General features: G+C 31.5%; 1 long non-coding RNA gene and 1 pseudogene across 2 annotated transcripts in view; both read left to right on the forward strand.

The window, feature by feature from the left end:
- The first annotated feature begins 30,040 nt into the window (after nt 1–30,040).
- LOC143236292 (cytochrome P450 2J4-like) lies at nt 30,041–43,437 on the forward strand (annotated as a pseudogene). The gene is made up of 8 exons (XR_013019519.1): nt 30,041–30,167; nt 31,784–31,890; nt 36,199–36,353; nt 36,395–36,499; nt 36,835–36,959; nt 37,922–38,177; nt 40,270–40,457; nt 43,215–43,437. The product of XR_013019519.1 is annotated as a cytochrome P450 2J4-like (transcript).
- Nucleotides 43,438–69,852: 26,415 nt separating this feature from the next.
- Nucleotides 69,853–70,793, forward strand: part of LOC143239419 (uncharacterized) — a 2,397-nt gene continuing 1,456 nt past the window's right edge. The window contains exon 1 of the long non-coding RNA XR_013021173.1: nt 69,853–69,977. This is a non-coding gene — a long non-coding RNA (uncharacterized LOC143239419). The remainder of the gene's footprint in view (nt 69,978–70,793) is intronic.

A 70,793-nucleotide genomic window follows, 5' to 3' on the forward strand; every position in this document is an offset into this window, starting at 1 on the left:
TCTCCGTCGCACCAAACATGTTCGACCTTTCAGCTGTGTGGGAGCTATAATGTGACGGTCTATCCCACTATTCGTTGGTAAAAGAGTAGTCCAAGAGTCGGCGGTGGGTAGTGATGACTAGCTGCCTTCCGTCTCGTCTTACACTGCTAAATTTGGGACGGCAAGTGAAGTTAGTCCTCGTGTAGCTTTGCTTGAAATTAAAAAACAAACAATTTCAACTGTATTTGTTTATTTGCAACATATTGCAAAAAACAACCCTTAATCCGCGTGTAATATAGTTAAAAACGGCCATTTCAATAAACACAATTTTTATTGGTTTCTCGCCTTATTTAGGTCTAAAATGGTCATGCGCAGTTCTTTAAAATCATACAGTTATTTCTTTGTCAACACGTAATTAAATGTTTCTGCATATTCAACTTGTTTAGCTTCATTAAAATATTACAGTTAGTTTACTTTTCAATTATATATTTTCAGTTTTGTAGATCACTATAAACACATTGTATCTATTTTTTTCTTTACTACGTGTTTTATTCTTTGTTTTTTGAGTTTCTTTGTTTAACCTGCAAAATCGTGTCATACACTAAACTCTTTCACCTGTTTTATTCTCTGTATTCGATAATGAATACAATTACTTTACTATGTTTACGTGTAGTTTTATTAAATAAAGATACGTACACGTAATTGATTTAAATAAATCTAAAGCTAATATTGTTAAGTTTGTATATAAGAACAGTACGTGTAGCGTTAACAATCAAATAAGAGTTACAGTTCAGGATTTCGTATTGCACAAAGTTCATTACCAGTTCATTATCATAATAAATATAAATATCATCAACTACTGTAAGATTTATTAAAGGTAGGAGGGAGACGCATAACCAAATGATGTTTTGTCGAACCAATGTTTAGTATAATTTTAATTTTCATCAAAATAAAAATCAAATATAGTGAAACAAACGATAAAATTAAAACATAATATAGCTTGTTTTCAGCCAGTGTCTCGATGGCTTAGAAAGCAGGTGAAAAAGTTTACGTGTTGGAAAAATGAGAAACGTAAGCCCTGAAGGCGTTAGTCATACACTATAAATAGCAAACTTCTAGCCATCGGATCACGAGATTGAAGAGGATGGGAAATACATTTCCTATTCGCATTTATAAATTTTTATAAATAACCTTTGGACTCGAGATGGAATTATTACCGAATATAAATTAAATTTAATATTAGTTCTGGCTTAAATGTCTGGCGTTCTGAAAACGTTTCACAAACGTTCTGAAAACCTTTCTGGCGCACATGATTGGAACAACCGTAATAGATACAACATGTTCCCGCCTGTAAGTCCTCGGATTCACAAGCTAACCTTAGGAGTTTGATTCCAAACGGTGGCTATCACGCGGCTCAGTGTGTGTGTTTTCTTTTAGCAAAGCCACATCGCGCTATCTGCTTATAATAACGTGAAGATATAGAGACAATGTCATGGTTTTAAGTATAGTTACGACAGCTGTCTGTACAATACAATTATTGCCTCCACATTATTGTTTACAGAGGATAAGATTAAGTCAAGTGTAACAAGTCGCTGGAAGAATTGCTGGTTTGACTGATTTGAATTTATAGATACAAAACCATTTGTGACAAAGAATTGTTGATTTATTTACTTAGATATGTTTGCTGGCTTTGGGGAAACTCAACCAGTGAAAGTTAGTAAAATACAGAGAAAAATATTAATAATGAAACGTTACGATATATTCTGTAATGACTGATAAAATTGTAAATACAGTTAGAAAGATCAATAACCAATAACAAAGTAAAATAGCGATCAGTAAAGACAATTTTATTGTTAAAAATGACATTTTCTAAAGAAGCAAAGTGCGACATGAAATTAAAAAAAACTAAAACGATACTCATGCTCAGGAATATGTATAATTGTGAACTAACTATGACAATGTTCAGAGACCGGTCCTTCTTTTTGTTGGTTTGTTTACTTTACAGCTCCTCAGTATTTCTGAAGACTTACAACTCTGGAATCAGCGTTTCAATACTTATGGTGGGTAAAACACAGATGGCTTGTTGTGAAACTTCATTCCTTATTACAAACAAAAACGAAACTTTATTCCTTGTAGTACAATGCAATAAAACTATCTATGTAAAACAATGTTCTTTTATACTTATTAAAGACAGATAAAAGAAAGTAAGGTAAAGTAATTACACAAGTATATAATGAATAGGGAATGTGTTCTTTTATTTTTGCTGAAACGTAATTAAAACATTAAATAAAACTGAAACGGATCTATACTTGTAAAGGTATATAATCAATTTGGAAAGTGTCGTTGTCACAATTACATTATATACTGCTAATATTATATCATGAAGGGTAAAATAATGAATAACTGATAGTCATAGAAATGGCAAAAGTGACATGAGTGTCATAATACTCAAACAAAGACACTTTGGACACTTGTAAAAGAAAATTATTGCCAAGGAAAATTGAAACCGAATGTTCTCTGTTGGTAATGGTGGTGATAAGGATGAATTGGATGTTGATTTCTCTCTCTTTGTGTAAAACCATGGAAGGAAGAAACATCCCTAATGCAGATAGGTGTGTAGTCTGTAAGTGACATTGGCAAATCTGTTTGTACGCCCACATTGGATTGGAAGACAGTGTAGTTGGACCATCATCTTCTATACTTCGAGAAAGAAATATTGTTCAGAGTTTTTCTCTTTCTTCTTCATACAGTTAGAGAAAGAACAGAAGTCTAACCCGAGTAATTTACACAATGAAAGATTACCTGACATTCAAACTTATCAGTCACATGTCAAGTACGCACGTGAAGATGACTTTGAGTATTCTACATCTGATAATTAAAACATTGTTTAATTTTAAAGGAATTATTTTGGTAACAGACTTCGCAATTTGCCAACATTTTTTTAAACAGATTTTAAAACATTTCCTGATTGACAACATGTGAACGATGTTTAAGAGCCTGTAGTCACACATGTTGTTACATGTCTTAACTTAATAAGTAGTTAAATGTACAGAGTATAAATATTTATGATAATATAAAAACATTGAAAAATACAGTAAAATTAAAGTCCAGTACCAATAACGTAAACTTTCTGCGAGGCTAGTACGTATGTAAGTTCTGTTGGAAATTGATCTTTCGGTCAGTGAAATATGTCGATGAACTAATGATTCTAGAACTTAGACACTTTTCATGGTATCCTCCTCCATGGTGGACTGTCAATGGGCAAGGAAAGATAATACATAGATCTGATACATCTCTTGAAAATATCCAATTTTACCCAAATGCGTAGCCTTTCAATAGACTCAATTCCACAGCCAACAAATCAATTGTTTCAACAGAGGTTTTGAGACAGGATTAGAAAGTTCAATGGGAATTTTTCCTTCAATTCGCTTATTGTCTCACAACTGGATGGCCAAGTTTGTAGTAAAGACATTTGTGGAATATTTAGCTCACCTTTAAAACACGTCCATTTTATTAAGAAAAGAATTAAAGAAAACCTTGGTCATCCATTATATTAAAAATTCTGTTCTGGTAATATCTGTCAGTCACACTATATCATATTCATTACAAGGTATCATTTGTTTTCAATCATATCTAAAAGTAAAAACATCTTTCATATTTAAAATATTTGATATCTATCATTAGGTGTTCCAAGCAAGAGATTGGTTCCAAGATCCTTTTGATTGGTTTTCATCAAGAAAGTAATTCACAAAAACTATGAGGAGGTGTGAACGACGAGTTTGTCTTCAAATCAAAACAGTCATGAGCGCTAAAGTATGACATACGAGTTGGAGAAAGTAATTCACAAAACTGTGTGAAATTTAGTAAAGAGAAACGTAGCTAAAGTGTATTTGTAGCAGTTTATGAAACGAACCAAAACTAAATTAATACAAAGTAGAGTGGATGTAAGGTTGTAAATTAACGCAAAATTAGTTGAATATGTAGAAACGTCTCAAGGTGTGTTCTAAACGTAATACGTGTACGGTTTAGAATGGACTACGCATGCTTATGTTAGATCTCAGTAGACCAAAAGAAATTGTGCTTAGTCTAATGTTCAAGTTTGAAAGAATTGCACACAAATTAAATGTTGTTTTATGAACAATTTGACAAATAAAAAACTAATTCTGAAATGGAAGCCAGTTTTAATGTGATAACAACGATATTGGGTCATCGTGTACCATACTCATCCTAAGATAAGATAGGTGAGGTGATTTTTAACTGAAAATCCAATATGTAGTCCGGACACCTGGAATAAAGGCTATTCTACGAATATAAGATTTGTAACCTACTATAGTTAATAAAGAAGTGTGTGTTTGGATGAGTTATGTCTGCCTGACAAGAAGATCAATACTAGATGTGTTTGTTGTTAAAGCAATGCAATATTCTAAGTAAAGTTACCTTTCACTGAAAGGTTACGAACAATATTTCCGGACTTTTGTTGGAAGTTGTTAGAGTAAAGCTATGACGAACTTACCAATATACAAATATAAATATATATATACATGCACAGGGTGTCTAAAAAGTATAGAACCATATGTGTTTGAAAAGATGTTTCACGTGTTATCATTGTAATTCAAAAAAATTTGGAGTAACAGTATAACTACCTCCACCTTCTCGTGTTTTGCCATCGTCATGACCAGTTACGTAACAAAAATTAAGAAGAGTTCTTACCATTCATGGTTATAGACATTTGTTTATACTTTTTTAATTTACTTTTGTTTCGGCTTGTTTCTAAGTTACAATAAACTAGCATAATTAGTCAGAGGTTTGGATTTGTTTTTTCTAACGCAGTCTTTCATTTCTCATTTTTTTACTTATCTTTATAAGTATTGATTTTATCTGATATAAATATAAAGATAGATAGAGCCTCAAAATACATATATTGTGAACATCATGAACTTCCTAATACTCCTTGTATCTTTTACTACCGAAACAACTTGTGTGAAACAGTATACTAAGATTATCAGAACTGGTCATATTCTTACAGATTCATTCATGAAAGCATCAGAAAATTAACACATGAATATGTCATAAACAAAAAATATATTTTAACCTTGATTATTTTCCAATTATAATTTCATTTAAATAATATTAAACAGCCATACGCCTGTAATTCGGAAATATCCTGAAGGTCCTTTAAAGTGGTCCATGCAATGATAAGAGAACATTTGGATCGCTTGTGCATAACATTCGTTTTACTCATTGTTTAAAATGTTTTTTGGAAAATTTCGAACTGTTTGTTGAATTTGATTACTCAAATATCAAACGGAAGCTTCATGTAAGTTGTGGTTTATCAACTTGAACTAAAGCACATTATATCATTTGTCAGCGTTTATTGTTTACTGTCAGCGTTTGCAATGTAAAATTTAAATTTTCCACGAAATTGTACGTGCTCTAAGTACAAGTGTTTATCTTTATGGAAAAGAACAACTGTTTCAAATTAGCGTTAGGTTTAAGAGTGCATATGTTCACTTTCATAAAACTCAGTATGAACAAAGCTGCCACCACTAGGTTTTTCATTCTCTTTATTTCAATTCTAAATTTCTTTCTAGTCGACGACCGTCGTAGGTTTTTGTGTGGTAAAAAGTATTTTATCATAAAAAAAATCGACATTCCATAATAAACAAAATATAATCAGAAATTGATATAAAAATTATTAACACTAAAGAAATAACGAAAGAAAGGGAACGAAGAATGACGAAAATATGGAATACAAAGATATTCATGTGGAAATAGGAAATCAGGGAGTTTTGTGAAACAAACTACTGTATTGTTTTTTGTTATCTATTTGTATTCCTTAAAGGTAGTTCGTTTATAATAAGATTTTTATTTTGTCAGTTCTAGACCACTGGTGTTGCGTTTCTGAACTCGTCAAGTGTCACGTTGATTCGGCCAATAAAAAATCGAAATGAATTATAAAAGCATAGCCAATGTCAAATGTATGCCCAAAATTACATCACTGATTCCTATTTCTGATACAAAATACAAATTAAACTAAGAATATTTATAGGTATTCTTTATAATCATATTTCTCTGGTCTAGCGTGCCCAAAAATTGGGATTATAACTGAACATTTTATTTCTTTAGGACTTCTGAAAACATAACTAATATCTTTACTTGTGTTTAAAAACTAAATGTTTCATTTATGATACGGATTTCACTATTCATTTCACGAAATGTATAGAAATTCAATAATCAGTGATAAATCTTGTGATGATAGATCATAAAATAATTTTACGTCATTTGTTGAGCGCAAAGCTACTGAATGAACTATCTGTGCTCTGCACAAATTGTAGGATCGTACTTTCGCGAACTTAAGAGATGATCCATAGATGGACATTTTTAGAGAAAATAATAAAATCTCTTCTGTTCTGTAGTAAATAGAGTTGATATTGTGAACAAACCAACAAAATTACGTGGATATTAAAAGTAGATTTTTAGCTTAAAAACATAAGGATATTGAAAATATTATTTCTACCTCATAGTTATTTGGTTCTTTAATTTAATTAACAAAGTTATTTTAACCAGGGTGTTCAATGTTAGTCAGTAATTATGTTTGTCAAACAGATATGTTACATCCTATGTTAATATTATATATTATATTTAGGTTAAAGTAATTTTTGAAATCACCATATTCTCATTCAGGTAAATTTTATCTTAATCAATCTTTCAAATTATGTCTACTTGTGTTATAACCATGTCTTCTTGTATTATAATCATGTCTACCTGTATTAAAACAATGTCTAACTGTATAATGATCAAGCCTACCTGTATTATAATCAACTCTATTTGTATGATATTCAAATCTACCTATATTATAATTACTCTACCTATATTATAATCAAAACTACCTACATTTTGACCAAGCCTCAGTGTATTATTATCAAGTCAACCTGTATTATAATCAAGTCTATTGTATTATGATGAAATTTACCTGTATTAATCACGTTATCTGAATTATGACCAAGTCTGCCTGTGTTTTAATCAAGTCTATTTGTATTATGATCAAGTCTACGTATATTTTAATCAATTCTACCTGTATTACATTGATGTATATGTATATTTAAATCAAGTCTACCTGTATTATAAGAGCTTTTCCTGTATTATGATAACGTTTACCTACATTATAATAAAATCAACCTATATTGTAATAACTCCTGTCTATATAATAATCAAGTATACCTTCATTAAATCAAGTATACCTGAATTATAAATAAGTCTATCTCTATCACAGTCTATCTTCCATATGTATTGCAAGCAAGTCTATTTGCATTGTAACCAAGTCTACCTACGTTATAATTAAGTCTACCTGTGTTATAATAAATTTACCGTCATTATGATCAAGACTTCCAGTATTATAATCAAGATTATTTGCATTATGACCACGTCTACCTTACAATAAAATCTACCTGTATTATAATCCAGTGTACATGCTTTATTATTATCACTACCTCTATTATAATCAAGTCTACCTGTATTATTATGAGGTCTACATACATTATTATCAAGTCTACCTGTATTATTATGAGGTCTACATACATTATTATCAAGTCTATTTATATTATGAACAAGTTTACCTGTATAATTATCAAGTCTGTCTACATTTCAATGAAGTCTACCTGTATTATAACCAAGTATAATTGAATTACAATCAAGTCTACCTACGTTATAATCTAGTCTACCTGTATTATAATCAAGTCTATCTGTATCATGACAAAGTGTACATGTATTGTAATCAAGCCTGTCTATATTATAATCATATCTACTTATATTAATACCTAGTGTATCTGTTTCATAATCCAGTCTCCCTATATTGTAATCAAGTCTACCTGCATTACGATCAAGTTTACTTTTAAAATAATCAAGAATGCCTGTATTATTATGATGTATGCCTGTATCATAATCAAGTGTACCTGTATTACGATCAATTGATCAAGTCTACCTTTATTATAAAGTCTATTTACATTATTATAGAGTCTAATTACAGTATAATCAAGTCTGCCTCTATTATGATCAAGTATACCTGTGTTATAATCAAGTCTACCTATGTTGTAATCAAGTATATCTATAATATATTCAGTCAAACCACTATTAAATCCAGACTACTTGAATGATAATCAAGTATACCAGTATTATATTCAAGTCAACTTATATTTTAATCATGTTACCTGTAATCAAGTCTACCTGTACTATAATAATGTTTACTTGCATTATAATCAGTTTCACCTTTATTGTGATGAAGTCTACCTATATTAGAATCAAGTCTACCTGCATTATGACAAAGTCTACGTTTATTATTATCAAGTCTACCATTATTACAATCAATTATACTTCTATTATTATCAAGTGTACCTATAATATAACCATGTCTACCTGTATTTTAAATACGTCTCTCGGTATTATAATTAAGTCTACCTATATCATTATCAAATCTACCTGTTTTACAATCATGTCTACCTGTATTATAATGAAGTCTACGTGTATGATAAACAAGTCTATCTGTATTATAATCAAGTGTTCCTGTGTTATGACAAGTCTACATGTATTGTAATCAAGTCTATCTGTACTATAATCAAATCTATCTGTTCTATTATCGAATCTACCTGTATTATCACCAAGTCTATCTGTATTATAATCAAGTATGCCGATATTGTAATCAAGTTTACTTGTATTATATTCAATTCTACCTGTATTAAATTGAAGTCTACTCGTATTCTTATCAAGTCTACCAGTATTATAATCATGTATGCCTGTATTACAATCATGTCTGTCGGCATTATGACCACGTTTACTCGTATTACAATCAATTATACCTCTATTATAATCAAGGTTTCTTTTATTATAATCAAGTTTACCCGTGTTATAATTAAGTCTATTTTTATTGTAATCAAGTCAATCTGAATTATAATCAAGTCTTTCTGTATAATGACCATGTCTACATGTATTGTAATTAAGTCCACTTGTATTATAATCTGATCTATCTGTATTATCATCAGATCTGCCTGTATTGTGATCACGTCTTCCAGTATTATAAACAAGACTACCTATATTTTAATCAAGTCTACCTGTATTATGACCAACTTTTCATGTATTTTATCCAAGTTTTCCTGTAATATAATCGAGTCTATCCGTATTATGATCTAATCTACCTGTATTATTATCATGTTTACCTATATTTTAATGAAATATACCTGTATAATAATCAAGTGTTCCTGTATTATTATCAAGTCTATCTGTACTATAACCTTGTCTCTCTGCATTATTATGAAGTCTTTCTATATTATAATCAAACCTAGCTTTTTTACAATCACGTCCTCCTATTATAATCAAGTCTATTTGCATTATTACCAAGTCTATATGCATTATCAACCAGTCAACCTATATTATAATCAGGTATATATTTATTATAATGAAGTCTGCCTATTTTATAATGAAGAGTATGTACATAATAATCAAGTCTACCTAAAATATATTGTAGACTTCCTGTATTATAATCAAGTTTACCCGTGTTATAATTATGTGTATATATATTGTAATCAAGTCAGTCTGAATTACATTCAAGTCAACTTGTATTATAATGGATTATAATTGTATTATAATTAAGTCTACCTTTATTTTAATCAAGTCAGCCTGAATTATAACCAAGTCTACTTGTATTATGACCAAGTCTATATTTATTGTAATCAGTTTTCTATTACTATTATAATCTAGTCTCCCTGTATTATGATCAGATTTACGTGTATTATGACCAAGTCTGCATACATTATATCAATCCTACTTCTGTTATGATCTCGTTCACTTGTATTATAATCAAATCTACCAGTATTATGATCAAGTCTGCTTGTTATATAATCAATTCTATCTGTATTATAATAAAGTCTATCTGTATTGGAATGAAGTCTATCTGCCTTATGACTAAGTCTAGATGCATTATAATCAAATATCCTTCGACTGAAATCAAGTCTACTTATATTATAATCAGGTTTACGTGTATTGTAATCAAGTCTATCTTTATTATAATCAAGTCTACCTGTACTATGAACAACTCTACCTGTATTATAATCGAGTCTACCTGAATTAGAATAAAGTCTCAAAGTATCACGATCAAGTCTACTTGTATTGTAATCAAGTCTAGCTACATTATTATCCTGTCTACGTATATAATCATCAAGTCTCCCTCTATTATAATCACCTCTAAATGTATTATAATCGAGTCCAACTATATTATAATCAAATCTACTTGTATTATGATTAAGTCTACACATATAATAATAAAGTTTAATATACTCAAGTATACCTCAATTATTATTATATTATAATCAAGATTACATGCATTATAATCATGTCTACCTATATTTTAATCAAATCTAACTACAGTATAATCAAATCTACCTGTTTTATGATCAAGTCTATCTGTATGATCAAGTCTACCCACATTATAATCAAATCTACCTGTTTTTTAATCATGTCTACCTGTAGACATGTAATATTGAAGTCTACCAATATTATAATGAAATCTACATGTATTATGATCAAGTCTACCTGCATGAGAATCAAGTTTTCCTGTATCATAATGAAGTCTTTTTTTTTATCCTTCAATAGTTTAAATAGTTTAATTGTTTGATTGTAATTACTGTAATACCCAGTTCACTTCCAAAACTAACATTCCATTTTACATTCGAAAGTAGAATGTTCGGCGTTTGATTTTAAAGTGGGTTTTAAAATCATGGTTCTGTCGATATCTGCGGGTGGCAGAGCACCGATATCCTACCTTGTAGCTTCGTGCTTATTTACAGTTAAACAAAATTATAACATAATAAGTTTGGCTGTTTCGAACTAATGTTAATGTTATGGATAACTTTAGGGAAAAGATACTGAGATTGAAAATATTTTTAACACTGAATTGACACATTAGTAAACAAGTTATTATTATAAAAATTAATTGTTTGTTAAAACTATTTGGTTCTTTATTCATGTGAGTAGCTTAGTAAATTTTCTATCGAACATAACAGTTGTTAAAGTCGTTACGAAACTTCCCCAGCGTATATATTAAAGACGATAATATAGAACGGTTATCATTCCTAACGTTTACTAGAAGTTATTAATAAATATAACTGTTAAAACCATTAACATAATTAAATAAGGAACTCTAGCCTCTATGTGTATTGTTCAGTATCTCACTTTTCAGTTTCTTCAGATAGATACATAATCTCTATGTTCATAAGGAAGGTCCAATATTTAGAGGTTCATAATTTAATGTTATTAATAATAATGAGAACAAACTAGGATATAGTAATTCTATAGTTGAAGGGTTCTGATGTGAAATATTTGATCTAAAACAATATAAAACATAATGGAATTTAAGTTTCACATCATTACATTCTATTATGCTGGTTAACGAAGCACTTGAAATTTTATATATTTATTTGTTTGAATGTCACATGTTAAAGACAGTCTCTGATGCAGTTTGAGTTGGGTGTGTTCTTTTGGTGAATGTTCGCGAAAAGTGAGTCAGGAGGTTCGCGGTTCATTGCCGGATAGATGTTTCACATCTCGTAACCACAAGAGTGCTATAAAAGTGATCATCTAATTAAGTATAATTTTCTTCACACAAAAAACCCAAGATTTTGTGATGGACACACTTGATCAGCTGTTTTTCTTTCTAATCTATCAGTTAAAAATAAGGAGCGGCCATTTTGGAGCTCTTCATTAGTTCTGTATAAAAATCCTGTGTTTCTTATAAATGTATTAACTGCTTTTAAAATATAGCCAGTCTATGATTTATAAGCATAATTAAGAGATGTATTTCTATTGGAATCTCAGCCTGTCAGGTATCTTACTATAAAGAAACTTTTGCTTACATGAAAATGGAAAATTGTTTTTATTACAGTGTCCAATCCCCATCTTCACGAAATGTTTATCCTGTTTACATGTAAATTGGCATTAGAGGTCAGGAATTTTCCGTTTTCTCCTCTGCTTTGTGTCACAGAGAAATTTATTTTTCCATTTTAAGAGTGCAAATATGATTTCAGAAATACATCACACAGTGATCTAAAGAACTGACGCCATATGTAATCGGCTAGTTATCCGTAACCGAGTAACACAGAGTTTATTCATACGCACAAAGACAAGATACTCTAGGTTTAATGCAAAAGAAATGATGTCACTTGGCTTCATTTATTCTCCACTCGTATACTGGTCAAGCATTAACCTTAGTCTATAATCTTGTACCGCTTATCAGTATTCTGTCGAAACATGTAGTCTTCCACCAGAAATAAACCATCGTCGTGAGAAAATGATGTGTTTCGAAAATGTACACTTGTGTTGTTTTCCTTCAACTCTATAAAGTCACACCAAACATGTTCACTTTTTCAGCCGTGAGGGTGTTATAATTCACGGTCAGTCCCACTATTCGTTGTTTAAAAAGTAGCCAAAAAGTTGGCGGTGGGTGGTAATGATCAGTTACCTTCCCGTTACTCTTACATATTATCTTTCATATTATCGCTTTTAAAACCTAGTTTATCCTTCTATTATGTAACTTTCATTTTCGCCTTTTTCTATTATTGCTCACACTGACTTTAATTTAATTCGTACTACTAGAAGTTCAACATATATCCTCGAGACAAAGTACTGGTTGGCCAAGTCCAACATCTACTTTTTCTCTCTCTTCATATAAAGTGTGGACCCTTCGATTATAAATACATTTTATCAACATCTTCTACAAACAGTCTTATTCACTTAATTTATATGATAGTGGTATCCATTAAAATATTAACACACACATAATTTTCAACATTATCTAAATTGTTCTGATCTTGCAAAACATGAATACAAATGAATTAATAATTAATTAATCAGTAACTGATGTCGTTAAATGTAATTATTAGTCTTAAGCCTTTCTCTCTTGTTAATATTTCAGTGGGACTTTGTATTACGACGAAAATCCTCGCTCTTTTAACCGAGAAAGCTTTATAAAAATGACGGTTATTCCTACCATTGGTTCCTTATCTGACACCCCTTACAGTTTTTTCTTAACATGTGATCTTCTCTATTTTATCCACTATCTCACGAAAAGGTAAAAATTTTAAAGGTAAATTATTCTCTATAAAATCCATATTACACAGGGAAATCACTTTCATTATAGTCTTCAATTTTATTTGGTTACAGAGCTGTGGAAGTAGAAAATCAGATCACTCCTATCACACTGTCACATCCTCTCTTTCATAATTCGTTTGTAGTTCTTTCTTACGTTTCTTTATAGCATATCTGTAATTGATAGAAAACCAAGTTTTTCTACTATTAAAAGACAAATTTTATATCGTAATGGTTTGAATGATTAAATGCCAATTTTAGATGGGAATGTAATTACAAGTTTCGATGAGCTTGTGACGACTATTGTCGCGTAATTAGATCCACGGAAAAAAGCTTGAGAGGCAATGAAATTTGTCCACTTTTGAATATTATTAGTTTATATTGTTTAGTGAATTATTTAATTAAAAAATATTAAGTACAATAATATAATTAATGTAAAAATCAGGGTTAACTCTCTTCGATATTCGAGAGCAAGGAAAAAGAAGACTGTTCAAGTATTTTGTTTCTCGTTTACATACTTATTCTTTAAGTGTATTCATAAAAAGTACTAAAATGTAAAAGTAGGGATACATTAGCTTAGTTAAAGTTACATTAACTAAAATAAATAATATAATAAAGTGTTTTAGGAGGTATGCACGTTAGCAACTTGTATGGGCCTGGCATGGCCTAGCGCGTAAGGCGTGCAATCGTAATCCGAGGGTCGCGGGTTCGCGCCCGCGTCGCGCCAAACATGCTCGCCCTCCCAGCCGTGGGGGCGTTATAATGTGACGATCAATCCCACTATTCGTTGGTAAAAGAGTAGCCCAAGAGTTGGCGGTGGGTGGTGATGACTAGCTGCCTTCCCTCTAGTCTTACACTACTAAATTAGGGACGGCTAGCACAGATAGCCCTCGAGTAGCTTTGTGCGAAATTCAAAAAAAAAAAAAAGCAACTTGTAGTAACTCGTGCTATTCGACAGTGTAAAGTGAACTGGACGTGTCACAACTGATTTACAACGCAAGAGAGCTCGGATAGCAGTTGGAAACGGTTTTTCAGAGATCACACAAAGAAAATTTGAGATTTCAGATATGAGGAAAACTATTTTTAATTTTCATGTGAAAATTACTTTGCACACAGACTCCTCAAAAGAAATACCCACCAAAGTCATAGAAAAATATTTATTTTGTTCAATTAAAAATACTTCAGTAAAACACTTTATTTTTAGCATATAAAAGAGTTATAATATTTACTGAAATGTTTACCACATGTTTGAAAGGGGTTGTGGTCAGTTTCCGGACAGTTACCTCTTTCTTTGTGAACCTGACGATGACCGAAGAAGGTCGAATCGTTGTTCGCTCTTCTATGTAAAATATTTTCTCAACCCAAACGAGCCGTTTTTGCATATAAATTTCTCAACAAGTGGGTTTCTCAACATCACTGAATATGTTTTCGTCGATTCACGAAGAGAGAATTAATTTCTGGTTAGTATCGGTACAGCCCTATTAACGGGTAGCTAGCTCTTCACCTGTGAGTTACTATGCTGAATTTATACTGTTTTTGCGTTGAAATGCCAAATTCTGAAAATTATCTGCTAAAATTCAACAGTTTGTAATGTTTGATATCTGCAAATGTTCCCGTTCAAATGTCTGTAGTTTCCCGATTAATAAGCTTTCATTACAGTTGTACCTTCCGAGGTTGAAAGTATACCAAGTGTATCAAACCCAACAATATAGAATGTCTCTTGGTGTGTCAATTTATAAACAGTAGGCAAGTTCTAGAAATTTCATTTGGTCCAAAAATGCTTGACGAATACCTTAATGCTTTCGTAAAACATATCCTCTACACGTGTAATAAATAGTAGGGTATTTCGCAATAAACATGTAACAGTAAAAGTTACATGGATGTCTAAATATAGATATATAACTCAAATAAGCATCTATATTAAAATAAATATATATTAGTGAATCATTTACTTAAGAATGATAAAAACTTGACTGGATATACAAGACGGACTAAAGAAGACGAAAGAAAATGCTAAAAGTAGTTTCACTGCACAAATATTTTCATAAATGTAGTTTGTTGACGGTAGGTGCATTCTTCCAAAGTGTTCCATATTATTAATTAATTGGTTGTCATTGGCTACAAAAGTGTCTTACAGGTCAAGCTGAAACGTCACGAGTCAAAGAGGAAGTTAGTAAAACTCAACAAACTGCTTTTCATATCAGTCTTATGGTGGCTGTTAAAGTAGAAACTTCATATGTATTTATGTATTAATGCAACAGCGGAAGCACTATTTTCTTGCATTTCTCCTAACAGAGCAGTAACACTCTCTGAGAAATATAAGACGTTTTGTGTTCTTCCCTCACACTACATGTATGTTGTGGCATAAAAATTTAACAAACGTGTCCTTTTTATAGTTTATATATATATATATGTATACATATATGATTATTTTGTATTTTCTGTCTTAGTGGTTGAGATGGTTGCAAAAAAAATGCGTGCCAGGATTGTGGGAGCCCATTGCATCTCATGGCCTGTAGGAATGTGTATTTTGCTTCTTTTAGCTTATTTATGTAGAGACTGGAGGATATTTGGTTTATCAACCACGTGCTGCTGTATTCCTTTTCTAGCCTCCTGGAAGTACTGTAGTATATACGATTATAATTATTATTATTTTTTTTAGTTAGAATTGCTATGGTCATGTTCTTGATACTAATTTATTTTTGTAGCTTACGTTTTCGTTTTTTTTTTTATGTTTAAAACGTTATGTGGACAAAAATTCCAAAGTCCATTTAATAAATAATTTTAAACAAACAACAAAACTTCTCATAAATTCTGAAATTTCAAGCGTTAACTTCTCAAGGTATTAGACCAGAATATTACAATAAACGAAATATTCAGCAAAATTAACAAAAAGAACATTGTATGATAAGAAGTATTTATGAATATAGAAAAAATGATATAAAATATTCTCTAAATAAAAAGAAATAAAATCTTTATTTTTTGATATTCTTTTCAATTCATTCAGTATCAGTGATATCAACGTTTATAATCGATTTAAGCTTTTGATGGACTAGTTGAACACTTTCAAATAAACCATTTTACCATATTACATTTTGTACAATACTTAGGTATTAATACAACTTTTAAAACTATCAATAGAAATCAGCAAGCTGTGATAAATGTTTAATGTGTTAACTGTACCTCTGTGATCTGGTTAATATCTAGGCTATTGATACGGGTGAGATTTGTATGTATTAATTCTTCATGCCCTAAATCTTGTACAATTATTAATTTTATGACCTTGATTTGTACAATTTGACAGTCTCACATCTGTTCCTCTTTTTTATCATACTTCCTGTTTCGATATAAACATAAATAACTGTAATCATAATCTTATTAAACAACTTTTAAAATTACAGCTATAACTGATTATAGAAGAAAACACATAACACTACAATTGTGACGAGACTTCTGTTTCTTTTTCGCTGTAGCTTAGCCAGTTTAACTCATTTTATACTTTACTTTGAAATTATCTTTGCCAACCAGTGAATAAAAATTCTCTTACTTTTCCAAAACAACATATTCAAAATATTCTTTCGATCATCATTTGTTGTAACAGAATACTAGCAGAATATTCTTTCTTTATAAGCGATCGAGTTGTTTTATAGGCACCTTTATTCATAGAATTATCAGGCCAGGTCTTCAGCCTTCTAATATCGCTGAGCTCAGCTTCAGTGGAAGAACCAGAGTTAACTACAAGTAACCTTTCTAGGGTCTTAACCTAATTATATAGGTCACAGGCCTCAGATAACATGTCTCCAATGATTTTTTGCAATTTCATGCCGACATTGTAGGCGTATTTTGAGATTAACATAGCTAGCTGCACATGTACTGGCTTCCTGATCAACACTGTATGTTGATACACAACAGTCTTTACAGTGAGGAAAACTATTTCATCAGTTATCACTGAATATTTTTACAAGAGCCTGCATTAATCCTGTTGTTTTATACAACTAAAGCTTTCATTTGTTTTCTTTTATTGATAAGAGGTTTTGACACACTTCACTGTAACAATAATTCCAGCACTTCTTTGTGTTATCACTTGTAAAGAGATATTTGTTTGTTTTTGGAATCAAGCACAAAGTTTCACAATAGTTATCTGTGCCTTGCTCACCACGGGTATCGAGATCCGGAGTTTAGCGGCTGCGTCCGAACGTATACCGTTATATCAAGGGAGGCGCAAAGAGATGTTCAGGAAATACAATTCCTCTATTACTTTGGTAACTAGGATTAATTCTCGGACCTTTAGGAAATCTTTCCAGAAGTTCTCTTGCTTTAGTTGCTTTATCTGTTACATTTGAATTAGCCATATATTCAGATTTTATTCCGCTGAAGTTACTTAAGTTTCTTCAGTTGTCGAAATGAGCATCTACACTCCTGAACCCACTTTAAATAATTCAGAATCACAGGAGTGGTTGTACAAGCTACATGAGTAATAAGATTTACACAATGGATATCAAAAACTAGTCGCTGTTCTTTATTAAAGAAAGCCTGTACTCCAGAACATTGGCCAGAGGTATGTGCATCATTGTATGTTTACCGACGAAAACCAGAAATTGATAAGGTAAAAGTGCATTATTCATGAATAGTAACCTTGGATATTATATTCCCTGTTACTGAAGACATTTCATAGAGACCTAGAAATTATTAATGTGGTATCAGATTGTGATCCACTTAGTGAAGCCAGATTTACTCTTGATCAGTGTCATACAATACTAGTGTTTTATCAATTATCACTTTATATTGTATCGGCAACAGAAAACTGAGTTACTTTGCAATATCTCTCATAATGCATTTCTCCATTAAATTGAATATCTCGTTTTGAATATTAACACAGATATAATACTTATCACGTGTTAAGCACTTACAGAGTTTAGAATTTTTCATTCATCTCTATTTCAGCAGCTAACTCAGATTTCCCTATATTTATTCATGTCTTCTAGACAACTAACTCACTGATTGTTCTTTCAGGCTTCAATATTTACTTCATCTAGTTACGACGCCAATGTACTATAAGTGTACATAGGTCTTGTCTCCTGAACATTATGTGATCGACAACCAGCATTCCTTGAAAATCTCTCTAGATTTTCCAAATTTATAAAACTTGAGAATACAAATGCAGTGTCCCAATTTTGGTGTCTCTGAAAGCTTTGTGAATAAGACATAACACATATTCAATACAAGTCTGTTTTGGAACTACGAAAAAAAAACTTTGCTTATTTTTTCTCATAGTGAAGAGTCCTATTTGTTAAATATTTGATCTTTAATTAACTTGAGTTATTGCAAGATCATTTCTTTCAAACTCTCAGATCTCTGTGACTTCAGCACCAAAGGTTTATATTCTAGGCAGTTGCTGACATTCAGCTGACAAATCTCTCTTTTCATATATAGCCTTTCTACCTACACAATCTCTCTTTCTATGTCTGTGTGATTGTTCTCACTTCTGCCTGCTGTTGTGTCTACTCCTATAAAGAGATGACAACAAAATTACTAATTTATGGTACCAAAGTAAGTAAGTTGACACATCTTTCAAAATCACCTTATAAATAATAGTAGTAATGATAATATAATTAATAAGAGTATAAGAATACAGTTCTAGTGAGACTCTACTTTATAGCAGTTTTGTAGAATTTAGTTTGAAAATAAGATGTTACGGTTTATGTTAAATAGTATGTTATCATGATAAATGTGGATACATCGTAAGATAGGAACTGGTTTATTATGTTTTAACCACAGTTATCAAGTGTACTTAATACTTTGAAAAGGGATGGCTTAATTTTTTTATTTATTGTTGTAATTATATGTTATGAAAAAATTCAATCAACACTCCCATTGCACTTCTATCCTTGAAAAACATAAATGTGTTATGTTCATTTTTCCATTTTTGCTGATTTCAACATTATTTGTAGTCCCTCTAAACCAGTCACACATATTCAACTTCTAAGATGGCTAACATTTAATCTGTTTGATACTTCTTTATTGACCAAGTAAGAATGTTTTGATATGTATATGATGTAATCATTTATTTCTATTTAAATAGACTCAACTTTATAAATATTAACCATGGCTTACACGTTGAATCCCCTTAAGATTTTAATGAAGGGAAAAACGATATTCAGTTATATCAAATAAGATAATTAAATGGGAATATTTATGTGAGGTTGAAAAATGAATCTTGAATGACATGTTGCACTTCATCGTTTTGTATACTTTGAGAAGTTTGTCTACCAGCTGAATGTAATGTGGGGCTTTGTAATTACCAAGAAAATTGTCAACATCTTTGAAGGCTTTCCAGGAAATCTTTTCCGGCCCAACTAACAGATTTACGAACCGCTTGTCAGTCATAACATGTCTGATCTGAGGGCAAACAAAAATGCCCTCTTTGATCTTGGCCTCAGTTATTCTTAGGAACATCTGTTTTAAATAACGAAAACCTTTGCCTTTTTTGTTCATTGCTTTCATGAAATTCTTCATAAGTCCCAATTTTATGTGAAGAGGAGACAAAAAAAATCTTTGCCGAGTCGACAAGCGGTTCATGCACCACATTTTTCTGTCCTGGAACTAACTTTTTAGGGAGTGGCCAGATCTGTCTAGAATAATGCGATTCTTTGGCACGACTGTCCCATTCACAGATGAAACAATAGTACTTTGTACAGCCGAGCTGCAGTCCCAGTAACAGAGGAACAACTTTCAGATCTCCACAGATATTCCAGTTGTACTTGCTATACTGTATGTGTTTCAGCAACATTTCCATGTTCTCGTAGGTTTCTTTCATGTGTGCTTCTTAGCCAACAGGTATTGAAGGGTGAACGTTGTCATTGTGTAACAGAACAGCTTTGAGGCTTAACATTGATGAATCAATAAAGAGACGCCACTCTTGCGGGTCATGGTCACAACCCAAAGCAGAGAGCAATCCTTCGATATCAACACAGAAACAGAGACTGTCAACTTGTGCAAAGAATTTGGTTATATCATCTTGCCGGTTTCGAAAAACAGAAATTTTCGTACTTGGTGACAGCAAACACCATTCCTGCAATCTCGAACCCAGCAATTCGGCTTTTGCTTTTGACAGAACCAAATCTCTCACCAAATCGTTTAATTCTGACAGTGTTATGAGATGCGGATCGCCTGAGGAGCACAGTTCAAAATCCAGATCAATGTCACTGCCAGTTCTCTGCATTGCAGTTTCTTCATCTGGTTCGTCTAAGGTCCATTTCTCTGGTGGTTTCGGAATTGGAAGATTGTCGTCATGTAGCAAGGGTCTCATTACTCAAGGCAGATTAGGGTATTTAACTGACTTCTTGTTTTTGGCAGAGAAACCAGACACATTAGTCAAACAGAAGTAACAGCCTGTCACATGGTCTTTCTGTTTTCGCCACATCATCAGGACAGCAAACGGCATTGTCTTTCGAGTGCCTCTGAGCCAAGCTCTCAAACAGATAGATAGTACATGTCGCACAACAAATGTGAGGCGCCCATTTCTGGTCTTGATCACCAATTTTACAGCCGAAGTACAGATGATATGCTTTCTTCACAAGAGCAGTCATTGAGCGTCTCTGATGAACAAGGTTATACTCACCACAAATATAGCAGTTCCTTAAGTTCTTAGTTTTTGTCAGTGTGTTTTTCGTATAGCAAAGCCACAAAGGGCTATCTGCTCATTTTCTCAGTTCATAGTTGCATATGCATTTTGACTCATCCTATTATTGCGCTTTACGTATAAATTCTAATTTGTTGATATTATGTATAAACAATTCTAGGGATTAAACATTCAAAATATCAACAAAGAATAGTAAATGTATTTACTTACATCCCCAGTAGTCACCGCACGGAGGTACTTCCTTTGTATTTTGTACATCAAATTGAACAACATGTTTTGAATAATAACATCCTAAATTTATACCGTTATAATATTGATTTCCTTTATATCTTAATACCTTAATTATTTTATGTGTTAACAGTTAAGAAACAGTATTTCTTCTCTGATATACGTAAATTCTAATCACACTGAATAACGCAACAACCCATAACCAAAAAAAGACCAAGTCTATCACAAGATGGCACTGTTGTCTTAAAATACATCAAAATTTGAAATCAAAGTTGTTGTTTCGAGTTAAGCACAAAGCTAAACATGGGCTATCTATACCCTGCCTACCACCGGTATCGAAACCCAGATTATAGCGTTGTAAGTCCGCAGACACACCGCTGAGCCATTGGGAGGGTTGAAATCAGAGATTTATTAACAAAGAAAGAAAAACAACTACAATTCGGTTTCTATAGTAACTTTTCGAATTACTTTGAAAAATATCCTCCTTTATTTGTTTTACACTAACACTTGAAAGCCACATTTCATTTTACTTAAGATTTACATTGGTATATAATGAACATAATTTATCCATCATTAATGGCAGTTCAAACCATACAGTTGGCTTGCTTCACGGATGGCTCTTACTTTTTCTTCCTTAGTTTCCATAGACCAACTGCCTGTCTCTATTTCAAACACTTCATGCAAGCTGCACCAAGATTGAGGAATCTGTAATTTTACAGGAGTTTCTGTGTGGTCTCAGTGTAGACTTTGTTAGTCATGAAAACTGGCTTACGTAAAAGTAACTGAAAGAAAATAGTTAAGCCGAGAAAGTAATATATCCCCATTCTTCAAAAGTAGAGAACACGATTTATCACATTCCAGAAAGTGGGTGGGACACGTCCCTTGAAGTAAATTATACATATGATGATAATATGCAAATATAAAACACATAAGAAATGTTAAAACAAAAATTCCAAAATATGATTAAATAATTAGGTATTTCATCCATGAGGAATTATGGTACTTCTGTGTAGTACATCACATGGTTAAGAAATGGGAAGTCTTGTTTGTTCATAGTTATGTATAAATTTATAGAATGGGCTATCTGCGTTGTTTACAGTACGAGTATTGAAACCCAGTGTTTAGCATTGTACGTCTACAAACTTGGTACTGGAGGGTAAAGATTAAGTCAAAGAAATGTTCTTTCATCTTTAATATTTTCTCAGGACACTGAAACATTTTTAAGAGAGAAGGAATTTAGAAAATAAAGATATGTCAACAGATCGAAATGTTACATAACAATAATGTCATGTGATAATTTTAGAAAGAATTTATCGTACCTTTCAACTTAACAATTTTGGTTGAAACATTAAGAAATTTACCTTTAAAAAGTGCTTCACCATGTAACCGTTGAGAAATTCCAATGTCTACAGATTTCTACCTGAATTTCCTAGCTGGTTGGTGTCTATTGGACGTTATGTAATCCTAAAACGTATTGCCAAGACAAATGGTTACTCTGTGCCTACTGATCTCATAACGAAACTTAAGGTGAGTCTTGTTTTCGGTTTCAGTTTTTTAATACATTCTCTTTTTTAGCTTGTGTTAATGCCGAATATTCAAAGCCTGACAAAATTATAATTTTAATTGCATATTTGTACAAATAGTAAATTAAGTGTTTGAGTCCTGCATCGATACATGTTGTATAGTTGTTCCTCTGTGAACTTCTTGTACAGTCTGAACTAGAAGGACCAAGCGAGGTAGTTTCACTTGGGGTGGTATAGGATTGTTCTTATTAATATAGCATAGCCTCATCACAAAGAGGTAACGAGGGAGCATACATATGTCCAGATGTTTACTCAAACATGATAGTGTGTATGATAAGAATATCTTTTTTTGTTTTCCTTCGTAGTCCCTGGAGCAATATGTATATAAATACATTGGGTCTCTTTATATCACGAAAGGATTTTTGAACATTTGTCGAAGAAGAATTTACATTGACGATTGTAATAACCCGTGGTAGTTTGGGCTGATAATTAAATTCTGCAATAACATTTTCTGTTAAACCTAATTTTGTTTGGACCTGAAAGCCAATAGTAGAAATAGAAGATTATCTATTTTAAAATGAAAAAAATATATAGAGAACTTATATATGAGGGTATCTATTCTGATTCGATGCTGTGGTGGCTATTAGATAAGATAATAACGTCGTTATGATAACAAGGATACTCCTTCATGAATTCATTTAACACACACCCTATTTTTGTCTGTATTTTATACGTAGTGGGTAAAGATCCTGAACATAGCAAGAATACATTATGTAGATGTGATAGAAATGTCTGTCTAAGCTCATGCTGCAGCCGTGACACAAAGTACAGCTGTGTAACTGTTGCAGGAGATGTATTATTATTTTCCCTGATTTTGATTTGGAAATGTTATTGCTTATCTTATCCACTCTACCTACATCTCCTCGATTCATTAGCCCATGACTTCAACACGAATCTAATTTACACGCATGATTATTAAGGCGTTTTTCACAACAATGACCACAAACAAAAACGATGGCAAGATGCTTTGATAAATTATTCACAAGGAAAAGATAATTCAACATCCACTTTCCCCACTCACCATGGAATATAATGTATGATATGAAACGAAATGCACCCGAATACCAGCATTAGACATAATGTCAGCAACGTTCATTGAGACTATAATTAATTACTTCTGTGTAAGGAGCACAAGGCGAAAAATTTATGTTTAAAATCTAAAGCAGAAAATTTCTAGGTTAATCACTGTACAGACAAACCTACCCTGAGAATGTGCTGTAGATAAGTATAGGAATACACATCAAGTTTTAAGAATAATAACATTCTGACAAATAGGTACGAAATAAAATTGTTAATATCTGTTGGTTATTACAGTTTGAGGAATATCTGTAACAGGTATCTTGGATTGGTGAATTAGTAGTTCTTATGAGAATAATAGAGAGAATTATGAGTATTGGTCTTAGAATTATAAGAGAACAATAAGACGTTAAATGTAAGCTATAAACTTAAACAAACATTAAATTAAATACTTAGATTGACACACAAGTTATTATTTAATTCTTTCTCTGAACAGGAAGTGCAAAAAACCATAAAGAAAAAAGGAGAAACAACACACAACTTGAAGGATTGATTCTACTACAACACTTTAAGGAAACACTTTCTGATTTTACCACTTTCGTGGTAGGAAACTAATCTTAGCTCTTATTATATAAAATGACAAATACAAATTAGTGTTGAAATGAAAACACTTATTAATCTCATTAGTGCTAAACGGAAAAAGTTACCGATATTTCTTTAAACTAACAAGTTTGGTTTGATCATATTTTGTGTGAAATTTGGTGAAACATAAATAAACAATAATACAGAAATAAAATATTTTCAAATATTTATACTTTTTGAAATTTTTCTGCTTTTTACTTGAAATGTTTTTGAATTTCGTGCAAAGCTACACGAGGGCTATCTGTCCTTATTTTAACAGTGTAAGATAAGAAGGAAGGCAGCTGGTCATCACCACCAAATCTTAGGCTACTCTTTTACCAACGAATAGTGGGATTGACTCTTCACTTTTATAAACCCCCTACGGCTGAAAAGGCGAGCATGTTTTGTGCGACGAGGATGCAAACTCGCGACCCTCAGATTAGGAGCCGCATGCCTTAACACGCTTGACCATGCCGGGCCCCAATGTTATTTATAAAATACAATGTGATAACTGCCACGACTTCTATATTGGAGAAACAAGTAAAAAAATGGAAACCAAATTCAAAGAACATAAAAAGTCACCTTCACACGTTTTCGAACGCTGCAAATTAAATAAACACAACATAACCATAGAAAACACTCAAATACTAAATAAAGAAACAAACATAAACAAACGCAATCACAATAGTGAAGGTTAACTATACTTTAGAATAACAACTGTTTTCAGGTCTTGCACTACCATTTGATCTACTCCCATCACCGTGAGCCGTACTTATCATAAGCCCGTGATAATACACTATTGATAGATTAGTCAGCATGCATACATGTTAAACAATATTTTTTTTTTTGTATTTTGAGTGAAAACGTCAATTATATTGAAATACAACATTGATAACGAAGCTGCAAACAAAATTATAATTGGTGTTTAATCCCACAGTACTGTTCTCATATATTGCATATATTTGAATGGTTAGACTGTGATATGCGTCTTACAGGTTTAGTAGTGCCTCTACGTGTGCGCTTCTATCCTAGATAACCAGTTCTAGTTAGGTTATCTGAGATTTTGTCTGTTAAAAGTGTTTAATTGTTTGTAGTTAAGCACAAATTTATACAATGGGATATCTGTACTACATTGCAAATATTGAAACCCTGTTTCTAGCTTTCTATATCACCAGATATACCGTTGTGTAACTAGGTGAGGGAGGACTGAATATTGTCACTCTTATTGTTTCACAATATATATAAAGTTATCTTGACTAAATTGTAAATTTTAATTTCATATCTTATTTAAGGTATAGTTGTAAAACCAAATATATACATATCTATGTTTAGTGATACCTTATCAGGAGAACATAATCTGATAAAGGTGAGGTGATAGCTTCAATAAAACTCAAGTATTTCAGCAGGTGCTTTGATGTGAATCCAGCCAGTAAAGGACGGCGAACAATTCAGACTCAATCATCAACGTTGAAGAGTTCTGAAAGAAAGATTAAATCTATATATGTAAAAACGGCTCGTTTCGATTGAGAAAATTTATTACGTAGAGGAGCGAACAACGTTTCTCAACCCAAATGAGCAGTTTTTACATATATATTTTTCTCTACGAGTGGGTTTTCTCGTTATCACAGGATAAATCTATGTTTAATCTCCCGTCTTCAAGATAAGAGTTACTTCTGTTAAAAGTTTACAGTTTGTAGGAATGCTTAAGTTCCATTAACAGTTGCTTTAAGTCGTTCAACCGTTATCCAGTTTACCAAACATCTTTCACAGCTAGTTAGTCGTCTGTGGTCCTTCACACTCAGATTCTACGAACCACGTTAATCAAACTAAAACGTTTCTTCAGCATTGGAAACCTATTTGTTTCAACCGCTTTATCCTTATTGATCGTCTCTTGTAGCTGTTTACATTATCTGTCATATTTTAACTTCAGTTTAGATATTTAACATAAAGATAGGACACAGAGCCATCTATCTGTAGAAGATGTAACAAAAGGAAAAAAAAAGAAGTAGAGTATTTCATCTGAATTACTTCGTTAATGGTCAGGATTAATGGGAAGTATCAACACAGTTACTTAACAAATAAACAAATCATGTCAAAAACATATTATAACAGAACAAGAAGTACAAATTTTTTTGTTCATATTGTTCTTATTGTCATCTGAATTTTGTGAGAAATTCAATGCATAATATAAACAACAAAAAGTACCTCAAACAAACACATCAGCAAAATGTGGCATATTTAATTAATTCTCAGTGTTTTTGTCATTTACTAGGTTCTGTTCGTACTGGTTTTCTTTAATAGAGACTACCAAATCAACAACTATAATGTCTCATGACATAGTAACAAACAGTCACAATCACTTATGCAGAATATCATAACTTTGTTCAGGAGTTAATAACGGCAGATATCTGTCAACATTAATCACAAACAATAACCTCATAGCTTAACAAAAAAAAATGATAACAAATTATTCTCATCATATTCGTTTTTCAGACTTTTAAATTATAAATGAGAATCATGACTAGACCATGAATTTCCCTGATGTCTTACATAACATTATCTTGTATCTTGGACACTTATCTAGTGAAATTCGGTCAATCTTTTCCACATAATTTTCTCTTACTTTTTGTTAATTACATTAAACTATTTTTGTAGAATATTGAACTAATTGTATAACAGTTTAATGGTTATCCAATTCTCATGTAAACATTTTCTGTAATCAAGAATTTAAACTATTATAAGTCAGTGAATAGCACTTCCTTTCAACAAAGAATATTTCATTTAACTGATTATATTACTTGCTTGTCTGGTTATTTCTCTTCTTTAGCTCTTATGACCTTACTCTATCAGCCAACCTTCTCATTAGTCTACAATTCACTGGACAAGCAGAAAGTTTGATAGTATAAAGTATAAGCCCCCCAATGTGTTTGAAGCGTTTATACAGATCAGACTGGTTCCTTTTCTATTTTTTATTTTTTGTTCTTTTCAAAATGACATTAAACTAATCAAGAGACTATGACGTCTTTGCAGAACAAAGTTTAAAATATATTTCAAATAAACAGCAAAATTTCATAACAGACGTTACTTGTCTTCCTCCTCAGCTTTTCAGAAGTGTTAGCAATGCAGTTACTCCAGTAATTCAAAGTAGCTGTGCATCTAAGTAAACATGTATATTTAACTAAGGTATTTATAGACGACTATAATAAAACTTCTTTATCAAACATAAGCATTTGTTAGTATGCAGAGAAATGAGTTAGCTCTGTAGCACAGTAGGGAAATGAATTTTCTCTTACATTTATAAATCATACATACAGAAAAATCACACGTAGAAGATAAACAAATAAATCTAAAATACAAAGTACAATATGGCAATGTTTAATTCGTTTTTTATCATATTTTTCGCAAAGTTATTCAACGTTTTGAAGTGACAGACTACTGGGAAGGCAGATAGTCAGCACCCTCTAACGCCAACAGTTGGGAAACCCTTTACCAACAAATAGTGAAATTGGCTGTCACATTGTAAGAACTACCATGTTAAAGTAACGAACACGTTCATGGAAGGAGTTAGATTTAGTGACCTGCAGATTGCGAGGCAGGAGTTGAAAACAGGTTCATAGGAAAGATATAATGTACTCTAGTTGTCACGAATTAAAATATAAAGATTCCAACTTAAGGAATACTATTGAGTAACAGTATTTTATGATGTATTAAACGTCACTGTATTATATTTGAACATAGAAAGCATTTGTATACATTAAACTTAACATAACTGTTGGATCACACTTAAACAAGGGGAATATTCAAATCTATTAAACTGAAGTGTCTCCTGTTGGTCTCCACCTAATGCTTACATCTCTGAATCAATATAAACGCATCCAAGCATTTATCCTTAGGACCTTAAAGGCCTGACTTTGGAGTTCCTTCTCACACCTGTTATCCATGTAAAGCCACTACGTCGACTTTATTTATGTGTCATCTTTTACGCCTATGATTTTTAACCAACCTGAACGAAACATGCAACATAATTTTACATACCCCGAAATTCCTAGAGAATGATACACGAGTTGGTGTTTTGTTTCACTCTTCATATGACACTCTTTCGGTCTCTATATTTCTTGTTTGTTATTCTACTGATACTTATGGAACTATCAACAGTGTAAAATGTTGTTCTCTGGTGTTGATTCTGTCAAATTATTTAGATATTGTTTGAAAGATATAACTGTAATGTTCCTATTCCGATCATCACTCAGAAACTCCTAATTATTTACTACGATCTGTGACTGCTTTTATAAATATTTTTGAATAGTACATCATTTTAAGGGTTACTTTAAAGGTTTTTTTTCTTGAACTATTTAGATTGTCCCTCATAACTTTTGTCTCCTTTGGTATTGTTAATTGTAAAGAAGTCAGCACACGCAGGTGACACATTGACGTTAGTGGTTGAATATTTATAAGCTTTTCATTTTGTTCGTTAAATTTACCTCTGTAGTTCTGTTATTTCTATTGTTCGATATCTTGAGTTTGTGCGTTTAGTGATGTATCTCGGGTTATCATGTTTGGACTTTGTCAATACAAGAAAAAAGAAGAAAAGAGATTAGGTTTAATAATAAAGTCACCAATAAAGCTCCAGGAATTGATAATACTTCTCTTCCAGCACACACAATATTCGATCGCTATATCTTCAAACAAAACAACAACAAAAAGAAGCATGAGGGACCCCTGTTTTGACCTTGACGTCTCATGATTTAAATACATTCGAGTGCTTTAACATATATTGCTGAGTGCTAAAGCAACGTTGTCTGTATATAGTAACATACAACAACTGAGATGGAGAAAAACCTTTCGACAGGAACACTTTCTGCCTGGTTAAAGCCAACTTTTGGAACAACAGTCCTTTTTGCAACTTGTGTTTTCTTCTTCCTTTGCTGGCTATTAGGACGACCACGAAACTATCCACCAGGTCCTGTGGGTCTACCCATCGTTGGATATCTTCCTTTCCTCAGCAAAAAACCTCATTTTGATTTTATAGAACTTAGTAAGAAATATGGCAACGTATTCATGTATTTATGTTGTACAAACTAAGTTCACTTGATTTACTAATGTCACAGTTAGTTGTATTGATATGTAGAGAATAGAAAGTTTTCAGAAAATAAAATCCTATTATATCATTCCTTTTTCATACATTTAATCACTGAAATCGAATTACATTATTTATTATTTAGGAGTAGCTAAGACAATATATGCAACTGTTCGCCATATACAGTGATCAAAAACCCAAACATAGATAACAATTCAGAAGATCATATACAATAGATTTAATAGTTTGATGAATAATAACTTAGCTTTTTCTTAATCGAAACTTAAGCATAAAATAACAACAATTTTTTTCTTTAATATAAAAAGTTTGAAACTACACTTCAAGTTAAACAGTGTTGTTAATGTGAATGTTAACTATAATAAAACTGTTAACTTGAACTCAAAAACCATGATTAATAGTTCTGCCGATGTCACTGATAATGAACAACTTTATTCTAATGGATAGATAATTATTAAAACATCGCTATTCTGTTATTCAGTTTGGAGTATTTGAACTATGCTTCAATCTAAACCATGTTATAAGTGTGAAGTATTGGATGTAGGGTTATTGTGCAGTTATAACACAAGTTTTAAAGGTAGACCATTATCTTGATTTTATAGAAATTGGCAACGTATTCAAATATTTATATTGTACATATTATATTTACTTGATTTACTAATGTCACATTTAGTTGTATTGTAGACTGTGTTGTTAACTAGATCAAAATGAAGTCATAGGATTTTGCTTTTTACCTACTTTAGCCTCAGGTTGGGAAACCAAAACGTTGTCATTCTCGGTGATTTTCCCGCTGTAAAGGAAGCTATGAAGAAAGATGCTTTCCTAGGAAGACCACCTGATCCACAGTTTCAAGTAACCCCAGATTTTATAAGTAAGTACAACACATGCATTATTCTTACATTAAAACGTTCTTTAGTTTCAGACGAACTAATGAATAACCTTTTTTCAATAAACAGATAATCCTGGAGAACAGTTGTTTGATCTGTGAAACAATGATTGTTCTGATACATGAAATAAGTTTATATGATTATTAATTACTGTATGAGATGCCAGTAATGACATAACTCAGAGTTTTATAGTTTATTAATTATTTTGATAAATTTACAATTATTTATTATTAGTTACAATTATTATTGTCCTTCACGAGGGAAACACACAAGAAATAAATAACAGAAAATTATAAAACATTAAATTAGATATTTTGGTATTAACAGTAAGTTATAAATACGTATATGCACAGTGAGACTTATGTCTATTACAGCAAGTTCAACCATCAGTTCTGTAATTTCTAATATATGACTGAAATACAACTCCACTTTCATAAAATGTTCTATAGAACTTCGGGAGACCGGCATGGTCAGGTAGTTAAGGCACTCAACTCGTAAGCTGAGGGTCATTGGTTCAAATCCCAATCACATTAAACATGGTCGATCTTTCAGCCGAGGAAACGTTATAATGTGACCGTCTATCCCACTATACGTTGATAAAAGAGTAGCTTAAGAGTTGGCGGTGGGTGGTGGTGACTAGCTGCCTTCCCTCTAGTCTTACACTGCTAAATTAGGGACGATCGACGCAGATAGTGTTTGCGTAGCTTTGAGCGAAATTGAAGACAAAATAAACAAAAGCTTTTAAGTACAGAAAGCCTCTTTCCACCGCCCCATATAACCTCAACAGAACAACAATAACAGCGATCATGTTATAAAATAAAGCGCCGTACAAACTAAACAACATGATGTCTCTTTCGTAGATATCCTCCGAAGTACTATTCGTGTAGCTAATGTAAGAGAACGTCCAGCAAATATTATTAATGTAGCTAAGATATCAGTAATATAAAAAATCGTTTTCTCTGTTGTTTTTTGTTGTTGTTGTTGTTTGCATAGAGAGCAATGGCCTAGTAGGTTTTACCACAATAAAATGTATTACAAGAATCAAGTAACATTAACCCTTTTTCATTCTTTGGTTTGTTTCGAATTTGGCGCAAAGTTACATGAGGGCTGTTTGCGCTAGCCCTAAATTAGTAGTTTAAGACTAGAGGGAAGGAAGCTAGTCATCACCACCCACCACCAACTCTTGGGCTACTCTTTTACCAAGAATAGTGGGATTGACCGTTACAATATAACACCCTCACGACTGAAAGGGCGAGCATGTCTGATGTAACGGGGATTCGAATCCGCGACCCTCAGAGTACAAGTTGAGTTCCTTAACAATCTGTCCATGACAGGCCTTTTATTTATCTTTTACTTCTGGTTATCTCAGTAAAAACTCTTTCTGAATATGTTTAAAGTGAAATTTAAAAGTACATTAACTATAGACATAATAGCATTTCTTCTCAACTGTTATTGATCTGTTATGTTTTTATTATTGAAAATCATTGTTAATATGCTAAATCGACAAGTGTTTTACCTCTCCAATTAAAACACTCAGTTACAAATAATGAACTAGAATATATTTAAAATAATTGTTTGTATTATTTGTTTTTCCTTTCAGATATAGGGATAGTGAACGGAAGATGGTGGAAAGAACAACGACGATTTTCACTTCATGTCTTAAGAAATCTTGGCTTTGGAAAAACAAAGATGGAAGATCACATGAAGGTTTATGATTTTATATGGAATTTATTGTTTCTATGAAATAGCAAATGTTTAAAAATATAATGATTTTCATATAAATATGTACCTATATTAACAGTGTTTTATTTTATAAAAATCTATCCTACATAAAGACATGATGTGGTTACTAACGCCCATCTCAATAACGTTATTTCTTCTTATGACGAATTGTTTATGAGACAAGTTTTCTTACGCGATACTTTAACGTATCCAACGAACATGATATTGTCAACCTGATGTTCTTATTAAAAGTGGACTAACAATAAAAAATGTTACCTGTAGGGTGTTAAAGATATTTTACGAAAGGAGAGAAATGTTGACGAATTAAAGTGATAAAACAAAATAAGTGTTATTATTACAATTTACAACTTTTACTGTAAGTAAAGTTTATTTTTAGAAGAGATACGGCGTTTAGATCACTGGTATTAACACTCTCGCTTCACCGAGTTTTAACGTTAAACAACAATCTAACAATGTACTGTATTTAAGTTCTAAAAATGGTATTTTTACTTATTTCTGTTGGTATCAATATTATTTAAATATGGCTATGGCTATTTGGTAGTTGTGAGGTTAACTTTGTTAATAAGGTTTCTATGATTTTACTATCACGTTCATGTTTTAGTAATGTGACATTCTGTTCTAAAAACTGTTTGTTGTTATTCACAAGTTCATGGACTTGGGAAGTTGAATTTTGTTGTTTTTGTCTGATTTCGAGCTACGTCCTATTTCTACCGATGTGAAACACAAGTCTCTGTCCAATATTCTATTATTAAAACGTTCTATAGTTTCTAAGCAATCTAATTAACAACCTCTCGTCAAGAAACAAATTTTAATAGGTAACACTCGTTCGAACTACAGAAACAATAATTGATCACACAAGAAAGAATTTGATATCGTAATAATTTCTTGGATGAGATGTCAGTAATGAAATAGTTCCATTATTTTCCTTTTATTATGGACTCAAAGTTCACAGTAAAAAGTTTGCTCAATAACACGACACTGGCGTAAACCTTAAACTAATCGATCAAATACTTGATACGTTATCTGTTAAGCTGAGCATGGTTAAATGTTTTTCATAACAGTGTATTAAAGGCATCATGAGAATGCGGATAACCTGAAAAACAAATTAACACTATACGTTATACAATTACACTACGTAATACAAATTTTGTTCGTCGATAGAATGTGTTATATCTTAATTGCTTATGTTGTAAAACTACAGATAATGGCCTTATTCCCTTCAAACATTAGGCATATGCAGCTGGGAAATAACACCTTTTGCCCAGGAAAAAGAAAAATTAAAAATGTTGTTACATAGTGTTATCTGATCTATAGAAAAAACAACAACAGATGTTTCCAACTGAAGTTACTGAAAATCTTTTTATAAAAGTCCAATGACATTACGAAATATAATATACTAACAATACAAAATAACATAATATAATAACAATAACAAATACAATAGTATAATGATAATACAAAATATAATAGTATAATCCCAATATGAAATAAAATAATAGAATAACAATACGAAATTTAACAGTGTAATAACAATACAAAATATAATAGTATAATAATAATAATATGAAATACAATAGAATAATAGCAATACAAAATATAGTTGTATAATTACAATACGAAATACAATTGTACAATAGTAATACGAAATCTAATAGTATGATAACAACACGAAATATAATAGTACAGTAACAATACGAAATATAATAGTATAATAATAACAGTATGAAATATAATATGTTAACAAAAACAAATATAATAGTACGATAACAATGCGAAATATAACAGTATAGTAACAATACGATTTATAACAGTGTTTTAACAATAGCAAATATAACAGGAAAATGATAATACCACATATAATAGAATAATAACAATACCAAATACAATAGTATGATAACAATGCCAAATATAATATAATTAAAATACCATATACAATAGTATATATAGTATTATACCAAATATAATTACAAAATAACAATACCAAATACAAAAATATAATAATAATACCAAATATAATAACATACTAACAATACCAGTGGTCCCTGAGACAAAGTTCTTGGGGCTTATCTTTGACCGTAAGCTCATCTTTATTCCACATATCAAGCAGCTGCGGGTATAAAGTACAAGAGCACTGAACATGTTCCGTGTCCTCTCTTCCACCACTTGGGGAGCGGAACGTTTTATACTAAAGATATATCATGCTCTTATTCGTTTGAAACTCGACTATGGATCACTGGTCTGTGGCTCTGCCAGACCATCGGCCTTAAAGATGCTGGACCCCATTCATCATCAAGGACTTCGGCTCTGCACTGGGGCTTTCGACACTTCAACAGTTCAGAGCTTATACATAGAATCTCATGAACCTTCTTTGCTTCTCCACCATTTGCAACTGTCTTTACTATATGCTTCGAAACTTCGTTCCTTACCAAAGCATCTCACCTGGGGTTGTGTTTTCCTTCCTCGGTGGGTCATACTTTCTCAGAACAGACGGTCTCCAATTGCTCCTTTTGGCCTTCGTATCCAGATGCAGTTGGATGAATTGGGTCTGTCCTTAGATAACATTGCTGTATCCACTGGTCAACCCATCCCACCAGTGGTTGTATACGAAATCCCCTCTATAGTTTCTGTGTTCACTGCTGAACTGTACGCCATTTCATTTGTCCTGGATCACATAGAAGCTAAGCAGTACTCAAACTGCGCTACTTATACTGACTCGCTCAGTTCTCTACTGTCCCTGGAAACGCTTTATGTTAGTTCACACCATGTTCTCGCCGATATTCAAAACTAACTGGACCATTTCTCTTTAACATCTACTTCTATCCAGTTTTTCTGAATACTAGATCACGTTGGCATTCGCGGGAACAAGCTGGCGGACACCGCAGCTAAGTCTACCGGCTCTGGCACTATCATTGCTGTGCTATCCTGTATTGAAGTCTAGGCTCCGTGCTAGCTGGCAGTCGAGTTGGAGTGAGCGAAGCGAAAACATGCTTTTCCAAATAAAATCCGATATTGGACTATGGTTGTTTTGCTTCCGTTAAGATCGGAAAGAGGAAGTTGATCTAACTAGACTATGCATTAGTCACAGTTTCTTGACTCATCCTTTTCTTTTATCTGGAACTGATGCACAAATGTGTAGTTTGTGTAACACTCAGATCACGACAAGCCACATTTTACTTTCTTGCCGTCGTTACAAGTTTCAACGACAACACCATTTTAAATACGTTCTGTCCCAAGGTTTGTCCATAATGTTACACAGTGTTATTGGTGATAGTGACATTGTCCACCTTGGAAATGTTTTTAATTTTTTAAAGGTTATTACTCTTTTTAATGTTATTTAAGTTTTTAATTTATACTTTACACCTTTTTAATATGCTTCCCTTTTAAAAATCAAAGTTCATGTGGTTCGATTTGAAGTTAAAAACTGGCCGTAACATTAAGTAGCTCGAAAACAGGACTAGAAAGACCAACTTCAGGTGACTAATTGTGGTTTTTGTACTTACCTGTTAGTATTCCTGGCGAGTTATAATAATTACAGTTACGCTACAGATAGTCCTTTACAGCTTGTATTACTGCAGGTTTCTCTTAACGTTGTAGACCAGATGTAAACATTGAGTTTAATGCTACCTATGTGTTTTTTAAACTTTGTTTTGATTTACCTTAATTTCCTTTTATGAATTTTACTAAATTTACTTTTAACTTTTCACTGGATGTTTGGCGTGGATAGCCTGGCTGCTTTGTGTTATAAAACATTAAATCAACCAACCAACCAACCTCTGTTTGGAAAATAACCAAATATATTATCTGAGTTCGTGATAAACATAAGGGTGGGAGAATTTCTTCAAACAAGCACAATAAAAATTTTTACTTTAACAAAACACAAACAGATCAAACTATTTCTTGCTCATTAAAGAATATAAAATATTGTTTAATTGGTATCAATAATCTTATTTTATTATTAATATTGTTAAATTCCATTTTCTGGTAATAAAATCGTACGATAAACTTTGTGTTTAAATGTTAAGAGTAACAAATCAGTTTTACTCTTAAAAACTGCAGCATGTAACTCATATAATAGTTAATATTAAAATAAACAAACTGATTCCAGAAACCATGTGCCATTTTAATGGGATAAGATCTCTGGTAATCTTAGGTAAAGAAACCATGAATCTTCTTTATTATAGAATTTTGGAATCTAACATTAACGGTCTTTAAAAATATCTTCCAAGAATACATTGTATAATATGGCATTGATATTATTTAATGAAATTGTAGAATGAAATTGGAATTGTCTTGGAGTATCTGAGTTCGTTGAATGGCGCCGTTTGTGAAGTTCGAGAAATTTTAGGTTCAAGCATATCGAACACCATCTCTGCTCTTGTGTTTGGTCAGAGGTTTGATTACAACGATCCGAAAAGAATTTTCCTATACAAAAAATTGATGGATTTACGAAATTTGTTCAATAATTTAGTCTGCAAACCTTCTTTCCTTGGATGAAACCATTTCTTACCTTTATCAAACCGAATACATTTAGAAAATTCCAAGATACAACAGAGAAACTAACAATGTTTGTACGGTAAGCAGTTTGGCGTATTTAAGTACAATTTTGCAAACACATTTATGATACCTTACCTTAGAAGTGTTAGAGTACACTTGAAAAATATTAAATTGGAGCTTTCTGCGATGTTAACATATTTTGAAACCTAAAAAAACAAACAGATCCTTAGAAAAATGCAGTTATTCCAAATTCTGATTACCTAAACGAGATCTGCTTTGTAAGCTGAGACACACATCAAAACTATCTTACTGTACACTACTTACGGTAATAATTGCTATCAGAAAAAATCAACAAAAATCGAAACGTGTCACATTTTCTGGATGTGTATGAACCCGTGTTGAAACTGTTTTCAGTGATAAGATTGACGAACACGAGACGAGCCTGGACCAAAACTCAGTCCGTGATTACATTGATTCTTTCTTGATGGAAATGAAGGACCGAGAAATGAAAAATAACAGATCATCTTTTACCTTAAAGTGTAAATATATGTGTTAAACAAAAACAAGATTTAGTATTCATGTTCTGTTTCATATAAAGAATATCTTTGACGTACAAATCTGACTGTTCTGTATCATATGAAAAATTACACGTAATAAGCGTGTAGTAAATACATTCTCAGTATCACATTCATTTGTAACCTTAAAAAAGAGGACATTTTATTTTAAATGATGTTTGGAATTTTATGTTCTGAAGATAGAATCCAATGATTACATATCTAAGAAAATATTCCTTATGAGAGAATATAAGCAAAAACTTCGCCTTTGATATAAATAAGTTGTATTTTATATAAAAGAAGTAAACATGTCAAATAAGATGCGTGTTATATTAAAATAAACAATTTGTATAACAATCCTTCTTATAAAAAAATCTCATTAAAATGTTTTACTTTTCATAGTTTACTCATCCAAACTTATTGATTATATTATTTTCGTGTCTATCTGCTTGAAGATTGAGAATGGATGATAATTATGTCTGATACTAACTATTAGATAATCATCAGAGTCTATCTTTGTACTGTTGGCAAATACAGACCATAAAACACTCGATGACATTACAATCTACTGTACTTATTTACCCTAACACAAATGTAATTATAACACAGTCGTTCTTAAACTTAATCGATTAACAGAATACAGCTATAGACAATCAAAAATTAAATTTTAAAACATAGAATTGAAAATATTCATTCGAGACGATAAACCTATTGAAAAATTTGTACGCGTTTTTCTAATTAGTTTGATTAAAACTAAGAGAGGACCATTAATCTGTAGAATTATTTAATAACATTTTAATAAATAAGATCTAGTGATTTAACAGATGTTTCATCAGTTTTAACGTAAATGTAGGAATTTCTTATAGTAATCAATGTCACAATTTATAAGCTGGTTTAACGGTGTTTTTCCATCACCCCTACAATCAATATTTGCCACTGTTTTCCAGATAATATGCTGAACGGAAATGTTCAGGCTTTTTTTATTGCTGGGAGTAGCACCGTACAGGCAACAATAGAATGGTGTCTTCTAACTATGGCCGCATATCCGGATGTTCAGAAACGGGTGCAAAACGAGATGGACAGTGTTATTGGTAGAGAAAGGTTACCATCCTGGGGCGACCATATACACCTACCTTACACTCAGGCTGTTCTTCATGAGGTTCAAAGATGGCAGACTATAGCACCTCTCGGTCTCTTAATATAGTAAGTTTGTTGTTTTCTTAGAATAGTATTTCAGATACTTCATTTTGAAATCCACAATTCTGATGTGTAATAGATTGAACTAATATAATGAGTAAGATCAAAGTGATTATATAATCGTTCGCATTTATGAAAAATTCATCGCCTATTCAAAGCAAATAAAGAGTAAAACGGGTATTCAAGAATTTCCATATTGATTAAAACTTCCTACAGGACCAGGATATATCCACAGTTCAAAATCAAAAATCAACACAACGTATAAGAATGGATCAGTCAAGTCGTCAGATTTCTTTGCTTATGAACAGTTGAAACGGGAATTAAAGACAGTAATACCCGTAAATGGAATGCTTCATGCAAAAGAAGAGAGGGGTTTGTGTTGTAGTTTACATATGACAGCCTTTCACAATGACGTGACCTAGAAGTGCTACCAACAGGATATACAGCCTTCAGATAGATATTTTATATATTTTAGACTTGAATAGGAAGTAAACTTAACCCAGTTATATTAAATAAGTAATAATAATAATTGATATTATATTGTCAGCTACAAAGGCTATTTAACTATAAAGTTTCGGTTTTCTGGTGCACAAGTTAATATTTCTCTTAAATTAAAATTATCTTTCAGTTTTGCACTCTTCCTATTGAATACCACTGTTATCTTCATATTCGGTACTTTACCTTTGACTAAACAAATATTCATGTTAATAATTACTGGTTCAATGAGCATGATAAGATACTGTTAAAATGCGGCTTTTTAACACCAGACTATATTAAATTCTATTCGTCTGAATTATCACAGAAAAACTATATAAAATAATTATTGCTTAGATTCATTTAATGCACTTTAATTTAAAAGCTATAAGTTTTAAACTTTACGACTATCTAATCTTCTGTCTCTAAAAAAACATTTCTGTCTAGATAATATTTAGTACATGTAACCATAAATTTGATAAGCAGAAATAAGCATTAGTCCATGTGGATCCACTTCAGCAGGAACTCGTGATATAGAGTGTAAGCATGTTTATGAACTTTTCTCGATTCTTGTAGTACCAGATAATATTGTATGTGATAGAGATAAAATTGAATGCAAGTTACAGTGTAGCGTAAAACAAATATTTTAACATTAAGATAAATTGTAACAAAAATAATATATCAATTACTTTATCGAACTAGCATTGTGTTGGTTAGCCTTTCATATCTGGCTGGATGATAACGACCTCTGGTAAAATGTGAGAAGTTTTATAAAAGGTTAAGAAATTAACGTCAGAAACATTCTTGTAGTTTAACATACTCTGAAAATCTAATTAAGTGAAGATATGTAACCATGTGTTTCTCAGCCAATATTCATAGTATATAATATATCTATATGTACTGCAGACAAGTAGGCGCAAATAAAAACAATAAACAATAACATAAAAGTCATTCAGTAAAAATTCCTGTACAGGCGAACAATCACTGCAACAGTTGAAATCCTTTTAGACAGAATGTAGAGTAAATTAGTTTATGAGAACTTGGGCGTGGTAAAATACACTAGTAAAAACGTTTGATCTTCTGTTCTCCAAACCGTAATTTTGTCACAAATTGATCAAGAGATGAGTGAGCTAGGAGCTAAAAGTTAGTACATAAAAACAAACAACCAAACGCGGAGTCGTTCGAAAAGCCAATGTGCCGCGGCTAAAAAAAATAACTAATGCAAACAATATATGAGTAAACTGCGTCATGGCTTTTACTTGTCTTAATGTGGATATGTTTTTGATCTAATAGTATGGAATTAGGTAAAGTAATTTCAAAGAGGAGTTTAAAAACATTATCAAGCCAAGACCGCAATATTGTCAGGGAGAAAATTACTTTCGTTTTTCAGGTATTAAAAACTATCAGAAAATAAGTAGTGTTGTGGAAAACAACTGAAAGAATAACAAATTTCTACAGATACAGTTTGTTATTCTTTAGTTATAAAACATACATTTAAAAGTTGTGAAAGCTGTGTTCTCCTTACATTTGCGCGTGTGTATATTAAGTTTATTTTGTTTATATGTAAATACGTAAACTTCATGTTCATTACTGAAATTTTACATTCAATAGTTTGCGTTTATAGTACAACGGAAGACACAACTGTTTAAGGCTACGACATTTCTAAAGGAACAATTGTCATTAACAACATCTGGGCTTTCCACAACGATCCAAAATACTGGAAGAACCCCAGTGAATTTTTTCCAGAACATTTTCTAACCCAGGAGAGAACTAAGTTTGAGAAACCTGAATATTTCATTCCATTCTCTGTCGGTAAGATTAGTCCTAAGTCTTATTTACAGTTTATAAGATTTTAATTTAAAAATTATTAACAACACCTTTCAGTTCAGTTAGATCAAATACTTCAGAAAAAAGTTTGATAGATTTTTTATATTAATACATTGTTATATAGGTGACTTAATGGTTAATGTGACTAAAGTATGAAACCGAATGTTTTGATGGTTTGTATTCAATTTCTCTCAGTTGTCATTTGTGCTATACACGTGAAATTCAAACCTCCCTCTTTGGTCGGATAAAAGTAATACAAGAGTTGGTGGTAAATTATTTGTAGCTTATGTGCTCAAGGTAAGGACAATTAAAAGCAGATAGCCCTTAACTGGCTTTGCGTGAAAATTGGAATTTTCTTTTTTCTGTTAGATTACTTTTATCACGTGAATAGAGTTTCGCTTTTGACACACGCTCTAATTGGCCATCTTAAGAGGATTGGTGCTGTTGTTGTTTTAAATAAACACAAAGCTACATAATGGGCTATCTGTGTTCTGCCCACCACGGTTATCGAAACAAGGTTTTTAGCGTTGTAAGTTCGCAGACATACCGCTGAGCCACTAGGGGGCTATTAACAGGAGGGGAGGGACAGAGACAAATACATCATAGTGCAACAAAGTGTCACTAGGAGACGTTGTTAAAAGAGGGGTACAATAAAGTTTTAAAAGTGATATTTTATAGAATTTGAATAACATTGTTTTTACAATAATCAGGGCTGAAATGTTTTAATCAAACTTGAATTACATACTCTCTACAAAAGCAGATAGTAATACTTACGCATTTCAACTTATCTCAGCATCTCTTTATCATTTTCGTTCATATATTTATTTGTGTATTTTTTGAAAGGCAGATAATGCTTCTGTAGGAAGATGGTGTCACTAGGTGAACTGTGCCACTAAAATTCTATAGTCGGATATTATTACTTAACAAATTATGTTTCTAGGGTTAGTGCTGCTAGGACAGATGATGTTTCTGTAAATTGATAATTCAACAGGATGATTTCTGTACTTTCTGATGTTCTGTTTAAAAACAATTATTTATAATTCATTTAATTTCATAATATATTGAATAACGTTTATTAGTCATGAAAATATATATTATTTAAATTCTTAGATAATGTAGAATAATTTCATGTTAATTTTATATGTTGATTTTATTCCCTAAAATTCAGTTAGGAGTAATTTCTGTATATGATTAGGTTGAACCACTATATTTTAGAAAACTGTTATTTCTACCTTTCTATAGAAATTTCCAATTTAAATGTTGGACAAACTATAATATGTAGGTGTTCTATTCATTTCTATCTGAGAGACATTACGTAGGAAAGTATCTTTTTCTAAATTGAGATTTTTCAAGCATGTGTTAAATCTATTGTTTTATTTTCATACATTATTAACGACTTGAAATATAGTTCGTTTTGAGTTTTATATAAGAAGTGTCAATGGAGACGTTTATTACATCTTCCAATATACTGGTAAAAACTTTAATTCATGCAGTGTTCTATATCATCAAAGACTATCCAAGACATACAGTTACCTGATATTTGATCTCTAAGCTGAACACAGTACATTCAACTTATTGTACGTTAGTAAATTACCAACGTAAAATAAGTTTTATTTTCTTAATATTTGTAATCTGACCATATATTAATTTCTCGCTTATTGTTATTTGTCAGGCACATTTTAACTTTATTAGGTAGCGATTATGAAATGCAAACATGCTAACGAAAAGTAGGACATCACTAACCATTTAGAAAACAAAAGAAGTAAAATCAAAATAAAATGTATTTAGTATTTCAATTTGAATCCAAGTGTAAAATATTACTTTCGTGCTTTAATAATTTTTTTTTTAATTCTACACTGTTAAATAATGAACCACTGTAAAACAATAACAGCCAAGGTAAGAACAAAAATGAATGAACTTATTTTTCTCATAACTTCAATGCTTTATCAGCTGATTTTACGTTTTTTGTTTTTGTTGACGTGATTTCCATTTCGTTGTTGAGTTTCGATTCCTAACAAATATCGCTTCAGTCACCACTTTTGTTTACAACGGCTCTGTTAATATGAACATGATAAATGGCTTACTTTTTACTCTAATGTCTAGGATGTAATTTTACAAATAAATTTTGTACCTCAATGAAAACTTGTTACTTTCTTCAGTCACCTCTCTCAGTTTATTCTTTCTCTCTCACACATCTTTTAGTCTTCATCGTTATTTTTTATTATAATTGAACTCTTGTGTTTTACGATCTTTTCATAAACTCATGTCAAACAGGTCCTTTTCTTTTTCTGATCTTACATATTTGTTTTCACCTCGTAATCTCAATATTGAGTAAATGAAATATGAAACTGTTCCTTTTAGTCACTTAAAGGGATGCAAACGTAAAGCGGCGTAATCCTATAATCGATTAGTGACTGAAAAAAGGCTACCACTTTCTCAACTTCAGTCAGTGTTTCTTATTATTCAGTTTATAACAAATTTTGAAGATAACAGAAAAAATGAGCTGCAGGTTCTTAAAAAGTGTACAGTGTTAACTAATATTGTTTTTTTCTACTCATGTTGTTTAATTGTTACATATCAGATGCTTGTAATATTTCAAATTTTATTATAAGAACATCAATATTCCTAATTAATGCATCATTATAATTATTATCTAGCAAGTTGCAAATTTATAAAATATGTTTTGTTTTTCTCATTTTCTGTTACACAAATTACTAATACATTGTTTCCACTACTTAAAAGGGAAACGTTCCTGTCCTGGAGAAACGCCAGCTGTTGTAGAATTATTTCTCTTCTTCACATCCATACTTCAGCGCTTCATTGTGGCTCTTCCTGACGGTGATAAATCTAACTTCGACGGCGTGTTTGAATTGACTTGGGATGCCAAACATCATAAGTTTCGACTTATCCCAAGAAGTTAATTAAAAGATAGCCACAGTTTTTAAAGTTTCGGTGAACAATGAAATGTCCAAAAAACTCTGTTTTTTAACAATCTTCTCACATCTTATGTTAATAAAGATTTATTTGATGAAATTAAGTATGATTTATAGCAAAATATTCTCCATAATACAGTTATTAGTAAAACACTTTCTGTTGTGGTGCAGGGGTTTATGCACATTATAAAAATTCAAAATGTCATGGATGAGTTAGCTCGAAACGAGGCATTATTTTAGTGGAACTAAACTTCAGAATTAGAAAATAATATTTTTTGATAAACCACATTCTTTTAAATTTCAAGAGTCGATTCATTAAAATGTATGAAGATGATTTTTGAATATTATATTATTTGATTAAATGAACTATTCTGTTAATGCTAAAGTAAATATGATAACTTACATCTGTTTCGAAACAGTGACTGCACTGTTAAATATGTTATTATTTTATGTTACTTGTAACTTACTGACTAAAGTTTTATTTGTTTTATCTGCCCTCTCGTAATACATGGGTATGACTACGGACATACATCATCATTACCAAAATGCTACAATTCTAAAACCTGTTAAATTATTTTCGTTCTTAATAAATTTTTTCCATGAAAAATCCAAATGGTTTATCAAAGAGTTAAGAGGAATTTGAAGTCTTTTATAAACTATTATTAAAAGAGTATTCAATTTATAGATATACACAAAAAATAAAATGAATGTTGTTGGTAACGATTCCATAGCCTTGTGATGGTGCTTGGGTGGACATTCACAGCTCTGGCAACATCTGATCGAGATTCGCCTGCTTCCAAGCAACCAATGGCGTTGTTGCGTTGTGCTTCAGTCAGTCTTGGCGTAACTGTATTGCGTGTTGGTGGCTTAACACTGAGCTACGGAAACCAAGAACCCGCCACTTTTATAGGGATTTTGCACATATTGCACTTGCAGAACATGCAGATCTCTCAAACAAATGTATTGGACACACATGCGTTTTGGCGAAAAATCCAATGTTTTCCTCCGTTTTCAAAGTGCACAACTTTTATTGTCATTTTGGTCTAAAAATCAGTGCCTTAACACGTGTAATATCACATACTCTGAGCTTGTAACGTTATTACATATATTTCTCTTTAAAATAACAAAAATATCCCTTTTGCGTTTCTTTTTTTGAAGAGTATATTAACCCTGTATTACCGATGACTATTAATGGTTCCCAACCGGTGTTGCATAATAATCATATGAAAATTATATCGTCCAAAGAGTGAAAAGAGAAAATAAAGATTATATTACGATATAAATGGCGAAGTATTTTATAGCAAAGAATATTTATAGTTTAAAATATATTTTTTTATATAGTCAGCAGCGACGGTTTTAATATTAAGAACTTGTGACACGTTGAAATACTGAACACTTTATAGTTTATTTGGTTGGTTAGATGGTTTTCTTTGAATTTCTTTTAAAACTACTGGAGGGCAACTCGCTGGTTGTCTTGAGTTTAGCATGTATATACTTGAAGGAAAGTAACTGGTCAAAACCACCGACCACCAATAGAAGTTTATTTGTTTAAAAAATAACTATAAAATATGTTAAATACCTTTAAGAAAATTTCTGATGATTTGCTAATTGGCTCTACAACTTAAAAATAAATAAATACGAATTCCCATATAATAATATGAATATTCACATATGGAATGCACCTTTCTTTTTTATTCTGTATTTCATTTCACTGGCTTCACACCAGTTGGCAGTTGAGTTGTGTGGAACAAGAAACACTGATTTCTCCAAATAAAGCTTTCAGTTGTTGTTTGGACAATCTTATTTTCATAGGAATCAGAAACAGTGTGTTTTACTGATTAGTTGTTTCAATGGCCGTAGTTACTTTATCCATCGATTTCTTCACAACTAAATAATTTGTTTGTGTTTGACATTTGGGACACTCACATTTCCATTAATTTTACTGTCATATTTAACCTACGTTTCCAAGTGACAACATGATCATCTTTGGTGTTAAAAAGTGTCATTCTTGGGAATTATTAATATTTGAATTATATAAATTCAATTAATTTCTTTTACCTTGAGTTCCTAGCAAATATTGTTTAAATGCAACGTTTCAATTGTTTTTTTCTACATTTTTGGAACATTTTAACTTCCTGAGTAGTTTATAATTGATACCGTTACGGTATGTTTGACATAGGTAACCCTGATGCTTTATTCCTTAAAATATGTGCAACATACAGTCTATGTAATCACAACCTGTCATTGTGTACCCCTGTAAAGCCAAACAGAGTTCATGAAAGCTATTCCACCGCGATTTCATTTTGGCTCTGATTATCATGTGATTTTCTGATTTGAATATCCAAATAATTTCAGTGAAAGATACTGACACTCAAGAAGGTTGCGTAAAACAACTGAAGATACATACATTATGAGAAACTAACCCACGCATAAGATCAAGCTGAACAAAACTCAATACACTTGGTTTATACTGCTTACTCTGTTTCTCTATAGATGTCTCTGAGTGTATTATAACTAGCTGAAGAACAGCTGAAATGAAACTGAAGGTTCTTTGGTCGTACCAGTGACTAAGTCATTGTTATAGTACAATATAGTGGTTGATATTCTCTTAGAAAACCACTCGAAAATAACAATAGCAGGATTATACTGTTCTCCAACTAAGTGTATAGACATAAATCTAATATACAACATCTTTTCCCACAACCAAAGTACAATAGTAACAGGTGATCTGAATTCCAAACATAAGAACTTTGGATGTAACTCTACAAACTCCAATGGCAGACACCTATTACAATTCATAGATAATAATAGCATATCCCTTATTAATGATAATACACCTACCCATACTACCTATGCAACAAATTCAAATGATATCCTAAACATCTGTCTCACCTCTTTTGATGTTAGACAAAAGCTAATAAATTTTAATGTGGGAAAAGATGTTGACAGCGACCATCTTCCAATATGGTGTGTCTTCGATCTCAACCCCCATAAAGATTAAATTAGTAGGCAAGACAAATTTGATTACAAAAAAGCTAATTGGCAAGAATTTTAAAAAGACAACAAACTACCAGACAAAATTAAACATACAGCGAACATCGAATCTGAAATTGATTCATACAGTCAAATAATCATGGAATGCCTTTTAAAGGCAGCTACGGACGCTGTACCAAAACAACAATATACAACCACAAACAATATATGGAAACCAAACAAACAACTATTAACAATGATAAAACAACGAAGACAATTAAGAAGACTATTCATGGCAACAAGAGATTTAAAAACACAAATTAATAACATTAGAAATAAAATTAAAACAGAAATTAAACAGCTAAAACAAGAAAAATGAAACAAACAAACCTACCATAGTAAGTTCTGGCTACACTTAAAAAGATTCACAAATGAACCCATTACAAGAAAATACCCAACACTGGAAAAGAAAAAAAAAACACCTCAGCACAAACCAACAAATAAAAAGCAGAAGCATTCAGACATCAATTACAAAACACATTTAAAACACATAATGATACGGACATGAACAACCATTACCACAATAAAATGAATAACCACGTAACAAATAATATAGAATTATATAAACCACACTTTCCAGTCAACATTATGAACAGCAACACTAATGATACAAATTACTACAATACGCAACAACTCACCACAAAAATTAAACTCAATGAACTTGAACAACCAATCAAAAATACAAACATAAAGCGCCGGGAAATTATAGAATACAAATAATACTTTTCAAAAAAGGCACTCCAAAATTATTTGACCACCTATTAGCTATATTTAACTTATCTCTATACTCTGGATGCATCCCAGTTTCTTGGAAGCAAGCTGACATTTTAATGTTCCACAAAGACGAAAAACCAGCCAATAAACCAAACAGTTATCGACCCATCAGCCTGAACAGCTGTGTAGGTAAAATTCTTGAAAGAATAATAAGCAACAGACTCTCCACATTTTAGGAGATTACTTCAAAATTACCAGAAGAACAAAACGGATTTAGAAAATACAGACAAACAACAGATCACTTAATTAGATTAACTCAAACTATAATAAACAGCTTTAATAAAAAAAAATGCACTGTCGCCTGCTTCCTTCAAATCGAGAAAGACACTGTATGGCACAATGGTCTTCGGTTACGTATGTTTGAAATGAGACTACCGCGTGGAATTATTCGCTGGTTATCCAACTTTTTGGAAAATAGAAGATGTAGAATAAAAGTAGAGGGAACTTTCTTGGAGTTCTTCACTCCAGAAGCTGGGGTACCTCAAGGAGGGATGGTAAGTCCTATTCTCTTCATCATGTATGTAAATAATATGCCACTCAAAGACCCAAACCATGGATACGCGTCACAGTTCGCTGATGATGTAGCAATTTGGAAAAGTGCTTCTACACCAGAAATAGCAGCCACTAACTTACAACCACAAATAAATAGATTATGTGAATATTGTTAAAAATATAGAATTAAAATAAATACAGCGAAGACACAATTAGTAATATTTTCAAAATCAACGAAAATCAAAAAGTTCAACCTCAGATCTACATGAACGGAAAGCTTCTCCAAACTCCTTCAACTGCAAAATTTTTAGGTTTAACATATGATTCGAAACTTACATGGATAAAACATGTTAATAACATAAAAACTAAAATTTGTAACTTTGTGCAAGTTCACTGAAAATAGTGTAATCTTAGATGACCGATTTCACATTTCAGATCATAAGCCTAATCACATATTTGGTTTGAATGACAATAAACGCAGGAAAGTTGATTAAAACATTAGTTTTCTTACCATGGCTGGCATGTTAGTTTTGTTACCATGTTAACATTGCCTATTGGTAATGAAATAAGCAACATTTGAACTAAATACTCTTGTAATGGTTTATATTGTCAGGTGTGTTTTTTGGATTATTTGGTAAAGATGATAAAATCGTATCATTCTATATAATGATAAAAACAAAGTTATTTCTATTTCGTTGGCTCACTGTGTTACTGAGATCAGCAGTGTAAGTACTGGAGATCTGAATAAACAAGTAACTTGTCATCATTGCAAGCTATTGTTTTAAAAACTTAATTTCTATTTCTTTGATTCCTTTTTATAGAATGTGTTTGACACTAGTTATCTGAGACACCTTACGTCAATAGTACAGAAACACAATTATTTCAATTAGTCAGCAAGGAAAAGCTAAAAACAACTAGGTACTCTATAAAAATCAGATTCACATTTTAAATATATTATATTGTTAATTTGTTATATTTCTAACTGTTCTAGAGTTTTAACCACTTTATTTAAAAAATGCTACGACCTTCTAACTGAATTTCAGACATTTTTCAAACTATAAAATACATAAAATTCACTCACTGTCATAACAGATGATTATTAGGGTTAACAACACATGGATAGCCTGCTTCGATAATGTGTTGTATTATATGCAACCTTAACTTTTACTTGTCTTGGAACACTTTACGATGAACGTTCATGAATTATTTAACACATTTGAAACTAATTTAGTAAATGTGGGACATGTTACCCCGAGTTAGGTTGTAATAAATATTGATGAATAGGATGGGAGTGGACATTTGTATCTGAACGAAACATATCTTGATATCTCAACCGAGTTCAGACTGAAATGCCTGAAATAAACAGGGCGAGCATGTTTAGCGCGACTCGTATGCGAACCCACGACCCTCAGATTACGAGCGCATGCCTTAACGCGCTCGGCCATGCATGGCCGTCGCCACAAACTCCGCCCATTTTGTGTGATCAGTCTAGTTTGGTAGTACGTTATCAAGTGTGCATTGTTTTGCATGCGCCTGCAAAAATATTTTTATTGTGCAACTTCCAAGTGTTTAAATATCTGTGGTTTTTAATCTTACAGTATTCATCAGTGGATAATTCAAAAACGAAAGAATCCAGATGATGGCGAACACTCAGAAAATAAATAAGCTCAATTGATTCTGGTATTGTTGCCGAAAAGATAATGTCGAGTGACTGGAAAAACGAGAATGTAATGAAAGTTGGGAGTTGAAATTTGCAGTGATTGAAGCAAATAATACACCAGTGTGTCTTTTGTGTAACAAATGTTTTAGGTATGATAAAGTATACAACCTTAAGCAACACTTTAACAATCTTCACAACAAATTTAATGCAAAATTTCCAGTTGATAGGAAAAATCGTATTAATAAAAGTAACCGTTCGAAAGTACAGCTTCATGAACCAAAGATAGGCGTAAAGTGATTTTTAACATCGATAGAACTAATTAGGTTAGCTAGCTATAAAATAGCTTGAATTGTATCGAAAAAAATCATTTTCTGATGCTGAACTAGTGAAGAAATATTGATTGTGGTCATTGAAACGCTGTTGGAGAATTATGATTCAATAATAAAATATGATATTCTTCAAAAGGTTAATAATTTGTAATTAAGTCGAAGAATAATTATCCGCAGAATGATAAAGTTAGCGATAAACGTAGGAAATCAGTTGCTTGAACAACTAAAAGAGTATTTATATTTTTGTTTAGCAATAGATGAGTCAACAGATGAGAGTGACACTACACAGTTGATATTTTGGGTTCCATATGTAACTTCAGGTCTTCAAGTGAGGGAAAAAATGCTTGGGCTTTGTGAATTACGAGACGAACATGAGTTAGAAACGTCTTTGAAGAATTCCTTGAAATGTTAAAAGATTCAATCTGGATTTTAAAAAAAGAACTGGTTTCTGTCACAGCAGACGGTGCTCCCGCCATGACTGAGGCGAAATTTGGATTTGTTTCTCTTTTGAAGCAGCATTTAATTGAAAATAATGTGAAGTCCACGCTGCCGTCTTTATATTGCATTTTGCATCAAAAACATTTATGTACTCAGATGTCTAAAAGTGATGAATTGAAAAATTGAAAAGAAATATACAATGGTGTAATAAATAAATCATGAGAAAGCAGCAAGTTATTGGGCTAACATTCCGACACAAAATAGAAAGAAATTATCAGGTTTCATTAATGTACTGCCGTCATGACTGAGGAAATGTTCGGGAAATGTATCTGAAGTCACAGTGCATGTGCTGTTTATGACAATTGTTTGTTTAGGAACGTTGTAACATTGAACAGTAGTTTTTTTCTCGTACATAAGTACAAAATCAATGTGGTATTCAGAGTATATGAGTGTTGATAACGATAACGTCACGTTTTAATAGCTATTAATGTGTCTTGTTGTTAATGTTGAATTTGATATTTAGTTTGTTTGTTGAGAAATGATACATTTTAAGAAGCATACATGTAATAATTTCTGAGAATAATTTATGTGATTCCATTGGACTTTCTTAATTGGGGGTTTGCACAGAGATAACTCAGATTATAATAAGTTCCGTCTGTCTGTTTAATTCAACACAAAGCTACATATTGGGCTATCTGTGCTGTGCCCACCACGGAAATCGGAACACGGTTTCTAGCGTGATAAAACCGCAGTAAGTGCTGCGAGGAGTAGATAACAGTTAAATGGAATAATTTAATATTAAAATTTATAAGGGAAACTATTTCATAGTTCCTATGAAAGGAATATCTAAGGAGACGGAAAATTATAAGATAAAGAGAAGAAATGAAAAATAACCATTTTACGTTATAAATGTCAATACAAATAATGTATGTTTTGTACTATTGGTATTTATTTTAAAGTAAAAACTATTTATACTTTAAAATGTGTTTACTTTTAGCTTTAGACTATTTTAAAGTTTAGATGCTAGCTCACTTAATAAAAGTATGGAAACAATATTTAAACTTTGTCTATTTAAACACGTGTTTCACAATGTTCAAAGAATAAGCCTTGAATTTGTGTTACAAGTACTGAAGCGATTGAAGACAACATTTGAATAAATACACATATATTTCCAATCTATAAGTCAAAAGAGAGATATAACTGAAAATAATACACAGTTGAAAAATGTAAGCTGAGTACACCAATAAAAATGTATTATTATCGCTTTCATACATAAAGACAATTCTGGTTCTAACACGTGCTTTCTCGTGAGAGGGCTATAATTATTGTTTCGTGAATTTCGCACAAAGCTACATGAGGGCTATCTGCAATAGTCGTCCCTAATTTAGCAGTGTATGACTAGAGGGAAGGCAACTAGTCATCACCACCCACCATCAACTCTTGGACAACTCTTTTACCAACGAATAGTGAGATTGATCGTCACATTATAACGTCCCCACTGCTGCAAGGGCGAGCATGTCTGGTGCGATGGAGCGTGGAACGCCTAAAACCCCGTAACCATGCCGGGCCCTAGAATAATAGTAATAATAATAATAAATGTTACATTTTGATGAATCTAAGTATTTTTGTATTTCTTATTAATTTCTAAAGTCACTTTGAAAATAAACAATGATGTAAAAAAGAGATTTTTGAGTTGCACAAATAACCTTGAAGTGATTTTAATATCGATTATGGACTCTATGATGGGTCATATATCTTGACTTCTACGTTCTATTTATTTGTGGTAAGCAAGTATTTGATTCTTTCTTTGCAGACTGTGTTCTTTTTATTCTCCCAGGTCACCCCACCTAGTGTCACAACATAATTTCTGCGTATTTACACTACTGGAAACCGGGTTTCAATACCCGTGGTAGGCAGAATCAGATAGCCCTTTATGTTGCTTTGTACTTAGTAACCAACCAATAAAGTACTTTTCTTTAAGAAATGATTAATAGTGGGTCAGTAATTAATGTTTTGGACTTGTAATGCTCAAATCCGGTGTTTAATTTTCGACTGTGTACAGAGCCCAGATTCCTCATTGTGTAGCAAAAAAACAAAACAAATGTGTCTCACAAATATCTTTTAATCTACACTTTGCTACGATACTAAGTACCTGTCTGTTAGGTTAAACTTTTCCTACGAATACAATGGATGACGTTAATCACAATGCAAGCCAAAGTGTTAATTTTCTTTTATTCTTTAAGATTTTTTAAAATTTCGATTTTAATATAAGGTGTCACAAAAACTGTTACAATAAATATGTTTATTTTTCAGAATTTATTTTCGTTCAACAATTTATTCGCTATCTAATACATTTTACTATTAGAATTAGAATTTGCAGATAGAATACTGTTAAGCCAGTATATAAACAGAAATGTTTTGTTTTAATATTTTTGCATTACAAACTCATTTTGAGTGAATAAAACATAAAAGATACACTTTAGAATTATCTTAAGTCAGACATTTGCTCTTATCCATACGAATCGAAACACAACTTTTAGTATTGCCTATTCTTAGACTTATCGCTGTCCCACGGACCAACAGAAACAATATGAAGAAAAGAAGATAAACCATGAAGAAATTTAATGCTATATAAAAATTTTATTAAATAATTTAGAGAAATGTTTACGACGAGCAAATCTACGTTATGTAATAGACTAATTGTGAGTTTAGTCTTAAGGTTTAACGCTATTCTGGTGTTTAACTATCACTAAAAACTAAAGAAAGGGTAAATATAACATGCGTATGATATAAATGTTTAAATTTTATAAAGATCTATATATACGTCACTCATTTAGCTACAATGGAATGTTTCTTACAAATTTTGCCATGGAACTCTACAAATATCGCATTGTTACAAAGACCTTCGTCTGTGCATAATGGATTTAATTTCAAAATATACACATGTTGATATATCAAACAGACACAAGATTATATAACACTGCCGTAACAATTAGGTTCAGTTTTGTATACGTACATAAAAAGGACGTGCTTAGAATATACCAAAAAAAAAAGGGGCTAAATATATAAAGCTCTGGAGAATTAACACCCTGAAATAGCAGTAGAGATATATTTGTAGAATCACTGAACTCTAAGTAGGGTCACAGATATTTAATTGATGTATAAACAATTAATTCAATGAGTTGAATTGGGTCATGGAAATACAGGTCACTTTCCCAAGTCTGGTCTGTTTATAAAATACCCGGATGAAACTTCTCTTCGTATAGCTTACGAATAATTTGTAAGAGGAAGTTCTCTTTAAGATTACTTTATATCCATCTCTGAAGATGTAACACATACGATCTCCTTAAGTGTCTTCAAGTTTTTCCTATACAAAAGATTCATCTAAGAAAATCCCATTAAATAATAGATCATGTTACTTTTTCTTATATTCTAGTTTCGTACTCTTGTTACCTAGTAAATTAATATTATTATGTCATTGTAATCTGGGCTTATTAGTGAGACATGTTGATAAAACACGTTGATGAACATAACAAAAACTCATAATAAAGTGAAAATAAAGATAGAAAATGAAGTGTTACAAAACAGATGAGTGGGAGAAATGAATAAATGACGAAGAACCGAAACCAAAGAAACTGTACACGAACAAGGGATGTACTATGAATACATCATACCAGAAACTGGAACTTCAGAATGTTCCAAAAAATATTCCGCAGTTTCATTTCAAGTCAGAATGATACATACAATTAGTTATGTATTTTAATGTATAATACAGAACCAACAAAAACCAGTTACAAAATATGAGATTCCATTTAATACCAAATTTAATCAAAAACCAGGCACAAAAATAAGGTCTATACTGTGTAAAAACTACACTGACAAACACCACACCAACATTATTTATAAAATACAATGTGATAACTGCTACGACTTCTATACTGGAGAAACAAGTAGAAAAATGGAAACCAGATCCAAAGAACACAAAATGTCACCTTCACACTTTTTCGAACACTGCAAATCAAATAACCACAACATAACCATAGAAAACACCCAAATACTAAATAAAGAAACAATACAAACAAACGCAAAATTAAAGAAGCCTTATTTAGGCAACTCAAGCCCAAAATAAACCAATACAAAGGAACACCTTTATACCTATATTAATAAATATAATCAAACATCTAATTACGCCCTCTACATTCTTACACTCAGTTACATGTGGTCGGTCAGCTTTCGGTCAGTTACATCTTTCTTTCTTTGTGAACCTGACGGTGACCGAAGAAGATCGAAATGTTGTTTGCTCCTCTGCATAAAAAATGTTCTCAGCCCAAACCAGCCATTTTTACATATATATTTTTCTCTACAAGTGGGTTTTCTCGTCATCACTAAATATAATCATCGTTAACTACTGTAAGATTTGTTAAAGGTAGGAGGAAGACGGAATAACAAATGACGTATTGTGGAACCAATGTTTAGTATAATTTTAATTTTCATCAAAATAAAAGATCAAATATAGTGAAACAGACGATAAAACTAAAACACAATATAGCTTGTTTTCAGCCAGTGTCTCGATGACTTAGAAGGCAGGTGAAAAAGTTAATGTGTTGGAAAGGTGAGAAACGTAAGCCCTGAAGGCGTTAGTCATACACTATAAATAGCAAACTTCTAGCCATCGGATCACGAGATTGAAGAGAATGGGAAATACATTTCCTATTCGAATTTATAATTTTTATATAAATAACCTTAGGCCTCGAGATGGAATTATTACTGTATATAAATTAAATCTAATATTAGTTCTGGCTTAAATGTCTGGCGTTCTAAACACGATCACAAACGTTCTGAAAACTTAATCCTGAAATCGAAGCCAGTCGTAATGTGATAATAACGATACTGGGCCATCGTGTGCCGTACTCGTTGCATTCTGAAGTTTCAATAAGGAAAAGATAGGTAAAGGATATTTAATTGAAAATCCAGTATGTTGTCCGGACACCTTGAGTAAAGTCCATTTTACGAATATAAGATTTATAACCTATTATAGTTAATAAAGAAGTGTGTGTTTGAATGAGTTATGTCAGTCTGACAAGAAGATGAATACTAGATGTATTTATTGTTAAAGCAATATAACATTCTAAGTAAAGTTAACATTCACTGAAAGGTTACGAACGCTCTTTATAGATAATCTCACCTCTTACACTTCTGCAGCTATGTGATTACACATTATCTGCCCATTTCCATGCTCTATGATACAAAGTCATGCACTATGGCATCATGTAATTCCCTGGTCTCGAGCTGCCCCTGTCATATGAAACAGCCAATCAGCGTGAGACAGGATAATATGAAGGTTTGACCATAACCAACCCTAAATTAGAACTACTGTTATTATAGTTTCTTTGTATTCGGGACGGATGGCAGGCTTGGTTGTGGAGATAGCTTAACCTGTCTATAGTATCTAGTAACTTTCAGTATTGTACGTTATACAATAAACATTTTATTTATGTCCAATGTACATTTATAGTCACACCTATTTTCTTTTAAGAAGTGGAACATCTCCATCAGTGTAATCAATACACATTTCTAGGAAAAGTTTGGTTATTTGGGTCTTACAAGAAAAAGAATGTCACCAATGTTTAAAAAGCAAGAATGTATTTTTTCTCTATGATGATAGGAATCGTTATCTACAGTTATTTGCAACTTTAGTAAACATTGTGAAAAAGTTAAATTTTAAGGATGTCATACACATGTTATACAAAGATTAATAAGCAAACGTTTACAGATACGAAATACCACTACCGAAACAGGACTTGATTGTACAATCTTGGAACTACTTTGCAACTTCAAAATAAATCGTATATGTTGTTCTAAATAGATCTATATGAGTAACTATAAGTTTATTATATTTATGTACTTTGCTCCAAACGTTTATAAGTCTTCTAGTACAGATTTTAATATTTTAAAAGTTATTAGACTGGACATAAATATTTTAGTAAAAAAAAATGTTACTTTTACAACGTGTTTCACGGATTTATTTCTGTAAGTAAATAGATACTACATCTTAAAATCTTATGTTTGACTGTTAATATAATTCATATATAAGAATTAACAACATCAAGTTTTAAAGTTTCACGCTGTATGCAGTGTACACATTTCTTTTGGAAATCTGGACGATTGACGGTTTTATATGGTGGACGTTCTGAATTGGTGTGGTTAAATGCCAGGAATACCTGATTAAGAATTCGAATGGGAAAGTCTAATGTTAGAGCAGCGATATTAAACTAACTTTATGTAGGGTAGCTTTGTGCGGAATTCAAAAAAACAAACAAACAAAACAACACTTCATTGTAGACGTTATGTATACACATATCTTTAGACATATATATATATATAAAACGAGAAAGACTAAGCATACCTATATGTTAATCTCACTAATGCAAGTAAATATGCACTCTTTTTTTGATGTATGGCCTTTGGCGCAGCTGTATGTCTGCGGACTCACACCACCAAAATCGGGATTGTGTAGCTTTGTGTTTAATTCTAAACAAAATTCTTTGAACAGGTTTTCTATTCACACAAACTGTTGGTTGTAGCTGTATTATTAAAACGTATCACACAGCTACTCAAGAAGATATATGTCTGTTGTTGAAGATTACATTAATTTCTGTTTCTTTTAACTTCCAGAATGAGCTCTTGGTTCCCGCCAACAGTTTACAAGTTTAATTAGGAAAGGTCGCTTTAGGGCCAAAGAACTACAAATAAAATGCAGTCAGAAACTAAAAAAGGGAAGATCGATAACGGAAGAAATGAAAGGGGAAAAGAGAATGAAAAAATACCGGAAGTAAATATGGAATTCGAAGATATTCTTGCGGAAGTCGTGGAATCTTTCAGAAACGTTAACTGTTTTATTTTTTGTTACCTCTTTCCATTCCTATTAGCTGGGTTACTTATAATCAGGTTTTTATTATGTCAGTTCCAGATCACTGGTGTTACCTTCCTGAAATAGTAAAAGCTAACTTAAGTGATAAACAAAAGGTGATGTTAATTCAGCCAACGGAAAATCGACATGACTCAGAAATGCCAAGTCACTGTCAAACGTACGCGCTAAATTACAGCACCAATTTGCCAGCTCTGTTGAATTTGAGTTTTCTATCAGACATACTCAAGTATGTCGGAACGGTTGGTGTTACGACCCAACACTGTATGACTCTACGGCTTCCACTCATGTAAGTAATGTTGTTATTGACGATTATTTATCTTCAACATAACGTATAACAACCTAGTAAACACTAATGACATATTTTGAAGTGACTTATTTAGAATAAGACATCTGTACGGTCATTATCTGTAAACCAATTTTGTTAATTTATTGGACTCGTGTAATAATCCGTTGGTGCAACAAATTGAGAGAAGTGTCGATACAGTAAAACCACAAGTGATCGTCTTCTACTAAAACAATGGGAAAAAGCAAAAAAAAAAAAAATCCTTGATTTCCATTCAAACTTCACAATATCACAATAACTTGTAGAAATACAATCAGATTTTTGGCTAAACTTTAAAGCAACAATAAAAATCAAACTCTCATGAAGAAATCATTTCCATGGCATCCTCAGGAGCACAAATAATTATATTGCATATCTCCGGCTTATTGAAGGCACAAGTAAATAATGTAACCGAAAAATAATCATTGCAACACATAAAGCCTATACCTGACCTGCGCCGTATTCATACCATAGGTTGAACAAAACAAGGTAATCCAAGTAGTATCCCTCCCAATAATAAAGGATCAAGTCTATTTATATTATGATCATGTCTACCTATATTATTCAAGTTTACCCGTATTATTGTCAAGCCTATCTGAATTAAGATAGTCTACATATATTATAATAAAATCTACCTGTATTACAGTCATGCACACCTATATTATAATTAAGTCTACCTGTATTATAATCATATTTATCGTTATCATAATAAAGTTTACCTGACTTATAAGCAAGTCTACTTGTACTATGACTAAGGTTACCTGTATTATTTTCAAGTCTACCTGTATTATATTCATGTCTACCTGCATTTTGATCAAGTCCACGAATATTATGATCAAGCCTACTTGCTACATAATCACGTCTTGCTCTATTATAATCAAATCTACCTGTAATATAATCAAGTTTGCTTGTATAATAGTCAAGTCTCCTTGTATTATTATCAAGTCTTACAGTATTTTAATCATGTATATCTATATTATAATGAAGTTTACCTGACTTATAATCAAGTCTACCTGTACTATGACTAAGTCTACCTGTATTATAATCAAGTCTACTGCATTATAATCAAGTTTACTTGTACAATAATCAAGTTTACTTGTACAATAATCAAGTCTACCTGCATTACAATCAAGTTTAATCAATAATTAAGTCTATTTATATTGTAATAAAGTTTACCTGTATTACAATGAAATATACCTGTATTATAATGAAGATTACTTACATTGTAATCAAGTCTGTCTCCATTATCACTTAGTCGAACTGTATTATAATCAAGTCCACCTGAACTATAATGAAGTCTATCTACATTACAGTCAACTGTATCCGCCTTATGACCAAGTCTACATGTATTACAAGCAAGTCTACCTTGATTATAATCTAATTTACCAGTATTATGAACAAGTCTACCTGTATTATAATCAAGTCTAACGGTATTATAATAGTGTTTAGCTATATTATAAACACGTTCACCTAGATTTTGATAAAGTTTAACTGTATTATAATGAAGTCTACCTATATTGTAATGAAGTCTACATAAATTATAATCAAATCTAACTGTATTATGATCCAGTCTTCCTGTATTATTACAAAGTCTACTTGTATTATAATCAAGTCTATCTGCATTAAAACCACGTCTACCTACATTATAATCAAGTATACCTATATTATCATCAAATTTACCTGTACTGGAATCATGTCTACCTTTATTATAATCAAATCTACCTCTATTATCACCACGTCTACCTGTATGATAATCAAGTCTGTACGTATTATCACAAAGTCTATCTGCACAAAGATCAAGACTACCTATATCATAATAAAATCTACCTGTTTTATGATCAAATCTACCTCTATTATAATCAACTCTACCTGTAATATAATCAAAATTACTTGTATAATAATCAAGTCTACCTGTATCATTATCAATTCTTGCAGTAGTTTAATCATGTTTGTCTGTATTATATTCAAGTATACCTAACTTATATAATCAAGTCTACACCTTCACTGTAATCAAGTGTACTTATGTAATAACCAAGTATATTTATATTGTAATAAAGTCTATCTGAAGATTACCTATATTGTAATCAATTCTACCTACATAGTAATTAAATCTAAATGAATTATAATCAAGTCTATCTGCATTATCACCTCGTCTAACTGTATTATAATGAAGTATATCTCAATTATAATTACGTGTACCCGTATTACAATCAATCTACCTGCCTTATAACCAAGTGTACATGTATTACAAGCAAGTCTATCTTCATTATGACGTATACTATAATCAAGTCTACCTCTGTTATAATCACGTCTGCCTGTATTATAATCAAATGTACCTGTGTTATGATCAACTCTATCTGCACTATGACGAGGTCTACCTGTATTAAAATCAAATCCATCTGTATTACAATCAAGTTTAGCTGAATATAGTCAAGTCTTCCTAGATTTTAATAAACTTTAACTGTATTTTAATTTAGTCTACTTATATTGTAATCAAGTGTGCATACATTATAATCAAATCTACCTGTTTTATGATCAAGTCTACTTGTTTAATAATCAAGTCTATCTATTTTATAATGAAATCTACCTGTTTTTTAATCATGTCTACCTGTGTAATATTGAAGTCTACCAATATTAAAATGAAATCTACCTGTATGAGAATCAAGTTTTCCTGTATTATAATCAAGTCTTTTTTCCCCTTCTATAGTTTAATTGTTTGATTGTTATTACTGTAATTCTCAGTTCACTCAGAGCACCGATATCTTACCGTGTAGCTTCGTGCTTATTTACAGTTAAACAAAATTATAACATAATAAGTTTGGCTGTTTCGAACTAATGTTAATGTTATGGATAACTTTAGGGAAAAGATACTGAGATTGAAAATATTTTTAACACTGAATTGACACATTAGTAGACAAGTTATTATTATAAAAATTAATTGTTTGTTAAAACTATTTGGTTCTTTATTCATGTGAGTAGCTTAGTAAATTTTCTATCGAACATAACAGTTGTTAAAGTCGTTTCGAAACTTCCCCAACGTATATATTAAAGACGATAATATAGAACGGTTATCATTCCTAACGTTTACTAGAAGTTATTAATAAATATAACTGTTAAAACCATTAACATAATTAAATAAGGAACTCTAGCCTCTATGTGTATTGTTCAGTATCTCACTTTTCAGTTTCTTCAGATAAATTCATAATCTCTATGTTCATAAGGAAGGTCCAATATTTAGAGGTTCATAATTCAATGATATTAATAATAAGAAGAACAAACTAGGATATAGTAATTCTATAGTTGTAGGGTTCCTCGTATTCTGATGTGAAATATCTGATCTAAAACAATATAAAACATAATCGAATTTAAGTTTTACATCATTACATTCCATTATGCTGGTTAACGAAGCACTTGAAATTTGATTCAGTTATTTGTTTGAATGTCACATGCTAAAGACAGTCTCTGCTGCAGTTTGTGTTGGGCGTGGCCATTTGTTAAGTGTGCACGAAATGTGAGTCAGAAGGTTCGCGGTTCGTTGCACGAAAAATGTTTCAAATCTCGTGACCACAATAGTGCTATAAAAGTGATCATCCAATAAGGTATAACTGGCTTCACACAAAAAGCCCAAAATTTTGTGGTGGACGCTTTTGACCAGCTGTTTTCATTTCTAATCTATTAGTTGAAAATAACGAGCGGCCACTATTAGGCTCTTTATTAGTTCTGTATAAAAATCCTGTGTTTGTTTTAAATGTATTAACTGTTTTTAATAAGTAGCAAGTCAACGATTTATAAGCATAATTATGTGATGTATTTCTCTTGGAATCTAAGCCTGTCAGGTACCTTACTATAAAGGAACTTTTGTTTATATGATAATGGAAAAACGTTTTTATTACAGTGTCCAATCCCCATCTTCACGAAATGTTTATCCTGTTTACATGTAAATTGGCATTAGAGGTCAGGAATTTTCCGTTTTCTCCTCTGCTTTGTGTCACAGAGAAATTTATTTTTCCATTTTAAGAGTGCAAATATGATTTCAGAAATACATCACACAGTGATCTAAAGAACTGACGCCATATGTAATCGGCTAGTTATCCGTAACCGAGTAACACAGAGTTTATTCATACGCAAAAAGACAAGAGACTCTAGGTTTAATGCAAAAGAAATGATGTCACTTGGCTTTATTTATTCGCCACTTATATACTGGGCAAACCTTGACCTTAATCTATAATCTTGTACCCCTGATCAGTGTTTTGTCGAAACATGTAGTCTTCCACCAGAAATAAATCGTTGTCGTAAGTAAATGATGTATTTCGAAAATGTACACTTGTGTTGTTTTCCTTCAACTCTATAAAGTCACACCAAACATGCTCGCCCTTTCAGCTGTGGGGGTGTTATAATAAATGGTCAATCCCACTATTCGTTGTTAAAAGAGTAGCCAAAGACTTGGCTGTGGGTGGTGGTGACTATTTGCCTTCCTGCTACTCTTACACTGGTAAATTAGGAACGGCTAGAGCAGGTAGCTATCGTGCAGCTTTGTGCGAAATTCGAAACCAAACCAAACAAACAAACTATAAATAAACCACTTCTTTTGTAGTTTGCTCGCTTATTAGAAATAAATGTTTACATTTTATTTATTAGAATATTCTACATATTTATTTGTTACTTTTGGTTTTTATAACCTATTTTATCCTTCTATTATGTAACTTTCTATATAATTGGACACACTAACTTTATTTGAATTCGTACCACAAGTAATTCAACATATATCCACAAGACAAAATACTGGGTAGTCTAACATCTACTTTTTTCTTTCTTCATGTAAAGTGTGGGCCTTCTGATTATATATACATTTTTTTAACTTCTTCTACAAACAATCTTAGTCACTTAATCTATATGATAGTGTTAGCCATTAAAATATTAACACACAACATTTCGAACATAATTTAAAGTATTCTGATCATTCAAAACGTAAGTACAAATAAATTAATAATTAATTAATCAGTAACTGATGTTCTTAGATGTAATTATTAGTCTGAAGCCTTTTTTCTTGTTAATATTTCAGTGGGACTTAGTATGTGACAGAAATCACTATCCTCATCTCATATTCACCTTAGCCAGTGTAGAAGCAGCTGTGGCAACTCCTATTTATTGATCTATATCCGACAGGTAAGAACATCAGATTAGTGTTTAGTTTTAATAAAATATGAAAATATAAAATCGGAATAAACGTAATATTTTGCCTATTATGTTCTAAAGAATTCTTACAATCTTGATATATCCTTATTGCCACTGGTATCTTTTATGTTATTCCAATTAGAATAACGAAAAAAAACCTGAGCTAAGAATTCATATCTTAATACTATGTAAGTTTTACGTTTCTATTTCCCTGAGACGGTCCGGCATCGCTTGGTGGGTAAGACGCTCAACACGTAATGTGAAAGCCGCGGATACAAATTCCCCTCACGACGAACATCCTCGCTCTTTCAACCAAGAGAGCTTTGTAAAATGACGGTTATTCCCATCAATGGTTCCTTTTGTGACACACGTTACAATTTTTCTTAACATGTCATCTTTTACTGCGCATGACACAAAGTTATAATATCTTATATTCAAAATTTATTAAACTACTTTTTTAACGTATTCCAATTAGAATATCAAAAAACCTTAGCTTAAAATTCATATCTTAATACTATATAACTTTTACGTTCCTATTTGCTTTAAACGGTACAGCCTTGTAGATAAGACGCTCAACACGTAATCTGAGGGTCGGAGATTCAAATTCCCTCACAAAGAACATCCTTTCTCTTTCAGTAGAGACAGCTTTGTAAAATGACGGTTAGTACAACCATTGGTTCCTTATTTGACATACGTTACAGTTTTTTCTTAACATGTGATCTTCTCCATTTTATCCACTATCTCACGAAAAGGTAAAAATTTTAAAGGTAAATTATTCTCTATAAAATTCATATTACAAAGGGAAATTACTTTCATTATAGTCTTCAATTTTATTTGGTTACAGAGCTGTGGAAATAGAAAATCAGATCACTCCTATCACACTTATCTGTCACATCCTCTCTTTCATAATTCGTTTGTAGTTCTTTCTTACGTTTCTTTATAGCATATCTGGAATTGATAGAAAACCAAGTTTTTCTACTATTAAAAGACAAATTTTATATCGTAATGGTTTGAATGATTAAATGCCAATTTTAGATGGGAATGTAATTACAAGTTTCGATGAGCTTGTGACGACTATTGTCGCGTAATTAGATCCACGGAAAAAAGCTTGAGAGGCAATGAAATTTGTCCACTTTTGAATATTATTAATTTATATTGTTTAGTGAATTATTAATTAAAAAATATTAAGTACAATAATATAATTAATGTAAAAATCAGGGTTAATTCTCTTCGATATTCGAGAGCAAGGAAAAAGAAGACTGTTCAAGTATTTTGTTTCTCGTTTACATACTTATTCTTTAAGTGTATTCATAAAAAGTACTAAAATGTAAAAGTAGGGATATATTGGCTTAGTTAAAGTTACATTAACTAAAATAAATAATATAATAAAGTGTTTCAGGAGGTATGTCCTTTTATGTAATATTGATCCACTGTATATACACGTGTGTATGTCAACATTATGACTCATATATGTCTGTGACTCCCTAAGAATGTCTTTATATTAAGCAGACTGAAAGTTCTTTGTAGTTGGGTATCTCAAGTAATAATAAAGTTAAACAGTAGTTTGTTCGTCTATCATATTTAGTTGTATGATGCCTAATGAATATGATAACTGTCTCATTCAAATAATTTGTATGATTTACTCGTGAAAGTGAAACATTAAGTGTTTTACAGAACATTGTCTGAAAGAAGTTATGAGCACTTTAGAATTATATTCCTTGGTACACATATTAAAATATTCAAAACAATTATTTTAACGTATTTAAATCTAGTCAATGATCAATATTTGTCAATATCTTTGGGACAGTCATTATAATAATAGTAATTAAACATAGACATTGATCATATGTGGAAGTGGAATGTCTGCCTTCGTAAAACATGAAACAAAACTATAATGTTTAAGTGTTAAATTAAACCATTAAATTATCAAAATGAATTACGAAACTTAGATAGTTTTGTTTACTCTTATTTAATAGAACAAACATAAACACAATATTACATTACTATTCGCTTATAAATTAATATCTTTACTGAGAAAGACTTTAATAAGTGTATTTTCATGAATAACATTCAAGTAGTGAAGGGTATATTTCTCCTGAAGCCCTGTATTAACATGAAAAACACTGTGTGACTATGCAATGAAAGTATACTAAATTAAATACAAAACATTATATGAACAGCTAAGTAAACAAGTTAAGATATGATTAAGAAATAGAAATTTAAATATGTTTAATAACCATTCTTAATTTCTTAGTTATTATTTCATTATCTATTTCTTTTAAAAGTATTTATTTAAATGTTTAAGACTGAAAGATTTATCAAAATGTGATATTCTGTAAATATTTACAGTGATTGTTTTCATAACAAGGTTTTTAAATCTTGATGATGTTATTAAACTAGCATCTACTAAGGTGTGTTTCTTATAAGTACAATAATAAAAATAACTTTCACTTATCCTATAAATAAAATAAATTAGAGAAATGTATAAAAAATTATAATACATTAATAACTTGGAAACAACTAACATACAGATTGAGTTAGATTTCGTAGAATAATAACGTCCATTCTTTTTCAGGTGTTTTATAAAAGTGACTCAGTTGTTTAACACTTCTATGTCAGAAGGTCTTCAGTGTTACTTTGTGAACAAATAAAAAAAACACTGAGTTGTTCGTTTATCAGAATACTTTATACTTAAGATAAGTTCTAACGATTTAATTTCGTACTGACTACACAGATCTGGAGGTGGAGTTAAAAGGATTGACAACAAAAAACGTCAGTTCTACTGTAGAAGAGCAGGATCTAGAACCTTTACCAACTGTATAATCTTGATGCTGAATATTCAGCATCATATATTCATATATTAAGTTTAATATAAAAGTTTAATATGTTTGTTCACAAATGGTTTCATAATAAAAATGTCATACGTGATTACAATGATTAATGAATATTTAGTTTTTATATTTTGTAAATAATAAATAATATCGAATAAAAATAACAAAAACAAGATATGTATATATATGCATTGTCTCATGTAGACATAGAAAAAATACATAACGCCACATTCTTACGAAATAAGACGCAAATAACACCAAGCTCACCCATGTAGATGTGAATATCTCATATCTGTCGTAACACATCATCAATACGAAACCTGTCACAAAATAGTTTTGGAAGACATTCTTCATCTATATCAATCCAAAACTAAACAAAAAAGAATATGTGTAAAATCTACAGAAATAATCAAAACAAACGACTGCTCACAAAACAGTAATAATAGCCTTAACTACGTCAGCTTCATATTTTTACATATTTCACGAGACTTGATCTTTACCGGTATTGTGTCACATTTATTCTCTGTGTCTTTGTAACAATATGTAAACTTAAATTACTTGTAACAGCTAATTAATTTATCTTGATATGGCGAAACTAGATTAGAAGTAGAACATCTCTGACATTTGTATTTCTTTAAAATGTGGTCGTAAACTGTGTTCCGTAATCAATAGAACTCAACCATTTCTTTGTAATTGTGAATTTGGCGCAAAGCTACACGAGGGCTATCTGCGTTAGCCGTCCCTAATTTAGCATTATAAGACTAGAGGGAAGGCAGCTAGTCATCATCACCCATCGCCAACTCTTTTACCAAGGAATAGTTGGATTGATCGTCATATTATATCGCCCCCACGGGTGAACGTGCGAGCATGTTTGGGGTGACTGGGATTCGAACCTGCGACTTTCAACTTACGAGTCGAGTGCCTGAACCACCTCGTATGTTAAGCATCAGCCACATCTTTAAACCTAGAAATTCGCCGATATGTTTGACTTTGAACTTATTATTCATTATGGTAAGCTTAAGAAAATTGTTACAGAAAGTTAACTGAGCTAAATAAATACCGTTATTTACTAATAGGGAGAAGAAATTAAAACACAAAAGAAATCTGTTATAAATTTTAAAACCTAATTTACTTCATAGTAAGTTTCATTACATTATGTCCGTTTTCCTAGCGATAGAATTTTCACCCAGTACGTTTTATAAAATTAGGTATACCAACAGAGGATAGAATATTAACATTCTTAACCTGTACTTCAAAGAAACTTCTGTCATCAATGCGTTTAAACATGTTTCAGTTTTCACCAATGTATCAAACTTATGCATTTTCTATCAGCGCCTTATTTTATTTTATTTTAGTTATCTATTTTATTTCTTATACTTCTTGCATATCGATAATAACACTTAAGTTGGTCCTTATAACTACTTCTAAACTCATTTCCTATCCTAATCTATTCCTTGCCTCTTATTATTTTTTTATAAATAATAACGAAGTCTTCAAATTAATATTATATTTGATTTACATCAGGTCATTTTTTTAATTATACTACTTTATTAATTAGCCCTGAAAGGATTATTTCGGATCGTTTTATACATAAAATATTCAAACTACATATGTGACAAATGTTTCACTAATTATAATTTGTAACTTTACAGACCAAACATGTTATAATGTTCTCAATCTACATATGTAGTAATGCAGCCATGGTTTGTTTCGCGAGTTTAATTTTTACCAACAAATTATTAAACACTATATATATTCAATCATGGTCCAAATAAATATAGTAACGTTTGTACTTTTATAAAACGTAACATTTACTGTAGAAAAACGTTCCATGCACTTAAGTAAATTTTTCATATTTTCTTATAAAATAAATTAAAATATCAATACTGGTCAACCAACTGAGATCACTCAAATCACTGTAACTGATGAAACATATTGTAATTATCATGTTAACATATCACACAACTGAAATGAAAAATTCTGTTTACCGTACATCGTTTACACATGCTTATTTAAAGAACATTTTCTATTTAGCTAAACATATACTAAGATAATAGATTGTTTGAACAAAAAGTGCTATGACATATATTTTTGTTCAAATGATGAAGCTGACCTGAACTGGACAGGAACACAAGTATTAAATTTCTGAGTTACGTTTGTCAAAAAAAAAGTCATAATCATGGTAAGATTACTCGTGTAAGTTTATCTTGTATATAAACAACAATCAGAATAACATATAGTGTAAAGACTGACCAATCAAATAGTATTAAATTGAAAGGAGCCTGTGAGATGAGACTAAAATGACTAATTAATATGTAAACATTGGTTTAATACTATCTATGTGTTTTTAAACTTTGTTTTGTTTTACCTTAATTCCTTTTATGAATTTTACTAAATTTAATTTCAAAAATTTTACTGGACTTTTACCGCAGATAGAGCTGCTTTGTGTCATAAAACACTAAATCAACCAACCAACTTCTGTTTGGAAAATAACCAAATATATTATCTGAGTTCGTGATAACCATAATGGTGGGAGAATTTCTTTAAACAACTACTATAAAAAATTCTAATTTAACATGACTCAAATTGACCAAACTATTTCTTGCTCATTAAAGAATATAAAATATTGTTTATTAGGTATCAATAATCTTATTGTATTATTAATTTTGTTAAAATCCATTTTTGGGTGATAAAATCCTACGATAAACATTGTGTTTAAATGTTAGCACTAACAAATCAGTTTTACTCTTATAAACTGCAGCATTCAATGACATAATAGCTAATATTAAAATAAACAAACTGCTTTCAGAAACCATGTGCCATTTGAATAGAATAAAATCTCTGCTAATCGTAGGTAAAGAGTGTGTTTTTATTATAGAAAAGCCACATGGGGCTATCTGCTGAGCCCACCGAGGGAAATCGAACCCCTGAATTTAGCATTGTAAGTCCGTGGACATACAGCTGTACTAACGAGGGGCCTCGAAGATAAAGAAACCACGAATCTTCTTTAATATAGAATTTTGGAATCTAACATTAACGGTCTTTAAAAATATCTTCCAAGAATACATTGTATTATATAGCATTGATATTATTTAATGGAATTGTAGGATGAACTTGGAATTGTCTTGGAGAATCTGAGTTCGTTGAATGGCGCGGTTTGTGACGTTCGAGAAATCCTCAGTTCAAGCATATCGAACACCATCTCTGCGCTTGGGTTTGGTCAGAGGTTTGATTACAACGATCCGAATAAAATTTTCCCAGGAAAACGACTTGATGAATTTACAGAATTTGTGCAACAATTTAGCCTGCAAACTTTCTTTCCTTGGATGAAACCATTTCTTACCTTTATCAAACCGAATACATTTAGAAAATTCCAAGATACAACGGAGAAACTAACAATGTTTGTACGGAAAGCAGTGATAGTATTAAAGTTAAATCATGACATAACCAACATTATTATTTGTATATTGTGACAGTAATAAAATTAATAATCGATAGCATTAAACTTGAAGACGACCTAGGAAGGTTGAAACGTTGTTCTCTCCTTATTAGTGAAAGTGTTCATACCCATACCAGCCGTTCTGAGATATATCAGTATTAAAATTAATAATCGCAGTTTTTCTTTTGTAAAAGAATAACGACATTTAATAGGAAAAATATGTATGATAGAGACCTCTAGTGTACTTTTTACTTGGCTACTATTATTTTGGAAGTGCATCACCTTAATTAACCACAAACTCTAAACACGGGGATACGTGGGTTAAGTGATGTTTATGATACTTTTAAAAAGTACATTACTATCAAAGGTTCTGATCATCAGCTTGACGTATTTAAGTACAATGTTTCAAACAGATTTATCATATCTTACCTGACAAGTGCTGAAGTACACTTTAAAAACATGAAATTAAAGCTCTCTGCGATGTTAAGATATTTTGAAACTTAAAAATCGAACAGATCTTTAGAAAAATGCAGTTATTCCAAATTCTGATTTCCTGAACGAGATCTGCTTTGTGAGCTAAACCACACATCAAAACTGTCTCACTGTACATTACTTGTTTGTTTACGTACGGTGATAGTTGTTATCAGACAAAAACTATCAAAAATTGAACCGTGTCACATTTTCGAAATATTTCTGTCTTTTTGGTAACAACAGAAAAAGTAGCAGAAACTATGAAGCCACACATTCAAATAAATCAGCAAGAAAGTACAAATCCAGTCAGCACTATGTGGAGTGTTATGTTATAGGGTTGTATGAAGTAACGAGCTAATCCAAGTTTTATACACATCATGAAAACATCACTATACAGACGAAACATATGGTACAATTTTATATTTTGGGAAAAAAATAGTAAAAACGTCTCCTGAGGACACATTTATACAATGTGATTTAAATAACGCGAGCAACAAAATAGGAATAAAAATTATCTATTTCTGTATGTGTATCAACCTAAGTTGAAACTCTTTTCAGTGATAAGATTGACGAACACGAGACGAGCCTAGACCAAAACTCAGTCCGTGATTACATTGATTCGTTCTTGATGGAAATGAAGGACCGAGAAATGAAAAATAACAGATCATCTTTTAACTGTAAGTGTAAATATATTATATGTTAAAAGTTTAGTGTGATATAAACAGAGAAGACATTTTAATAATAATGTAAGACTGAGTTTATTCTACACAATTATTTATGACGCACATATTATGAACAGGAAACATAAATACTTCAAACATAAACATTATTCTCTTTACAGCTTATTTCATTTTTTTTTCATAATAAACCTTTCATTGCACTTAAACTTGCAGATTTACTACGTTTTCCTCGGGTTTTCGAAAAACCTTGTACTATCTGATACCCGTTGAACACTTTGATAGACAATAATATATTTTGGAAATATTTTAAAGAAATACCTAGGTTTGATTTTTGAAAATAACCTGAGAACATTTTCTAAATCAGGACTTCCTTATGAATGATGGTTTTTTTTGGGGTTTTTTTCATTCACTGGCAATGAAAAATAAACCCTGAGGGAGAATATTTAGATTGTCTTTTGTGTGCGAGATTAAATATATGATGTAGTAGAGGTATAGCTAATAATCTATAACTAAATTGAACCGTTTAAACATGCGTATATTAATGATAGAATTATCGGTTCAGATATAAGACGATAGATAAGTATGTCAAAAAAAAAAATTGTCGTTTAGTACACTTTCAAGTGGTGGAAGTGTCATCTCAACATTGAACGCAGCAGACAAACAAGCCGACAAAGAAACAAAGAGATTTTGAGTTTTTTGTACATATATATATAAGTGTTTCTGTTCCTTCACCTATGAACGTTTGGAAGTATAAACAGTATCACATTTGTACATGCTCATAGATCTTAACATATGGCTAAAACTTAATAGGAA

The sequence above is a fragment of the Tachypleus tridentatus genome, chromosome 13 (assembly GCF_004210375.1).
Source record: "Tachypleus tridentatus isolate NWPU-2018 chromosome 13, ASM421037v1, whole genome shotgun sequence".
Classification (NCBI taxonomy): domain Eukaryota; kingdom Metazoa; phylum Arthropoda; class Merostomata; order Xiphosura; family Limulidae; genus Tachypleus; species Tachypleus tridentatus.